The following is a 72,089-nucleotide window of genomic DNA, read 5'->3' on the forward strand; positions in this document are numbered from 1 at the left end:
GAAATTTTGATTGGCTAGAGTTTAACTATAATCAGTAATTAAGGGTCAGCCATCCAGTAAACTCATTAGTTTACACCAATTACATTTGGTATAGTAACTAATGATTTCAGGGATCAAGCCATTTATTTCTAGGCTTTCAAAGTATAATTATTGTGTAAATCAGATAGAGTGTAAATCTTTTCCATACGTTTTGGTTGGTAATTGAGAAATAAAATGGTTTCCAAATGTATTCTTTGTCCAGGTTTTGTTCTGCAGTAGATCTCTCTGGGGACTCTTTAAAGTATATGGAAAAGGTGATGTCAACAGAAGTGTACGCTGGGCAAACTGAAACAGGATTAATTAATAGAGATGAAAGAGAAAAGCCAGCCCTTTGCAAATTATGGTCCAGGTCTCAACTTGGACATCACACCTTAAAATGACAGTTTACAATCTTAAGCATGAGTCACACAGATTGACAAGTATTCAAAATAGAAGAGAATTAAAAGTCCTTTATGTTTAATGTATAAAGGCCTTTCCAATATGCAGTCTTTAAGATGGTGTAATCTCTGGAGCATTTTGCTTTGAAGTTTAATATGTAGCTCCTCACATCCACATAACATTTTCAACACGTTAAACAAATTAGTCTCTGGTTACAGGAGTTTTTAGATATTTACAAGTTGCCGTTTAACTAAATTTAATATGTGCCAGTGAAGTTGCTCATGCACTTGTTCATTTAGAAAAATGCACTTTTGGAATGATTAATAAATAAACCAGCCTTTCCTATGCCTTCAACTTTGGTGTTTATTTGAAAGCAATCTACTTTAAAAAGACATTAATATCCCTAGAATTATTATTAGAATAATTGCTTTTACTCTTCTTGGAACACACATTTTTTCTCATTTCCCTTCAGCACAGACAGCTTTTGACTCAGATATAAACTTCCTATTATTATTCCCCACTCCCCACCCCAAAAATGAAGAATAGGAATTATACACTTTTCACTAAGGAATAATTAATTTGTCTCAAGTATTAGAACAGAGAATTGTAGAATGACTTTGAATGGTAGTCTCTAAGGAACAGCATTGTTTGTTCTCTTCAGTCTTTAATGAGCTTTAGTAAATGGCCAGGAAAAATTACCTTCTTTCTGTAATATGAGAGAAGCGAAGAATGAAGGAAGCTATAGAATCCCGAGGAGGAAAGGAGCAGACACACACACACACACACCCCCCCTGTACACATCACTTCCAGTGGTTAGTGTTCTTCTTTGGAACTGAGCACTAGAGCTCTAGTTTTCCATTACAGTTAAAACATATAATGTCCCTAATATTTTTGTAGGAGAGAAAATTCCTGGATGTCTCCCACACACTGACAGTATCTGGCTTATGTTGAGGGACAACTGCCTATAGCTAAGATCTGGAAGTCATTCTGGCTTTCTCTGTTTTGGCATTGATTTTGTATTTTAAGACTCTTTAGTGTATTTTTATTGTATTTCCACCTTTAAAAGCAATTTGCCTTGTCGTGCTCCAGCGTGCTGCCCTGTCTTTTAATAGAATTCTTTTCCCTCCACTGCATATTTGCTGCCGCTCCTGTCCAGAATGGTAACTGAGGCAGCCCTGGCAGGTGTTTGTTTCAGCTACAGCTACAAACCTGTCACCATGGATAACAGAGTACATTCAGGAGCACGCTTGCCTTCCCTCCCCTCCAGTCTCTACACGTCCTCACCACCCAGTCCCACATCAAGTCCCTGGTGCTATGGCTGCTCCATGGCTGCTCTGTGGTATGAGGGAGCTGACCAAGTGAGATCAGCACAGTTCTAAAAAGATCTTGTTGAACAAGGTCTTTCTCCAGTCTATCCCGTTGGTGCTGTTCCAGTTTGTATGGAATAATTAAATGGATTAAATTGATTGTTCTGTGTGCTTGCTCTCAAAGCACTACTGAGAGCAAGAAACCTGGGGTTTGCTACCATCTTCCAGGGAATGCCTCCATACTTGGTATTAAGTATTGACTGGGGCAGGCCCTGTCAGACGTGGTTTCCCCACCCAGGTGAGTGTCTCCACTACATGACTGACAAGTCAAGCACAAGCTTTCCCACTCAAAGAAAGGACTTGGGTCACCCTCCTCACAGAACAGTTGGGTAGGGTGCAAATTCGGGGGGCAAGAGATTCAAGTTCAAATTGCCTCAGGCAGAGCCTAAATACAAGTCTCCCATATCTTGGCTAAATTACACCAGCCAGGAGACTGAACCACAAAAGCTCAGGAGAGGAAGATGAGCACAGGAGCAAGGAGGAGAGACATGCAAAAGGTGACAGTGCTGTCATTATTATTCTGTGAGAAAAACCTGGCACAGGTGTGCAGTTCCTAGAAAGTGGCAGAGCAAGTGTGGTGAGTAGGTAAAGCAACACACGGTGTTACACCACCTTGGTCTGATCGTGGCTTTGGATCATGGGAGGTGCTCTCATGACAGACATCAGATTGCTGACTAGAGCTCAGGGTCACGAGGGATGTGAAGAGAGATGATGAAAGTGGGGAGAGCTGCCTGGATCCATCCCACACATTTAGGGAAAAGATAAAAGTAAAAAGCTGCTGCCAAAGTAAAAATAATTTCTATCATGGGCTCTCTTCAGTGCAATTGTTAGAGAAGAATAAATGGAGAAAGATGGTTGAAAGATAGATAGGAGACAGTGAGAACGGGACTAGTAAGTGAGGCAGAAATGTTGGAAAGAAGACAAAGAGGAAGAAACATCAGAGAGCAACAGGAGGACTGGACAAAGGAAAAACCATTACTTACCGAGACACTTCACCTCTCATTGCTTCAATCTTCTGGCAATAAAATAATAACAATGAGAGAATCACAGAGCATTTCAGTGACTTTGAAGTCCATAAATATTTAGGAGACATTTAAGTGTCCTGTTGATGAGGATTGTGTTAAAAAGAGAGCAGGAAAAATTAAGAGAGTGTTTTGACAAGCCTAAATCAGGTCTATCAGGAGGAAGAAAGGAACAGAACTTACATGCTTGATTTTGTATGTGTAACTGAGTATTAAAATCCACACCCAAGAACACTTATGCTTCTTAATAGAAAAAATTGGGCCTTTTTCAGAGCAGTAAGAACACATGGTTTAAAGCATGCAGCCGCTCTTCTTCAGTAACAACCCACTGTGACTCCTATAATTTATTTCTCCCAAGATTCATTTGAACATCTGCAGTATCATTATTTGAGTTTGTTATACTATTAGCTTTAAAGTTTTATAAGCCATACAGTAGGATAGGTGACAAGCTGAAAAGTTAAGGAGGGTTAATTTAAAAGTTTTAAAGCAAAGCTATTTTTGAGTTATATAAGTAAAAAAAAGGCATCTGAATCCAAACCTCCATGGTTACATTTAAGTAACTCAGAAACTGCTGAAAGGATTTTCTTCAAACTTCACTCAAGACAAATCCCTCTGGGCTAAGACCAAGCATGAGAATTTAACTCAAAAGGTGATTGTTGTCTGAAGGGAGTTTTCTTTTTCTTTTTTCTCCCCTCCCCTCTTTTTGCTTGTTTTGTTTTCAATGTTCTGAAAAAAAAAATAGCACTAAAAAAAAAGTAAGGTTCTGGAGTGTAACTGTTTCATATCCATTTTATCATTGTAATAAGAAAAATGCTGTGTGTAAACTACCTTTTCATTAAAAGCAGACCTCCTGCTTCGCTTTCAGCCATTCTAGCAGTCTTTGTACCCACCTCTAGCAAGCATTTGATAGCACTGTAACTGATGGCTGAACAGAGAAGTATCAAGCTGTACTCTCTGCCCCATCTGCAGCTTCTGTGCATGCCTCAGCAGCTCTGAGCAGCTCTAGTACTACCCTAAATGGACAACTGAGGATTCTCCTAACAGGAAGTCTTTGGAGAGCAGACAATCAGCAGCTCTGCAGAACTCTGCCCTTCGCTTCCCCATCCCCAGTTCATGGGAGGTGAAGCATGCTCTGTAGCTGCATGCTGACCTAAACCATTTCTTGCTGGTCCAGGATTTGGAAGGCAAGAAAGGCAGCTGGTAGTCAGGCTTTTCTCACTCACATTTAACTTGGGGCATCTGGCACTGTCATTCAGTCTTCCCCTTTACAGTTGCAACCAAGGGAGTCACCTCCTAGTTGTGTGGCGAAATGAACCTGTGTAAAGGAAAAACCTGAACAACAAAGTTGGAAATCTCTATTTTATTTTTCAAAGCCCTTGAAGCCAGTCCTCTTTCATAGCAGCATCATGGGTCCTGGTAGCCTGATTATCTGGATTAAAAAAAAAACCAAAAAAAAAACCAGAGGAATTTTTTTTCTCCTGTTCATTTCAACTCTCTCCCACATTTTGGTTTCTACAAATTGTCCCAGGGCAGACAAGAGCCCTTCCCTCCCCCTTCTACCAGGCTTGTTTCTGATTCTCTAGCAGCACGTCCCAGTTACTCACTTGTTTGGTTTTTTTTCCATTTGCAACTTTTGCCCCCTCCAAAGAGCTGCCTTGCCCAGGGAAATTACAGTAACTTATTTTATTTCAAATGCATTCAGAAAGACATTTTAATTGTTTCTTTTCATTTAGAGCAGCATCCAAATTTGGAATTTGTGAAAAACTGAAGGGGAAGGTTTAGAATCTATTTGCTGCACTAATTCACTGCATTTAACCCAGGCAACTCAGATATATGGAGAATCACCTTCCCTTGCCTATCTTCCATATACATGACCTGGATTAAGAGCTGCTTTGGGCAAGGAAGCCCAACTCATTGTTTGTGGCCCTAACACAATGTGGCTTGCAAATTGTGGCAATACTGTAACACTTAGGGATTTGTTTCAGGAGATCCTGATTTTGGAACCGAAATACATGTTTCCTGATGACTGCTAATAGTGAACAGTGGGAAATATGGCTGAAATCGGCACACAGAGATGCATCAGGAATCCAAAGTCTTAGATTCAGTTTTTAATTTTGGGTAAGTCTACTGTGGCAAAACAGAGAGGCCTTAGAGTTGGTATCAGGATGTGGTAGCCTGCAGAGGGATAAGCAGCTCCTGGAAGCTTACAGCTGTACCACCCTACAGGCACAGGCAAGTTTCGGCAAACACTGGAAAAAACAGAGAAACTTAAAGAAAAAAACCCACAATATTTAAGCAATCAGATAGCTTTTCCATTCATAAATGTCCCATCTACTCTCCACCACCAAATTCTGGGGTATCATTTTTCAGTCAGCACTTGGCACTCAGCACTTTTAGCTGTCTGCTGCTATCTCATTCATACAGCTTTTTCATTGCAGGTCAATATTATCTGACTAGGTTCAGATTAAATCTTAATACACCGTTCATCTGAAAAACACCAACTCCAAGCACATTGAAAAATTGCAAACATGAACAGTATAGTTTCCATGGATGAGGTTGTATTAAAATGTATTCCAAAGGGAAGAGTTGCAGGAAAAAGAGGAATGTGAAGTTATGATCACAGAGGAGAATGCCCTTTTTCAGCTGGGATTTTATGTAAGAGCGAGAACGAATGTGACAAAGAGAAGAAAGGTCCGTCTCCTCGCCACTGCTTCTCTAGCAAAGAAGATTTTCACATCAGCCATGGTAAAATTAGACAGAGGAATAGCAGATCTGAATATTGTATGGGAAGATGCGAAATGAGGAAGAGTTCAGTGCAGTTCAAGGATGGCAAAGTATAATGAAGGCAAATGGAAAGAAAGAGCTGAAACTGGAAGAGATGAACTGAAGGAGCCTAATATGAAGACAGAAGTTTAATTAATAAAGACAGGCAGAGCAAGCTGAACAGAGAAGACTCATTTAAAATGTCAAAATATATCTTTAGTTGTGGCAGCTAAAGTAAAAATAAAGGCAACATACATGGGAAAAATGTGAAAGTTGAGGGGTGCAAGATTGGGTTCAAGGATCGGAGTGCTGTGAAAACTGGAGACTAACAGGAAAGCTCCTCTGGGAGATGACAGCACTGTCTCTAGTGCTTATTGCTGTCTTCCAAAAACCCAACACACTGCTCCATTAGCAAAAGGGATCAAAAATCACCTTCTAATCTGTTTAAGGCAGCGAGATTAATTTCACCTGGTGATGAACATGGATATGAGCTAACCAGGCTGGCTTTACTTGTAGTGCATTAAGGAATGCTTGCTTGGCCTCTTCTGATGGCAGAGATACGGGAAGGGACCAGGGCAAGCAGCAAAATGTGGTGTGGTTTTCAGCTAGTAAAGGATGTCTAAAGGCACTGGTGAAGATATTTGTTTGGTATAGGAGAACACATGAACATGAAGACTGGAACCACTACAATCTTAAGGTTGAATAAAACTCAAGGAAAAAGTTACCATCAGCAATACGGAGAGCGAGAAAATGTGCTCTTTCTACATCTCACTGATATGTGACTTGCATAAAGTGAATTGGTAGAGTTAGGAAGCACACCAAAAACTGAGCTTCCATACCAATAATTTACTTCTATTATCCAGAGTGGTTCTGTTCTCCAAGGTGGGTAGGTCATGGGAAGTTTGTTTCACTTCAGCTATTGCTACAAGAATTCAGAGAGAGAAGAAACAAGAATTTTGGTTCTAAAAGTGGAGAGATTTTAGAAACATTAAAATAATGTATTAAACTGAAACATGGAAATATTCTTAGTAGTCACCCCTGTGTTTCTCCCTAAAATTATAGCTGAGAATCACAAATCAAAATTTTGTTGAGAGGTCACCTCTTCTGTATTTTTAGAGGGACTGAAGCTCTAAAACATTTGCCATTACTTTTATATCTATCTTCTATGTTACCATTTATATTGAGGCTCTTAGTATCTGACTCAGTAGGCCTTACGTTGTTTAGTTCTCCACAATTTAGCTCCTTATTTTTTGTGCCTGTCATTCACGCTTCTGTAAAGTTCAGCTGAAACCAGTAGTTCGTGTTACTGGTACTCTGCATTGCAAAAATTAAGAAATAGAATTTGCAATCCAGGTTGTTCGCAGAACATTTTTATACAGCACATAATTTGCCAACAGCTAAATTAATCTTGCTTCACAATGTGAGGCTGTGTACATGCGGTTTCTGATACAGAAGGCTCCAGTGAAATCAATGGTATAGGCATCATATTAACTCAGAACCAGCTTCTTCAGGTCCATGAAGCTTAGTCATGTGCCTGCTAATTTAGAACTCAAAGGTAAGCAAGAATCTCAGCTCTCCTTTTTAAACAGTGTGAAGTTTCAATCCAATTTACCTTGCGTAGATGAAAACATAAATCAGTAGCTGGTCTCCACTGCACATACTAATTTAATGAGCTGGGGCTTTGACCACATGTGTATATACACTCTGGGAACCTGAAGACCTTTCCCTCTATGCTGCATTAGGTTTGGATGCATGCCAAAGGACTATCTATAAGCTGAAGGGAATGGGGAAAGGCGGTCTGGCTCACCAGTGAGCACCAGGGTCTAAAACTAGGGTATGAGACACGAGTCAGGGGTCAAGTACCATCCATAACCTCCAACTGATGATCAATTGAAGAAATTCAAGAGCTGCTGCAAGTAGCACCACAGCCCAGACAGCAGCCCCAAAACATGTCTCAGGACAATGTCTACGGTCATCATAGCTCGGCTGGAAAGGGCTGGATCCAGTACAATACAGAAGATCTGGAAGAAAGCTCCAAGAAGAGGGTGACACAAAGGTTTCCTCAAACCTACATTTTGGCTCATTGCCTAGGGTACTACAAAACAAAGCACATTTGGGGTTTTTTTCTAGTAGGCCTTCAAAAAAAGTGTGTAATGACAACTCTGTCAGAATGCAAAATGAAGTTTAGAATAAAAAGACAGAGGATAAATATTCATGCACAGCCATCAAGTCTGCTTTGGCACCGTTCACATTGTGTGACTTTTGTTGACCTGACAAGACTGTGACCTGAAACACAGAATCCAAAACAGCAGTGTCTCCTTAACTCTTGTCTCCTCTCTGCCTTGTCCCAAAGACCATTGACCCAGAGGGATGAAGCCTTGGATTTATCATTCTCAGACCTCCGTGCATCTGTCCATTCACAAACAGGTCCCTTCTGCAGTACTGGTCTAAACCAATTCTCTTCACACACTTGTCCAGGCAACAACTCATCCAGTCCCATGCTGCCTATTTTGCAGATGTGCAAAATAGTGAAAATAGACTTCTCTGAGGAGATGTTCCTGAGCAGATAATCTTAAAAACGTGACTACCAATGTCAGGTGTCTTTGGCTTCCCAGAGAAAGTCAAGGTAAAGCTAGGAAAAAGCAGAATAAAGGCAATGGATATGGGTACAGCATAGAAAACCAAAATGCTGCTGCAACATCAATTCATCATACGAAAGCAGAGACTGCTAAGGCACATTCAGATAGGGCTAGTACTGGTCACCTCTGACTATGGTTACACTCCTCTCTCTAACATCAGAAGAATGAAATCTATGTCAGATTTTTGCTTAGGTGCCAAAGGAAAAAGGAAATTGTATTAACCATCTCTGAGAATCTGAACAACAGAATTAGTGATTTATGCCTGAAATTAATTTTAAAATAAGTGTGTTTATCTTAGCTTATCAAATCAGTTATTAAAAAAATTAGAAGTTCTGTGATGTGAGAACAAATTACTCTGAGAATGAAATGTCAGGACATCCCCAGCCTGTGGGATGGGAGGACCATCTGCTATCAACATCTAGGAAACTTGCTTTGGGTGGAAAGTTTCCTTGTAGCCTCATTCTTTGTTAGAGTAACTGACTTTAGCTCTTATTGCTCTGGTTCTATCCATAACTTTAGTTCAGGGTGCCTCAAATTTAGGCCTTGCTGAGGACCCAAGCTCACTGCCCTCTAAAAGGGAATAGTCCTCTATGCTGGGGTCTCTCAGTGGAGTCATGCTGAAATCAAAATAACTTTGCACAGGCACAGGAATCCCTGCTGCCAGGTCCCAGACCACAGTACAAATAATGCTTGTCTAGAAAACACACACACAGGTTTTCTGCCTTGAAGAAAAGCCAGCAGTAACAATTTGATTATATTTTTTTCTCTCTTAGCTACATGAGACTGCAATTTATTTTTGCATATTTTCATTATGCAAAGTCACACTGGACCCAACAGTGCAAGTACCCCCTCTTCATTCTGTTGATGTTTGGTTTCTTATTAGAAATGTTATCAGAAGGTAAACACAGTGCACAGGAAAGTTTACTGCAAAGTAACAAGGTTTCAATACCATACCACACCATGCCGACAACTCAGAAATGTTTTAACAGGTTAAAACTATTTTTGGTAATTACAAAGAAGCTGAAAGAAAAAGCATTCCCCTTAAGCTGACAAGATCCATTTTATACAGAAAGAGACAAGATATGAGACCATGAAAATTGTACAGACACAAATATTTGAGATGTAACTGAGAGGCAGAAAAATATATTCAAATGATCATTGATTGAGCAACATGGAAAAATTCTCTCAGCAGGAAAACCCAGATTTTTACAGGTCGCTGAGAAAGCACAACAGGCACTGCTTTTGTGACAATACATAACACTTCCACCTGAAATTTTACAACCACTTCTAGATATCGATGACTGTCTCTTTTGATATAGCTATTATTGCTTTTTTTTTTTTTTTTTCTTTTTTTCTTTTTTTTCTTTTTTTCTTTTTAAGATAGAGAAACCAGGTTTCCAGAATGACTAAGAGACTTTACAAAGGTCAAACAGTAAGTCAGGGACAAAGACAGAAACAGACTAGTTCTTCCCGATCTTATTCTCAATCTACCCCATTAACAGATTGTTCAACCATGAAAAACGATCTCTTCCCTGTGAAAAGGTAGGTTTTGCAAGGAAGATAACAAGTTCCACCCGTCTCTCCAGCTGATACTAGCAATAGTGAAAATTTCATTCTGCAGAAAAACTGCCGATGCAGCACTTGTAAAAAAACTCCAAATTCATGTGCAGATCAGAAACTGCCGGAGCACTTTCAACAGCTGCAGCTACCACACACTTGCAGAGAGTCATTTGAACTCATCAGATCTGACTCTGGGACAGACAGCAGAGCCCAGATGGCTCGGCAGTACACAAAGCCCTCCAGCCTCACGTGGGACGAGGCACGGCGTGGTTGGGGCCCCGCAGATTTTCTGGGCCCCAGGTTAAGATGGGAGAGCCCAGTGCAGCAGCCCCACCGGGCGCCCGCCGTGCTGCTAAACGGGGGATGCCGACAGGACACGTACACGTGCAAGCATTTAAATAGTTGTTATTGGGGACTACACGAAAGCCTACAATAGACATTTTGCCTTGGGATGTTTTCACTGCTCTGTTGCAAAAAAAGCAATAAAAATATGTGCTAGTCTGAGGGCTCTTTCTCTGTTTAACCAGCCCCTTTATTATTATCCAGCTTCTCTCAGTACATATGCTTTCTCCTGACAAGGCTGTACTGCTCCAAAGGGCAAAGCTCAGGTCTCAGGCAGGGGTTCTCGTCTTTTTTACGTGTCTGACTTCACTACAGGTCAGACTGGGATGGATTTGAGGGTGTCTGTCCACAGGCCTGTACAAAGCTGGCCCTTTCAGCTGAGCCAGGTAACTGACCCCAAGCCCAGCCTGGCTGCGCAGGGTGAGAGCTGTGCCAGCCCTGCATCCAGCCCCACCACCCCGCCCATGGCGCTGGGAGCACCCACGGCAAAAGGGTGTTCAGCAGTGCCGGCCGTCCACATCCCCGGCAGTAACCAGCTGGAGGAAGCTTGGAAAGCCCGGCCTTTTTATTCTCCAGAATTAAGACTTTGATTAGCTGCTGGCACAAGACCAAAACTCCATCTGAAATGCTTTAGACAACCCATCTGCACTGGGTTTGGGAGCCTGAGGAGCGCATGCTGTGGCCCGCTCCTCACCCTTGCCAGGCGAAAACAAGGGGGAAAGCAGAGGGTGCGGAGCCTGGCTGGGGAGGAGCGCCCAGGGGCAGCGGGAGCGCTCTCACCTCCGCACCCAACCCGAACGCACCGCCTCATGCCGCCCCTCCGGGCTGCCCCAGCCTGCACAGCTGCAGCCCGCGGGGCCTGGCCCGGGGCTCCATGGCCACCCTGGGGGTCGCAGGCTGGGTCCTGCCAGTCCCTGTGCTTGGGGGAAGCCTGGGCTGCGCTCCTCCTGCACCCACCCGTGGCTGGGGGCCCTTCCCTCCCCTTACCCTCCCAGACCCCCGTGGTCCTTCAGGAGCACCTCATGATAAATTCCATAATTATTCAGCTCTTACTACCAACACCAAAATACATCGCTCAGAGTAAGTTAGCTGAAATTCATTAGAATAAGACATCTAGTAGGCACATGTACTTTATTAGCCTCTTACACCAATAGTTTTAATTAGGTACATATTTCACAACTCTGAAGCTGCTCGAGTGAAGGGCTCCTTTTATCTCTCTTATTTACAGTAACAAGCTATCAAACAAATACCACCGTAACTAAACTCAGATTAAAAAAAAAAAAAAATTAAATTTTCACTAATAGTGACCTACTCAAGCCTTAAGTTTGGTAAACTTTGGATTTTTAACTGATGAAGGAAATACCCTGCAGCCAGACAGGGCTCTGGGGCGGATGCCCCTGGCCCCAGCCCTGCCTCCATGTCACCTTCAGGTGGGGAGAAGAGCGGTGCCTGGGATAGAGACCGCGGGGATGAGAAAAGTGATTAAATCCAGAATGTTGCTGAATTATTAATGAGGAATTTAAATGATGTTATAAAAGAGGGAAATACAGGCGAAAATGTTACACATTCATGGAATTTTTACTCATGCATAATAATAAGCTGAAAACACTTTCGTTATAATGCTTCCGAAATCGCAGGGCGGGCAGAGGGGTGGGCGCCATGCCTTTCTCGGCCCCGCCCGCCCTCACGCCACTCGGCGATCAAGGGCGCCACCTGGCGGACGCTGCGGCGAACGGCGCGCGCCGCCGCCTGGCGCGGGGGAGGTGATGGCGAGGCCGCCGCCCGCCCGGGCGCCGCGATGGCCGCCATGAGCTCTGCCCGGCCCCGGGGCTCTACGCCGGCCTAGGCGCTTCGGGCCGCCGTCGCTGGGGGCAGCGGACGTGGCTGCGGCAGTCCCGCTGGCGGGCGCTACTCCTGTGGCCGCACCCTGCGTTATTTGCTTTCTCACCTGCGGTGCAGACAGGTTTTCACTTCACAGGCGTTGGCAGAGCCCTCCTGCCCGGGGAGAGCAGCTTGTCTGCGTACATTCAACCGCCTTGTCAGCCTCTGGGGCTAATGCTGCCTAATGCTGCCTAATGCTGTAAATAAATAAATAAATAAAAACAATGTTGCAGGGAATAGGCATATGAGAAGAGCCCCTTTCTTCCCCCTGCATACCTGGAGCCCACCTGCTCCTGGGCAGCAGAGTGGGCTGCTTGAGCCCGCCAGTCCGGGGGCTGTGGACACCTGTCTGAATTACCAATCCACTTCCTTGGGAGCAACAGCAGTAGCTGGGACACGGAGAACGGGTTTCCCCATGGCAAAGCTGCAAGTGGCACATACCCCACAGAGCTGTGTTTTTGTCAAATGTCTATGTAGTCTTTTCTGTAAAAACTTCCCACACTGTCTCTCCAGACTCCCTGTACCAAAGTGCAGTTTGTCTCATCTAAAGACTCACATGACACTTGAGGGCCTCATCTTTAAAAAGCTATTTAAGGTTTTACACAATCAGGCAGGCATTTGTATCATCTACCACAAGTCCCAGTCATCATTTCCCTTTTCCATGGCAGGGGAAGAAACCTGCAAGCTCACAAAACTGGAATACAACCTAAGCCACAAAGTCTCTCAGACCTGCATGTCCCTCTGGAGGAATTCCTTGGGGACATCCTGTACTTCCAGGTGCCTTTCAGTCCGATCAAGCTGGTTTTGGTAGCTCTGCAAAGCAGAGAGCCACCAGCTGACTATAGTGGCAGCAAATAAGGCAAGAACAATGCCAGGCCATTCTGGGCTGTAAGGTCTATACAAATCCTGGAAGTCCTGCTGAATGCTAACTGGCAGCGAGCACCAATTACTGAGTAATGGGCTCTCCACATGCCCCTTTACTTAATAAGTAGACACAGTCTGCACCCACTTTTGGAGCTCAGTTGTCTCTGGTTGTAACACCAAGTGAATGCTTTGCAGAGGGCCAGTCTCACAGTGACTAAAGCTCAGATCGTTACAGCAAAGTCTCAACCAAAAGAAACTGCCACGCTCTTCCCAATTGGAGCAGATGAAATAAAGGCTCTTGGACACAGTTCCTACATAGGAGCCTGCCAGAGCCTAATAATTGCAACATGCTGTGACTCTAAAACAAATGTGTCATGGAGAGATACCCAGGCTAATTCTGAGGGAGTTAAATTTGCCTGGACGAAACTCTTCATTAGCACAGTGTTATTTCTACCACTGCTCCAGCCACTTGTGGTCCCTTCGCCTGTCACTGCACAGAGTACATTTGCTACTGTGAGCCATGGATGGCAGCCGGGGTCCCTCTGGGCAAAGCAATGACATTCAGACCTGAAAAAAATTTGTGCTTTCTTTTCTCCTTTGCTTCTTATGAAATTTCAATTGACCATATTCTCATTATTCCTTTGCTTGGACAACACTGTAAAATTTTTGCTGAATTTTGGGCACTGCGGTCCCTTCACATTTTCTGTCACAGGACAGCCCTGACTTTAGCTAGATGGAAATGCAAACCAGGTTTCACTGAATGCTCAAGTGCCACATTTTCTCCCTAGATCTTCAAAGGGAGATGCTGAAGAGAAGATAACAGAGAAGATCTCTGTGAAATTATGGTGCAAAAAGAAGTTACTGCCAAATAATCCCAAAGCATCTGAGATAGTTTCCACAAAGAAAGCAGCAGGGACTCCTAAAACACAGTTTCTATACATCCTTATTAGGAATGTGACACCATTACTTTCACAGCTAACACTATGAAAGGCTGCTGGAATGTTCAAAGGAACTTTGGTAGGTTTATTTTTCTCTTCGGGAAACAAAAGTTATCACTAAAGGCCTTATAAAAGGTAAGAAACTTTGACAACCTTGAGTCTCTGCAGGCAGCAATTACATGCAAAAGGTTGCCCCCAGTTTATATCCCTTAGCTGTTTTACATTTTTGACACTGAAAGGAGGGCGTTTGTAGTCAAGTAGTTAGCATCATGCTATTGTTTAATGAAACTAGCTGTGTAAGTGTAATGCCACTGCTGAGACTTTTTTACATGTGAGCAAGTCAGTGAATTCAGAACTGTGGTTTTGCAGCAGCCACAATTTTCACCCCATGTATTATGGACTATCTGACAGTATTATGGACAAGGAGCCATCTCTGTGTGTGCCAGAAGAGAGAAACCAGCCACTGCAATGAAGCCCAGCTGAAGTTTTAGTTGTCCCAAAAGACACATTAAATTCCAACTTCATGGATTTATTACTATACATTTAACTGATGCGGGCATTTTTATCTGAAATTAGTTTCTTCCTAATTTTGTGTATACATGTGCCGCACAGTGAGGTAATGATGACTGTCCCATACACATACTTTCGTTCTATGTCATGACATCCTGTTAAATGTAGTTACCAGGATGGACTTTTCTTTGGTTTTAATTCTGAAGTGCATACAGGAGGTAGAAATAGAACCCACTGACTGCACTAGTTTATTGTGTGAACAAGGCAGCCAATACAGATGTGGAACTCCATACTCATGCCTCAGCATGGGTATCTCTTCAGTATTGCACCTTCACACCTGCAGGTATTTATATGATCACACACTGAAATAAATGCAGCATGTGTGGGTGTGTAGAGCTGCACCTGAACATATAATGAGACATGCAAAGAAATACACCAAGTTTTGTTGCAACCCCACTTGACAACATTCTTGTCCATTTTGTCCTGCACGTTCTGTGTTCTGTAGCCTTATCCCTGCTGCTGCTGAATCTTTCTCTGGTCTGGATTGGACTGCCCTGTGTACCCACCTGCCTCTCTCATCCCAGGGAAAAAAAACTACTTTGTCGCTTCCTCACTGCTTTCATTCTAAAGACTAATTCCTGTGAACCATCTGCCTATCCAACTTCTGTTGAGCTTGAAGTAGCTGGAAATGAAACTGGGCACAGAAGGCAATTCCACACCCTTTGGGTCTGCTTATTTGCCTGCTTCATAAAGATCACCCGGGCTTTTCCTATAGGCAGCTACTGACTGGCAAGTCCTGCTCCGGCACAGAAATACTGCACATCCTGGGATTGGTTTTGAGAGCCCTCTTTCAGCCAGTGAAAGGACACAAACCTAAAACCTCATGGCGTTTGTGCAGTGTAGAGCCTAGTATTTAGTATAGTAAAACTATTATTACATCAAAGAGCACAAGGAACACAGACATTGTTCTCCCCCTTTTTCAGAGGAGGAAACTGAGCCAAGGTATCCAAGTAAATTGCCCAAGAAAGCATCAGTTAGGCTAAATATTGGAACATCCCTACTTGCATGGAATTTCAAGCTGTGAAGTAATTTAAAGCTCCTTAAGACTGAACAAGTGCCTGCCAGAAAGGTTTAGACATCACATCATTGGTGGTAGCTTAGACTACAAGAGAAAACACAAAGAAAATGAAACCATTATTGCTATGCAGAAGTTCTGAAGCCACTGGACTGTGACTTAGAAATATTTGGACGTTGTGTTATAGTTCCGCTCCACCATAAAGACTTGAAGTCTGCGTATCTGTATATATTTTAAGGAAACAGGAATATTAAGAAGTATAAGTCGCTCCTTAATACTTCACAGGCAGACTTGGCATTTCCTAATGGCAAGTGTAGGAGAAAGTGCTGCTTAGTCTTTAGGCCAAGGGACTGTGAGTAGAGGAACAAATTCCCCTCTGATTTTTTTTTGCCTCATAACTGGCTAAATCAATCAATCATTCCATGCATTAGTTAACACATCTATGTCACAGATAACATCTCTAAGTATTTCCTTTTTCCAAAGGAGAGGGCCCCTCTTTGCCCAGTCACAGATTCTGTTTTCCCTTCCCTTCTGACAGATGCTTTGGCGAAAGAGAGATTTGTTTTATGACATTTACTGCATTTGTTGTGCTGACATCACAGAGTCAACAAGAACAAGTATTTATACTTCTATTGTGCCTTCATTGAACTGAACAAGGTGTTCAACAGGACATTTTAATTATAATCCCACTTCTAACAGCATGAGTAAAGGTGTTTAAAAAACACAATCAAGCATGAAATAGAACAGTAAACATGCCATTTCAATTACAAAATTATGTATAAGCACATCCTTGCACAGCATAACATTTGAAGACTGCAAGAGATGCTAAAATCTTCATTGAAACCCTGGGAGGTTTTGTGCACAGGATTGAAGGAGGCAAAATACTCCTTGCTCACACTCCTTTGTAAATTCACACTGAATGTTTGACTCCAGGGAGAAATTCATGAAGCCCCAAACTGACAATTTTTTGTACAGATTTCCATGGAGAAAAAGTACCTTGAGCTTTTTTTCCCGTTGCACTGTCATGTCAGACACCTGTTCTGTTTGCAGAGCTCTTTTTCACTTCCCAGCCTAACAGTGCTGGAATTGAAAAGCAAATGTCCTAGCAGATCCTTGCACTGTTATCTAGCCCACCTACCTGTACCAGTAAAGTGCTCTCCAGCAGGAATGTAACAGAGGAAATACTATTTCATGTTTATAGTTACATATGACCCACCAGAAACTCCTGGACATCTGTGGCCCCTCTGGGCACAGGAGGATACTGGGCTACCCTGCAAAGTGCTGTAAATCCCCCAGGCTGCCACCGATATACTGTGACTTCACCTAGTCCCTGATTCAGGAAACTGATTCAATACATTGTTTTACAGTGGACCTTAGGGGAACTTTGTTTCCAAAGCTGCACCCTGGAAACAGCTGGGAAGCTGCCTGATGGTTGCAGAGACACTCACTCCAGGAGCTTCTGAGTGAGTATATGATGCTTCAGTTTGGCAAAGTCCACCCTCTCTCTCTGTCTCCAGTGAATCAACGCACACTGCTTAGAATAATACAACCAGGTTGTCACAGAAGCCTGACAGCTGTGACAGGCTGCTGTAATTCAGATCTTTTCAGCATTCTAAACAAAAGAGAATGTTGATGCTTCCAGTGGTTAGGACCAGGGACAGATAGGGAGGCCAGTTCTGTCCGTGTGGAGAAAAGCGTGCAGAAAAAAGGGCTGCTGAGGTGGGAAGATGAAGGTCACAAGCAGATTTGCCAGCTTTCTGCAGCCAGATGAGGATGTGGACACTGCTAGGTGCGACTTTCCCCTGTCCTTCAGGTAAACTCCTCTCTCCAAAGCAGCAGCACAATGTCCTCCTGCTTTTCCACACAGCCCCAGTGAGGAGAAAATTGGAACAACTTGCATTTCTGCCATGCAGATTAGACTTGAACCAATGCTCTATGCATTGAGCTCACAAAGACATCTGGAAATCATAATGTGAAATCTGGCGCTATCTCATGATCTGGACTATTATCTTTTCCACAAACTGTACTGTTCTGTTTAATAGACTATGTGATCGTCTATGGTATAGAGTCTTCTAGAAAATTTGACCTGAAAATTACTCCATTATTGTGATTTGATATGATTAACTTTCTCAAAAATTTTATGGTCATTTAGGTGACCCTGTAAATACAGTCAGTAATTAGGTGAGGTATATAAGTATCAATATTTAACAAGCTGCCAAACATATATGTAAAAGCATTTAATTGACAAGAAACTGTATGGGGATATGTAGGTATTTAATGGGACAGACAGCATTAAGTTTGACTGTCATTCCTTTTTTGAAGTACAATTTGTTATTCTTTCACTAGCCTTTCAGAGCTGAAGGAAAAACTCAGCATATATTTTTCCATTTCTGGAAGAACCTGTCTTTCTTAAAATGCCAGAGCACCTCATTAGTGGAAGCCTTGGTTAGCTTGTAGATAGCTGGCAGAGGTGTTTTGTTGTGCTTGTTTCCACTTCATTTTTCTCCGCTATTACGAGTAAGTAGAACTAAAACCACAGTTTTCATTGCCTTTAATGGGAGCAGAATCTGCTTTTACTTCATGGCTATTTTCCATTCTTCTCCTGGCACTACACAGAAATGCATGTGAGGTGAGATTCAGTGGAGAGGTGACTTGGCGGTGAGGGTTCCAAAAGCCAACACTAAATGCAGATAACATATTTTTTACTAGTTATGCACATCTACAGGTCCTGGCAGAAACTGAAGAGAAACCCTATATGGAGAAGTCATTAACCAAGATTTGAATTTGGGAAATACAGGAAATATGGAGGAACCTAAAACTTAAGGCTCACATTTAACATCTCTCTACTTAAAGCAAATCAGAAAATGTGGCAAAGCTGTGAAGTTCATTAATCCTAGAAAAAATGAACATGAGACCTACCTGATTCCTGAAGCTTCTCCTTGAATGTACCATTTTTGTTAGAGGGCAGTTGTGCTGCTTCTTCTCTCTTTCAGAACTGCTGGAGCCAGTTCAGGTCCTCCCCAGCTTCTGGATAAATTGAGTTCCAACATGTACAACTGAACAAATACACAGAAGGTTTTAAATCATTTTCTCACCACCGGATATAACTCAGGGCATAATTATAAATTTGGATCATAACTAGTTTGTCCTGAATCGTTATGAGAGGTAACAAAGCATGGGAAGAAAAACATCTCATTGATGAAGAGAACATAATTTTCAGGGTCAGTTTCAGAAAGCCGTATGTTTTATCCATACATTCAACGCAGAAACAAGCATGAAGCTTGGCATTTGAAAGGTCAGATTTTAAATTGAAGCCATTGTTCAAACATCTTCCCTTGCGATGAGAAGCAGAAACAGCTTAGGCAAAGCAATCTAAGCCTTCCCTTTCTGGTTCTCTTGTGCACAAGGGAGCTGGAGTCAAGAGCAGTCTCAGGGCTGGTCTATCTGTGCCTGCCTCCAGTAGGCATTTGTTTCTCTTCCCCAGGGACGAACATGTCCAAAGGATGAAACCTGTGCAGGATGAATTCCTGACCATTGCTTCTGGGCATTGCTGAGACCCAGAGCCTGGACCATGGAACACTGTGTACTGCTACTGGGCTGGCACCTGGAGCACCAGCCAAGCCCACCTATGGGGACAGGGTGGAGAGCGGTGATATGGGCTCATCAGCAAGCCCAAGAGGTGTCAAGACCTTGTGGGCACAAAAGCAGAGGGGAGTGAAAAGGAATTAGCTGAGAGATGATACAACTGCTCTGCAGAGCACAGCCACAACAGGAGCTGTAATCACAGAGGAAACAGTGTCTGTCTGAAACACTATTTCTGCTTTTTTTGTGTAAATATAGGAACTATGACTTCATGTCTCACACTTTGAGAGATGTACTCTTGGGCTGGTTTCCTACCATATCAGAGCTCTAAGAAATCCAAAACGTGCCTCTCTGTTTCAGTTCTGGCTGGAGGTTAATCTCTAGAAACAAGTAATGTAACATTTCCATCTATCTTTTCTACTCTTTTGGCAGTTTTAATTATACTAATATGCTATGACAATTTAAACAAGACACATCTCAGCTTCTGGCCTGCTCTGTAATGGTTCAGCTGCTACATGTGCTCCAGCATATTTTGCTCAGACAGGCTGCTGCTGGAGGCAAGGGGGAGACAGAATAGTGCCCTTCTGTCATGAGAGGTTTCATTGCACTGATCATTGTATGTTTGACAGATTCTTTGTCAATGTCAAGTGTCTTTTGTGGTTAAGCCCAGTAAAACTAAAACAAAAGGTCTCCTAGATATTAGATATATAGTGACATTACTGAATTCACTTGGAGGCAGTAATTTTTTGTCAGCCTATGAAAAGAAAAATGGAGCTAATGGGAAAACAAAAGGAAGATGCTGGCGTGCCTTTTTAGCTATTTTTGTTTATGTCAGACATTGTGATTGACATCTGGCCCAGAACACCCCTTCAACCATTGAGCCTGGTGTCATGAAACAGAACAAAGAGAAATTGCCAGCCAAAAAACCACCACTGGCTCAGAAAGCACTCCTTTTTGTTTATTTTCTTTTAAGTGTTTCATTTTCAGTAATCAGTATTGTTACACAAAAGTAGTTCGCTCACATGCACTCCCCAATTACTACTTGGACTTTTAAGTTTCCTTCATGTTTGCTTTCTTCCTGCTTGCTTGAATGGCACCAGAGTGCTGGTTTGGTTGGATGACAGTCTGTCATAACAGTGATGTTTGAGGTTAGTGAAAACTGACATGAAAAATACAATCCACTGGCCTTTAACCGAAATCGCAGCTCTGGTTTTTGTGGAGTTGGCAGGCAGCATTTTTAAGCCCCTTTCACGGTGAAGGCAGTTACAACATGTTTTTCTCTGTATCAAACAGTTCCATCATGAAGTACATTATCTACGCCTGTTGTCATATCAAGATATTGTCTTCGAAGAGCAGTTTGCTGTTTCTTATATGGGCACTGCTCTTTTGAAGTGTCCTAAAAGGCTTAAGGTAATTTTATGGCCATTCTCCAGGGCCAGGCCAAATACAAAGCTTTAAAATTTGTTTAAGAGTGATTTTAGGGAAGTACCAGAGAGCAGAATAGGTTCTGCAGGCACACAGCTCCAAGGAGTCTTTGTCACCACCATTCTACAAGTGCTATAGAATTTCAGAGACCTGGTCAAAATTATATATCAGCAAGAGGAAATTATTCCTTAAATTTCTAACTTCCTCTTGAAAGTATGATGCTGAACATAATAGCAAAATAAGACTTTTCACAAGATGAGAGCAAGACAATCCATCAGCCACTTCCCTCCATATACTTATATGCTGAAATCATATCAGAATGTTTACCCTAATAAAAAACTGCCTTAATCACTTAAAAAATTCTATGGAAGTTTGCCCTTGAATGCATCACATGTGCCAGAGTTAAACATTCTTGCACCATTTTAACAGGGTGCCCTTCAGGACACTGGGGTATATTCTCCTGTTGAAGCAGACACTTAACTCCCCTCAGCATTAATAGCAGATATGCTTATACTTTGAGGGGACAATTTCTCTCTGTCTCTTTGCACAGTGCTCTAAGAAGACCTTTGAAGAAATTGAGAAAAACAGAGAGCACAGTATATTAATTTTAAGGAGATGAAAGCAGTACATGTCATTCCTAAATTTCATGGAAAATGCACCGTTAGTAACAAAGATGAGTAGAAAATTTCAAAATCATTCTGAGCAGCATTAAAATCATCCTTCCCTGATTTTCTGTTTTCCCCTTCTTTTCAAAGCACATACATTAAACTCATTTTATGCTTATAATGTATATAATGATTCTAGACAACATAAGAAGGACACTGGGATTCTTCCTATTTCAACGTATAAAGTGGCAAGCCAATTTATGCAGCTTAAACCATTGCTAAAGAAGATGTATCAAAAATTGCCTGTGATCATTACAAATAACAGCCTGAAATGTCCACAAGAAGCTGTTTGCTTATCATATTTTCATTAAAACATCTTTTCACCTGATTTTCTTTTCCCATGCCTGTAACCTGCATTGTAATCAGTCTTATTAACTGAGAACATAAATATGATTTATTATGGTCTGATAATGGAAGCTACATGGACCAAGAGAAGGGATATATTGTCCTTTGATAAAATGGCTCTTTTCTCTCAAATAGAGCTCTATCATGAGAGCATGCAGAATGTAGTGAGTGATTATTTCCTGAGGGTGAATGATGGCAGAACCCTACAGAAAATCTTCTTGTTGGCCATGACAGCCTCCGAGTGTCCCCAAATCTCACTGAGTTTGACAACCTGCAGACACTTTTGATGAACTGTATTCTTCTGTCAGAGACAGCCTGTCTGGGAGGAGAAAAGGGAACCTTTATCGTCTGATCTGCTATTATTGTCTTGATCTTTTATAAGCAATCTCTAATGCACATGAATATAATATCCTTTCACAGAAGTGCCAAACATAATAGAAATGTAGTTAAAGGACCCTTTTCCCGGTTATGTAAATGTCCTAATACCATAATTAGAAAAGATGGGTTGCGAATGATAGCAGTAAGGAAAGGGTAATCAAAATGTTTTAACATTATCTTTCTGTTTTAAAGACCAAAATCTGTGACAAATAGCATTTATGGTAGATATGAGGAACCAGCTTCTGCTGAAGCTTTTACCTAAAAAGAAAATAGTTTTGAGTGTAAAACTGTTATATTTTCATAAAACACATAAATGGCAGCTGGTCTTAAGCCAGGAATGATTACTGGCAGATATGACTTAAAGAAAATGAGTATTCCACTCAAAATTCCTCCATGGCTGTTACAGAAAGAACAAAGCATTATTATTAAGTAGTGTATTTGAACAAAGGGGTGTTCAAGACCAGCTAATTTCGCCAACAAACCTCTCTTTTATCTACATCCAGAAGAACATGCATACCCAAATATTTTTCAATTAACAGCTGTACACATTAGCAAAACACCCGTCTTTCTCAGCTCAAGCAGTCTGGCTTATTTATCAGAAAAAATGAACTGTTTTTGGGGGAAGGTTTCCAAGTTCCCCAGTAAAAGCAAGATACTTGATTTTTCATTAACCTTTTGACATCTGGAGCTGGGATGTCCCAATATTAACTACTAATGGTCTTTTGCATTACCAGTTGGTGTTGAGAGAAGTCCCAATTGTCAGAGTCAAAAGGTTAATCAGCAATTTCACACCAGTGATGTGGTCAGAGTTCGCATGTTACTGCCTAAACAGGAGGAAGAAGAAAATAAAGTCATTAACAGAAAACTACATCCCAACATTATTAAATCCCTCTTGTATTTTTTTTTTTTTTGCTAGAAAATATTCCATGATCTGTTTACTAAATATTTTGACTTTTTAGAGGACTTTGCAAACCTTTTCTGGGAAGTCCAGGTCCAAATATGTGACCAACTTATTTGGTTTATTCTACTTTCAAAAGAAAAAAAAGTGAAATTTTACTTACCCACCAAGAGCTCATTCCAGACCAGCGTGAGAGAAAAGTCTTGCGTCTGTAACCCATGGAGATTTTAGTAAACCTCTCCAAATGGCCTAACTCAGCCTGAGAGTTGTGTCCTCCCTGCTGGAAGTGAAGACATCTGCGTGTCCATTGATTCAGGGTGAATTTCATAGTGCAGATGCCATACCAGAGATAAAGAACACTGCAGAGCAAAAACCTGAGTATAGACTTTTCCCTCCTACCCCTCTTTCTGTTTTGATTGTAGAAAATAAGTCAACAGCAGCATTCCCTTAACAAATACAGACAGCAATATTATTTCATGTGAAACTACTCACATAAACAGCTAGGCCAGTACCTCAGCTGGTGTCATTTTACCATACACATATCATACTTCAACTTGGGGCCCAAGAGCTCTCCTATCCATAGAAAAAAAAGATTTATTTTCTAAAACAAAATATAAAATATTGCTGACCACATTACAGCTTGGCATTTGCTAACAATTACAATGTTCACACAAAATGACTTCTCATTTGCCCTGCTATTACCTGAAATTGTTAACCATTGCTTGTCTTGTGCTTAGCCCTGATCAAAAACCTTCTGATATCACCATATTTATCAGGCTAGTTCTATGGTCTTGAAACATTATTTTTCCTGTGTCCAAGACAAATAAGTAATGAATCTTGCCCAAAACAACCACCTTCATCCTGGATATTTTCTGCATCAGATGGTTCCTCTCATCTCTTTCTCCAGTTCCAACAGAATCTACAGCTAAAATCTTTCCTCTCTTGATTGCTTCAGTTTAAATGGGGACAAGATTTTACCCTGGAATGGTCTGAAAAAAATACCAGTCTTTCCAAGTGCCCTATTACTTTGTCCACCAATCAGCTGCCTATGGAGCCTGAATGTCCTTGTACATCATCCCAGTCCCCACCTGCATAATTGGCTGCATATGTTTATGCAATTAGAAATGGTGAAAATCTAATAAAAATTAGGACAAATCTGAGCAAGCTATAATTCTGTTTAATCTCTCAAACTGGATTGCTGAAAACTTGCTGAATTCCCCAAACCTCTCTCAGATGCCAATGAGTGAGTCAATATCATACCAAAGATCTCACAGCATAGCAGACATAAATTCTACTTCCAGAATCTCATACACACCCTCAAATAATGAATCTAATGTCTCTAAAGTACTGTAAGGAAAAAAAAAGCAGTTTCCTCCAGTTACCAGCATTGTACTCAGTGGCCTATAGTGTAAAAAAACAGAACAGAGGGCAGATTTGCATGGGGAAAGAGTGGTCACTTTAAAGGCTGTGCCTTCTTATACAGTATATGTATATATGTACTGAAGCAATCCAAGTCTCCCGCCTCCAAGGGAGGACCACTGATATTGGCATACTTGGCTTTGCTAGGTCATATTGGCAAGCTCTGAGAAACTCCACATGGTGGGAGAATGAGTTTGTTTCATCTCAATGTGATGCCTCTCCAGACTTTACTTTTAAAAGCCTGTTTTGCACTTTGTTTTATAGTGTGATGGTAACTGGTGGCTTGCATAGAAATAATCAATAATCCCAGATCACTTCATTGTGATTTTGGTTGAAATTATGAGAAATTTTCCTTGAATGGGAAAACAGGATTATTTAGAGTTGAAGCACAGTAGATCAATTAATAACTCTGTTCTTGGAAGAAAGACCCCGGGATCCTTTAACTCAAGTTGCGAGGGTTTTGGGTTTGTATCTAAGCCAAACTAGGTATTTGTTGCAGAATGGGGCTGTTCAGTATGAAGAAGAAATTGCAAGGGTTGTGTCATTGTGTCCATAGGTCAGAAGAAAATGTTGTCTGCAGATCAACTGGTTCCTTTTCCTTTTTTCTCCCTCTATATTAATTTTCCTCATAGACTTCATTTCCAAATATGTGCCTTGTTTACTGTTTGAGATCATAGAGAATTTCAGTGAGGAGGTGACCAGGTCAGAAACATGTTTTCCATGATCACACAACTGAGATACTTCTCCCACTCATACATTATGCGATGCTGAGGTCATAGAAAATAGAACTGGAAGGGTTCATCCAATACCTGTCAGCATTCCCCAGATTTTTGACTTCTCTATCATGGAAATGCTCCAGTGATAGGTACTTCATCATCACTCCAGTCAATTATCCCAACAGATAACTCTCCTTTCCTAAGTGACAAATACAGTCTAACCACGAGAGAGACCGATTGCTTTTTTAGGCGTTACCTGTTTTGCTCAAATACAACTTAAACGTATTTACGCCTTTCACCTTGTTTCTTCATTTATTTCTGTCTCTGCTACCAGTCCTTCACCGTTTTTTACTTCACCTTTCTCCCTTCTACCTGACCATTCCTACATTAAGTCACTTCCTTTCTTTTTTGTCCTCTGAGCTATGTGCTCATTGGTACCCTTGCATTTCTTTTCTTCTTTGTGTCTTTCCAAACACATGAAAAACAAACTCTCACATGCCAGCAGCCTCGCTACAGAGACCTATCTCGACATCTCCGAGAAGGCAGCTAAAACACCACACTTTTATTCATTGCATCAGAACCACTTTTCTTAAACAATGAGAAATTAAACAGATGTATTCAAATTCAGGTCTAAAGGTGATGTTCTTGAGGTATGACTGAAGAGCGTAGCTAGCTATGGGAAGCACACTACATGCTCTGAACACACATATGAAGGAGCAGGCACTACACAGCCTCTAAAGAGGGACATCAGAACCCCTGGCAGTCATGGAAAACAGATGCTTGCTTCCTGCTGGCTGTTAAGGTGTTTCATGTACAAAATGAGTTACAACACAGGTATGGACCTACAGGTTCCAGAACACCAAATTAAGTGACTTTGTCTCAAACTTATGCCAGATGATGTACCATCAAAAAGAGCATCACCATAGGCAGAAAATTGTTTTACTTTTGTTGCCTCAAGTCAGGCCCATAGCAATATTGTAATGTACAGGTAGTACAGAAATCCAGTACTGTCCCTGGGGCACTGAAGGCTGCTTGGTCTAATAGGTATTTGGGGATCTTAAGATAATGTCCAAAATTCAGAGCAGCTCAAGTACTGGTGTTTCTTAAAAAAACAACTGTTTCAACTTCTTCTTTCAATTTTTGTCAGAAAAGTATTAAAGAAGTGACTACCCCTGCTATGGCAGGAAGCAGTATTATAAACAAATTGGAGGACTAAGGAAACTTACTCCACACTTACAAGAGGAAAACAAGTTTGTTTTCCTGCATGTTTCATAGCGCATTGTTGCTGCAATGTAAAGTTTTTGAACTGCATTATTTTCCTGTCTTCTTTGACCAGGATCTGTGCCTGAAAGGGCTGAGTGCAGTGGTCTGAAGCAAGACTATTGAGGTCACCTGATAGAGGAGCAGTTTGCATTAGCACTCAGGATGCACAGCAACGAGAAGCTCAGCCTGTGCCTCTCCATGGAAGGGCCACATATAAAGTGGGGAAACGAAACTTGGACTTCGGAGGCAAAAGTTCTTTGTTCCCTGCATGATCTCAGACAACATATTTCCTCTCTCCAAGACTCATTTTTTCCCCAAAATAGGGACTGACAGCTCGCTGTCTTCTCTCTCTGGGCTTGTGGCTCTTCCAGCTAGTGGCTGTTCCTGATTATGCGTAGGTCTGATGACTGTGAATCTGACCTCCAGGAGGCCTCTGGACACTTCTATATTATATTTGATAATGAAGCCCTCCTGTCTTATCCAATCAAGACAAAAAAAGTAAGTCAGACCAGAGAAAACTGTCTCAGCACAAAATGGCAGCCTCAGTGGAGCAAAGTCAGAGCCATTAGCTATCGACTACTATAGAAATACTGAAACTGCATCAGGGATTTCTTTCTTTAATTGCTATTTAGGGATTTAAATGAGATTTTTAAAAAGAAAGAAAGACAGAATGTTTAGTCTACAATCACTCTTTGCTGCCAATACAGGCTATCATATAAATTACTTAGACACTTTTAAAAATACATTATTTACTCAATAACCCATAATGGGTCCAGAGCTCCTTTTACACGCTATTATAGAAGTACATAATTGCTGAATTTTCAAATGGATATTTCTTCTAGGCAATAGTCTGTAATGGCTCCTTCAAAGCTCTTAGGCTTTTATCATATGAAGGCCTAAGTAGAAAATGTTTAGTTCACTGATCATTGACCTAATAGAGAGCAACAGCTTCTCTGGAACAACTATTGTCTGTTGGGGCAGATGATGTATGAATGACATTTAAAAAAATTCTTGGAAGTATGTGCTAGGGAAAAATTACTGTTCTGTACAAAGCAAATACTGCTGATAAGCTCCTCAGAATTCTTTTGTTTGGTCCTGCTTGGTTTAGTTTTTTATTTTCTGTGTGAGCCCAAGAGCGAAAGAAAACAGTTGGTTTTGTGTATGAAATGCAAACTCAGTCTAGGACCCATTCGGATCAATGAGAGACATTTTGATGTTCTCAGAGATCATTCAGCTCAATTAAAAGTTGTCTCAAATGAAACTGCAATGTAGGAAGCTGAATTCTGAATTAGAGAAGGGATGCTGCAATGGGGCAAATCACATTTCTTAAAGTCATGCTGAACACAGTAAAACACACAGGCCTATCCTGTGCTTGATCTAGAAAGGAAATAGGCAACTTGACACATTTTCAGCACTATTGCTGCGAATCTCACAATCACTGAGCTGCTGTTCTCTTCTTCCATTTAGCTTTCAAGTCTGCTGCTTCTGTTTCAGACACAAAGAAAGGTTCAGGTTCCTAAAAGCTTGGTGTAAGAAAACACGTTTTCTCCTCCTACATACTTTGGGCAGTAAAACCCTTCGTATTACTGCCAAATAAACATCATCTGGGTCTAAGTGCAGGACCAGCAAGGATGAATGTGAGTTGGGGACAGTCAGGCAGAGACCCTCAGAGAGGCTGAAGGACACCTGCAGCTGTGAGACTGATGGGCCAGGGGAGAGCTCCTTGCTGGGTGGCACAGCTCTCTCAAGGGCTTGGGGCAGTGGGATGTGCAGCTCACCAAAGGAGGCTACTGAATAACCTGCTCACGTGCTGGGTGTGATCTTAACACTGTGTGCTATCAAACCAGACCAACTATCCCCAGCATAGCCCTGTTTTGTATGTGATCTGACATCAGAAGCACTTCCATGCCTTTTATCATTGGATTTCTCCAGCGTGGTAAGGCTGCCTGGGACTGCTAGCATTCTGGCATGATTAACACAAAAAAATACATTTGCTGGCAATTCTAATAGTTCCTTCTGTTTGATGCATCTGATCGAAGAGAAACTGAAATCACAGACCAATATGCACCCAGGCTGCACCAGTTAGCCTCATCATGCAAATGAGGCACACTTGCAGGTGAACTTATTAGAGATCAAATAGTTTTAGGCACTGCAGATAATGAAGGCAGAACGCTTATGTTGCAACAGTCAGAGCTGGAATTTAATCATGTTGTTGATACCTACTGCAGCAGTGAACAAACACAGAAACAGCCACAAAAATAAAACTCTTAGAATGAAAGGAAGGTATAAACTAGACAAATAAGAATAAAAAAGACCCAAACCAAGGAGCATAGCGGTTTTAGAGAAGGAAAAATCTTGCACATTAGATCTGGAAAGACTTTGAGCCCTGCTTTTTTCAGCTAAGTAGCTGGATAAGTCGGGGTTGCAAGGAGAAGCTGATGGGGTGTCACTGTCTGTTCCAAGAGAGAAATGGCTCCTACCTTTGGAGATGGCCCTGCAAGGAGAAAGGGCCATCTTTCTCCATGTGCCAAGCAGCACAATGCTTGAAATCAATGAGAGGGTGAAACATAGCCCACACTAGGAAGCAGCATCTACTAGGAAAAAATCAAGAATGAAACAGAGAAACAGCTTCCTGGAGTGGAATTTCTAACAGAGGTTACACAACTGACAGGCTGGATTAGCAATTTGGTAGACATTAAGAATAAATACATTCTGCAGAGGCATTATCCCCTTCTGTCTCAAGAACCCCTCACACGCACTTACCATCCTTTATGGAAACATCTGCAGAGACCCTGAGCAGGCCCACTAAGGTTTGCTCATTTTAAGGAGCAAAGATGAGACCCAGCAGGTGAAACCTGCAAAAGGGAAACATTTGAATTCCTTTTGGCAGACAGAAATGGATAAAAATACAGCTTGGCATTTCTTCTAATACCATTTGGTAGTAGAAGAGCTCCAAAGATGTCAACAGGAAGCTCTAGAGGTTAGAGGGAATGATGTAACCATATATGACATAATGCTTGTTGTAGAGATTTCCTGGAACTGATTGGTGCCATTCATGATAACAGCAGCCAGCGAGAGTGTGAGGACTGGGTGAAGGCCCAAGCAGCATTCAAGCATTGGATATTTTTCATTCTCTTTTAAAGCAATGTCTGGTCTCTCTTGTTTCAGATGCATAATAGAATAACTATGTGGTATTCCCATGCAGCTTGGTCTGGGAAGACTTGGAAGCAGCAAACTTACCAGCAATGTGCAGCTACTCCCACGCAAAGGGCCACAGAGAGAGAACTGCAGAGGTGGAAGGACAATGAATACTCTGAGCTCCTCCTTCCTCTAGAATGCCCTCCCCTCCATTCCTCTCTTATTCCCAGAAATATAAGATGCAGTCAGGTCATCAGGATATTGTTTATGCCTAGTCTATATAGAAACGCTATGAAGTGCCATCTATGTTTAACAGGAGGCCTCTGATCTGTGTGAGTGGGTGGAAACCGATAGTGAGTGACACGGATGCTGACAATGGCACACAAACTCCACAACACTCTTAAAACTTTTAATTGCATTTAAAGTAATGTAACAAGGCAATGTTTAATGAGTACTTTGTTAAAGAAATTCTGACTTTATAAGCTAATTAAAGAGAAGGGAGGGTTACTGCACTAGGGCAAGAAATCCAGGCTGCTGAATGTCTATACTGTAGCAACATGTAATTCAGATTCAATTGGCAGCTTTGCAAATCTCCAGCCAGCCAGAATGAATGATTACTTTTTTTTTTTTTTTTGATGGCCAAATAAATTATTATTATCATCATGATTATGTTAATAGAGAAAAAGTAAAGGATAGGCAAGTACTTTTTTTGCCAGGGCTGGTAAATTTTCATGACACTTTTTGCAAAGCTGTCATATGGCTGGCTTAGATGAAACTGGAAGGCTTTATGTGGGTAACATTTAACTTTAAACATTCTTCATGGAAACTTACATGGCACATAATTTACATATTCAATACCAGTGACAATTTACTTCTCCCATCTGAGCAGGGCTTTCAACTATGCCACTTGAACTAAATTAATAAACAGTAATTAGAGAATGTTGTGCGAGTGAGCTGTTGATGTTGAGAAGATTCTAATCAACACCTTCTTTTAAGGGCCAATTAAAGCTGAATGTATGCAATATAAACATCTTCTTCTATTTAGACATGAACTGGTGAACAAGGTAAAAAATAAAAATCAGAACAATTACAGCAGGTTAAGAGATGATCCAATGGAAAGATGAAGCTTCATTAATAGTGCAAACAGCAGTAATTTCTGAAAACCAATGGCCACCTTCCATGGAGAAACACTGAGAACTTGTGCAATTTAATTCTGATCAGGATAAACCTCAATGCTTTCATTGTCAGGCTTTCTGTGAAAGCAGCTCTGTAGCTGCCTCCAGTTTCCACTGCAGTATTCACCTGTCTGTAAGACAGCCCTGCATCTAAAGTGAGTCCAGAGCTGCAGTAGAAAGAAGGCTTCCCTGGGGGGAGGCAGTAAAGGTGAACATAGCCATCCCATTACTGATGCCTCGTAGCAGAGAGAGGCTCCCTGGCAGGTGATCTGGGGAAGAATTTGCACAGTGTAGCCCCCAGCAGCACTGCTGGTGGGAATACAAACACAAGGATGAGCCTGAGTGAAAGGTAACGCTGCCCCACATTGTCTCAATTCTATTACTGGGGAGCAGGAGCAGTTAGGCCAGAAGAGCTAATGCACTTGTACCTGTTACCTGTGAGTAGTCCCTCACCCCACTGCAAAGGTAAGGTGGTTTACTCCTGAAAGGTGAACTTAAGACAAACCTCAAATCCAAAATTCCGGAAAGACAGAGGGAAGGCCATCTTTGACTTAAATAGAGAGGATCCTTAGTGTACCAAAGGGAGCCTGCAGTAGCAACCGAGACTTGTGCATCACCATTATGAACTGTCAGTAAATTGAAAATAAGCATAACTTCATCCAAACCATAGTTCGCTGCTTCCTAAAGCACATCTTTAAAAAAAAAAATCATCTAAGCTGGTGCAATGAAGCACATGCGAAATTTGTCCTCCAAGTTAGAAGATACAACAGACTAATAAAGGTACGGGAAACATCTGTTCCAGTGCTGCACCAGTATCATTTGGAGAAAATGACTGCATCACTTACGGCAGTTTGGTATCCAGAAATACTACTACAGTAATGGGATGTTGTCACCTCAGGCTCTACAGGAATTTTACTTGTTTAAGAATATAGGATTAGGCACATGATCAGTGTTTCTTCCCTTTGAAAATAAGCATTTCTACTTACCATTTCTATAGTGGTGTGAGAGCATTATCTTGTGACAGTATTTCATTCCACTGGCATTACCTCCTAATTAGCTACTTAAAAATATATGTAAGGGGGTGGAGGTGGCGAGTGGACATGTAAACCTGACAGGTCTGATGTGTTCTTACAAGCTCTGCTAACCCCAAACATTGAAAATATATTAGTAAAACCAAATTAGCACTTTAAAAACAACATGGCAAGAGCCTCATGTCTTGAACCCTGGAAGTTCAGCATGCATCAGAGGAGCTCTTACACCCAGAGCAAAGCCCTTGGGCAGGGGAGGGGAGCAGGGAGAAGTGAGGAGCAGCATGCCAAATGGGAAATCAGCCCTGGGAAGAGAGCACCACTGAAAGGCTGATAACCTCTACAGTATGGTCAGCCCTACATTACAGTAGTATCATTACCTAAAGAGTTTGGTGTAGGACTTGGGGACTTCTGAAAAGCCAAGCACAGAGAAGTTTACCATGGATGAAAAAATACAAGTAATACAAAGAGAAAATAATCTAACAAATTGTGTTCAATATCCTCTGCACTGTCTCCATATCCTGAGAGATTACTGCATTTATAGGCACAAAATCATAAAAGCTTCCTCCAAGATGCTTCATAATACATGAGCAGGTCTGAGGTCTCAGTTGTGGAATGGTAAGAATTAGGAAGATGGGTATTCTGGTATGCTGGACTCATTTCTTCTTTCAAGAGGTAGGCTGAATTCCTAACAAACCCTCTTTGCAACAAGAGAAACCAGGACACATACATGCATGACAGGTCATTTTGGAGGTACTCAGACACATACAAGAAGCACCCCCTCGGCAACAGTACTTTTCTAGCCAGCAGAGCCAAAAACTATCATCTGTTTCTGAGTTGTTTTTAAAACTCAATCCAGTAGATGTGTTGGTGATTTTCAGGGTGTTCTGAAGGAGCAAAGTAGATGTCTGAAGAATACTGATAGTATTCTATAGACAGGCTCTAAATGGTCAGTTACTCCAATATCTGCAGTTCAATTCAATATGCAGCATGCAATATTACTTTTGTTCTGATCAGATGGAACTTCTAGGCCTGAATCTGCTTGCAATAACCATGGTCCATCAGTAATTTCACAGCAAACAGGGAGGTGCAGAGGGAAAAACTCATGTGAGCAGGAAGGGAATGAGTCTACATTAATTTCCTCCATAGATTTTTGTTTTCCACTGAGAGTTTTCTCTTGCCTAGCATCAATGCTAGAATGCATTCATAGACAGCACAGAATGATTTGGATTGGAAGGGACCTTAAACATCATCTAGTTCCAACCTCTCTGCAAGGAGCAGGGACGGCTTCCATGAGAGCAGGTTGCTCAAAGAGCCATCCAACCTGGCCAACTTCAGTCCTTTTTTCACACCTCTTCAAGTCCACTTGGTGAATAAATTAAATTAATTTCCTCACTAGCTCTCAATACTTTTTAAATGCAAGCCAAGCCTCTTAGCTTTTCATACCTGGACATCTACATTTTTAAAAATGCTGTTGGATGATTTCTCTCTCTTTCATAGGCTGGTGCTTTGGCCTATATGCACCCTGTGCACTCCCTAAGGCTCATGCATAACTGCAATGGACGATTAGTCCAGCTAAGTCTCCAGCAATTTCAATGGCTTATGCAAGAGTAGATAGGGCACAATATGTAATTTCAGCTTTTTTTGTAAGGGTTTTCAATCGTTCCATGAACTAAATCATTTTATCAGTTTCATTCTCTCTTTCTTTTTTTTTTTTTTTTTTAATTTGTCCCATTAAACTACAGAACTGGAACATATTCATGAATAGTTTCTTTCTGCTTTAACTCAAGGAGTTCCTGACATAACAAAAACTGGTAATTAACTGGCTCGAAGACTTTTACAATAGCCTCTTTAAGTAAGTCCTAGTATGCAGCACTTGGAGCACTGACTCCACATTGCTGATCCCACTGCAATGCACCCTCTGTTAAACAAGGTTTGCTTCTCTACCTCAGCAACAACTCTTGGCTCTTTTCATCACTGCTCTCCTGCTTGGAAATACCAAAGTCCTGCGGCATTTCTTTGCATGGAAAAGGCTACCAAACTCCTCCACGATGATTCCCTGCTCTCAATCCACTTGGCTCTGTGACACTTCCTTAAATACTCCATTATCAGAGGGCCACTTGCCACCAGCACAAGGACCAAGTGGCAGGTCTCCAGAGGCTGAGCACAGCCTGGCCTCCCCTCCTAGCTAGTGTCACAGCTGCTCTGTGCTGTTGGTACAGATGCATTTTGGCATACTTTGGCAGTCCCCATGATCTGCTCCTGCCTCACACCCTACTTAGAGCAGGAAGAGCTCTTTCTGATAGAAGAATCAGCTTCAATTTTTCAGGTGTCACTCAGCAGTGTGTGATTTGTAGCTGCTGTTGCATGTTGGCTCTAAGCATAGTCAGTTTTGCCTACTCATGCTTATCTCCCCTGGTTACAGTACATTCTATTTCTGACAACAGTATTACTCTGAGTGTTTGCTCCACCATATATCTATGCTCCCTGCTAACTAGCCCAAGCCTTATTGTTGCAGTTCCTAATATTTTGCATCATTTGTAGAGCCAGCAATATAGTCTGTAAATAGCATGAAAGCAAACTTTAATATATATTTTCCCCCAGTGCTCCAGACAGATTGGTTCACTATGGAAAAATCACATACATGTGTGTTAACCTATATTTCTTGTAAAATCAAATCATGTAAGAACACTTCAGCCAGAACAAGCCATAGAGCTAGATGAGGAAAGGAAAAACAAAATCTCCAAATATGTACAGCTTAAGTTACAAAACTATATGAAAACAAAGCAAAATTGAAAAGGGCAAAGGAGACAAAATGTAAACACAAATTTTTATACACTCTGTGTAATATAGAGTGAATGTCATTTTGACATTCTGGTATCATGGACTGCCAATATAGTTCAAAAAAGAAAGAGGTATCTCCAGAATTATGGCAATGCTGCTCTCTCACATCAAAGCTGGTTACAAGATCTAGGTTTGTGGTTGCTCAGTCTAACTGCCTGCTTGGAAACTAAGCAAGGAAAAATAATATCCTGAATAATTGTATTTAAAGTGTTCAGAAAGATAATGAATCTTCAGAACCACTTTAGGAAATGCTGCCCTTTTAGTGGGAGCCCACAACCACACCCCTCGGTGCAATGAGTGCCTCGTGGCAGCTGAAAGTCCCCCAAACCTGGTGCATTCAGGCCTTCTGTAGGACGTCAAGGAAGCAATTGTAACACATCACTAAGTTGATTTTATGCCTTTGAAAAATCTCCTCCTTAACACAAATACTCTATCACTGTCAGCTGAACACATTTAACTTTTGAATTAATATTATTTTTCAGAGGTCAGACATGTGACAGTAACAAAAGTCTTTTGCCAAGCCGTGTATTTCAGGCCTGCATCTGAATTTCCCCAGAGCCCAGTACTGTGTAAATATGAGTAACTGCCTCTGGCTCATGGATAATGCAAAACTTCTGTTCTCTGGACTCCTTCAAGGCTCTGCTCATGGCTTCCTTCCCCATGCCTGCATGGCTCCGGAGACACATCCACTCAGTGCCCTCTCCCATGGTATGCACTGCTTAGCAGGTCAGGCAGACTGAACAGCCAGAATTTAGGAACGATGGCAGTCATTTTCCCTCCCATTTTGTCGCCATCCCAAAGACTGCCAGATGTTTCGGAGAGCTTTAGATGGTAGCCACGTGGTTTGTGAGGAGTCGTGCCTCCACCAAGGGCCACAGCTCTCAGGCTGCCCTGGCACCACCAGTGTGGCTGCTGGTCTGCCTAGCACTCATGGGATGGTGGAGTGGAGCAAAAGCCTCTGGGAAGAAGGATAGTGACTGCCCACTCACACAGGTGGACTCTCACAGAGGAGGACAAAGATGGTCTCCACTCTAGGGATGGTGTATTTTATATTACACTGCAACTATATGAAACACCAAACCAGCATTCTGTACGGTGACTTTTGCTGGTTATACAGGTCTAGGATGTTCAGAAGTATTTCAGGAAGCACAATTTCTGGAGGCACACACAGCTAAAGATGCCTGGGCTCTGCTTTTTGGTAGAAACAAGTAACTTGTCTGTCCCACCACCCCAATCCCTGCAACTCCAGCAGCCATTGGTTAGTTTCAGTGAGCTTCGTGAGAGGTCTGGTCTGTGAGTGGTTCCACAGCCCAGTTCCCATGATAAGGGAAGTCACAGATTTCTGCAGTACAGTTTCACAGCAAGCCTGCTGTCACCAAATTAACTATTAACAATACCAACTAATATTGCATAAACATTGACATTAACTTTCCCCAAGCAATAATGCGATAACTCCTGCTCCTCTGCTGTGAACTACTGAGAGGATTTGAGGGACACAGTCCCCCTCTCCAGACCTACCCCCAGCTGTACATGGCAATTCCTGTGACTCTTTTTGTCTCTGTCTCTCAGCACAAGTGGGGTCCAGATCTTCTGTCAGTTAAATTTTATTTTCCAGCCTGCTTATTAATTCAGATAGTGTTTTGGTTCACTTGGCTGGCACAGAGTATTTTCACCACACCCTTGTCTCTTCAGACAAACAACCTCTTTTCTAACCTCTGGCAGAGCTAAACCTAGTGAATAAGAAGGAACAGTAGTTAAGGCATAATAAATAAAGCCACCCTGAAGAAATACCTACACAAAGCAAGATGAATGGGCATCACCTACCTGGACAGTGTTGCTGCTAAACAAGGGAGGAATAAATCAGACATGTCAGGAGCACTAGGATACCTGACAAACAGGGAACGACGTTTCTTGAAACTGTAGTTTTATCTCTGCTTGTTTGGATCAAACACTTGTAATAGTTGTGGATTAATTTCCTTCCCATAGTCAAAACAATAAAAGCCAGGCACCATTTTATTAATTTCCAAACCAGCGTCAGATAAGCAGAATTGCATTTAAAAAAGTAAACACCCTGCCATAGAATTGGAGGATATGTAAGCGTTTGGGGTTTTTTTCCTGTGTCTATAAAAGCAGGGGGGCTTTTAGTATTCTGAATAGATTTCATTTTGTAAGTTGTGCTACAAAGCACTGATAAGGCCACGGGAAAGCAGCAGAGATTGAGGCAGAGCAGGAAGAAATACCACCCATATTAGGAGACAGCCACTTACTTAGTGGCTCCCATTTGAATAAAGATGCCATTGTTCAGCCAGAAGAATGCACATATTCACAGGCCCCGCACAGAATAGCTCAGTGTATCTAGAACTCCAGAAGTGTCCAAATTACAGCCGCAGGGCCAAAACTGCCCTTGAGTCTTTCTGAAGAATGACCCTCTGCTTAATTAATCAGCGCTTTAACTGTGAGTGATCCCAGGACACACTTTTCTCAGGCCTTTTTCTTAGCCCTGCTTGTTCAGAACAAACCTTTAAATGTTCTCTGAGTGATTTTTGACCATTTTTTCCCCTTTCAAGATTATTATTTCCTGTTTTACTGTGAAAGCTCATTAGAAACGAAGACCAGAATCTAGATGATCTCAGTTCAGTTTACTTGGATAGGAAATGACTGACTCGGGATGGAGAGACACTGGCTCCCTTTCAAGGCCTCCCAAAAAAGATTAAGTCCACAAACTCCCAGAATATTGCAACTGCAATTTTCTTTCCATATAATAAGTCCACAGACTCCCAGAATATTGCTACTGCAATTTTCTTTCCTTGTAATACATAAGAATTGTAGCAGGGCTGATGAGTTTGTAAGTGCCATTCTGTTAGTCATATTTGATCCCATTGCCATAACTCCAGCTGTTGTGCATGGGATTTCTTTCCATTTACTCCACATTGAGACAAGTTTGAATTTTCAGCCCTGAGAACTCCTTCTTGCTGTCACAGGCTAGGTTGTCTGGATTCTCATAAAGCTTTTTTTCTTTTCTATCTGAAACAGAGCTGAAATTTGATAGCAATGAGAAACGCGTGAAGGCAATGAAAAACATTGTGCAACATTTCTCTCCAAATGGGACTACACCTTGTCTACCTAGCTTTGATGATAAAATTCCTGCTATTCTAACTGAAGTTAAACAAGAAAAGTCAAGGGTTTTGCTTAAAATGAAAACAGCAGCATCTTTTTTTTTAACAGTGATCTTTACTGTGAAAACCAAATTAATTTTGACCATATTTATATACTTGTAACAAAATACACAAACTAAAAAATGTCAAGGCTTTAAAAAAGTTAGCATGAATGTTTTGAAAAGCTATAGTGATAATATAATCTGCAGCTGGGGAGGCTGGAGCCATACTGTTTGATAGGCCCTATCTTATGATATCCAATATTAAGCTAAGTAAAATGATATGACTGGATGGCCTAACTAAATTTAGTAGTCTGGTGAATTGCCACTCTACTAAATTTAGTCAGCCTATAATGGGCATTAGATATCTACAGCCCAAAAGATAAAATCTGTCTTGCTTTTTTAGACTCCCAGCAAATGCACAATATACAACGTTGCACTACTAAGAAATAAGGAAATCTGCAAGGGAAAGCATGAGAAGGGGGAACCAGGACCTTAAGGAACACAGAAGGAACTGGGTTGTGTCAACCCACATCCTTATGCTCAGCATTACCCAGTAGCAGACAAAGGGCCATGGGTGCTCCCCAGATATGTGACCCGAAGGAGAGGAGGATGAGGAGGACACGGAAGAGGAGGAGGAGGAAGAGGAGGAGTCTCTAGACACCCTAATCCTCCTCACTATAAGACTGCCACTCCAAGTGTAATTTTGTGTTGGAGCCATGGGAAGAACACAGGTTACAAGTGGGAGTTTGGCTCTCTGAGCCTTGCTGCTCTTAAAAAATATATGCTGGCTCTGGTTTCATACCATTCCTTTTATATTTTCCATTTTGGGCTTTGTAATCCTGATGGTAGACAGGGAAGTACATTTCTACATAGATTTCCATGCATCTGTGAGCCAGCTTTACAGCTAGGAAAACTGCTAAGTCACTTTTCTCAAAACCGTATTTGAGGTGTTACACAGCTCCTGCTGTTGAAGGGGATTTCTTCTCAGTCCATGTGTGCTGTGACCTCTCTACTGGTGTGAAACCATGTAGGACACATTTTCTTATTAAATGTGAAATCTAATAAGGCTAGAAGCTTTTAAAATTTCTGTTATTAACAAGTAGAAAATAGTAATTGGACATGAAAAGGAATCACCATAACATTATTCTCAAAAAGAGTTGCATCCTTCTGTCCTCATATAAAAAGCTATTGGATGCCCCATGAACTCAGTGATACTTTTTAGTTACAGACAAGAAATGGTGGCCTTGTCCTCACTTCAGTTCCCAGAGCAGCAACAGAGACATAGACATGATATTCAGGAGGTTCTGCAGATCTAGCTTTATACTGAAGGTTGAATATCATAAACTGTAAGTGAGCTTTGATCCCCTCCCTAGAACAGGCAAATTTAACCTGTCTGAAGTTCTGTATGCATCATTCTCTGCAAGAAGCAGTTTTATTGATCATACTGGGTGTACATGTTCAGCAGTCAGAGACTGGCTTTAAAGAATAATATATCTCAGAATAATCAATATAGAAACTTCTTATTTCCTTAACCGTTTACACTAAAAGGGAACAAATAGCTCCTTGGAAAAATGTGTTGTCCTTTTGGCAGGGGAGGATGGGAAGCTTCTAAAATAACAGCTGAGAAGTAGGTATGAAAATAAGATCATTACAGCTATTATCTCTATGTTCTACATCCATGTAGGCACAGTGTTTCGGAAACAAGAGAAAGGAGAGGGGCAGGGTCTCAAATTCTCATCCAATTTTCAGTCAGAATCTGCCCTCTTTCAAGATTTTAAACTCTGAGTTCCCAATAAATGGTTGTGGCAAATGAGATCACTGTCTCTGAGTTCCCTCCTCAGAGCTTTTGGAAAGATTGGCCATTTGACCCCAGTTGCATTTGGAGGTTGTGTAAGGCTCATACACACAGGACTATCACAGATATCATGAAGTGCACCCCTACCAATGCCCCCATTGAGGTGCCAGCTCACCCCTGCCTCAGAGGGGCTGTCACAGAGGAATCCTATCAGCCACCTGAGAATCCAGCCACAGTATCTAAATACACCAGGAACCAGGGTGTCCTAGTTCTGCTGCTCACACAGTAACTTGTTTTTCTTTTTATAATTATGTCTTAATCATTCTTTATGCTGAAATAATCATAACATATTTACAACCAGACTCTATTTTAATTTTTGTCTTCAGATCACTTTCTATGTGGCCTCATACTGCCATTCTCAGCCCAAATGACACCCTTCCTATCAAAGCCAATTTGGATTTATTTTCTCAAACACAAGTTTGCAAGGTATTTCTATCAAATGATTTACTCAAGTTCAGATGCTGCAAATAGATCTGCTGGTGTAAAGAAGCAGAGCAGCAATTCTGGATCTGACCCAGAATGTATTGGGTTTCTCATTGGTGTATTTTGAAACTCTATAATGAAACCTCATTTGTGTAGCATGGCTTCATAACCCAAAAAATGTGATGCTTGGCTTCATAACCCAACAGACACGTTGCTTGCCTGCTCACTCCAGTTGTGCTTCTTGCTTTTAGTACAGACGAGTACTTATTGGCAGGTAATCACTGGCATCTTTTTTCCAAACATCATTAGTTTTTTTTGTGGCTGTTGTTGCCTTTTTTTTTTTCTCTGATATAACTTTTTCCTCATCTGCCATGGGTAAATATTTAGAAAAATCCATTAGCTTCTCGTTGTTCTTTGGATGAGTTTCATCTAGATTTGCTCATTTACACATATTTGTGTTTTACAAGTTCTTTCCCCCTCACTTTTTAATCAACCCCCTGTTTTCACAAGGCCTCCACTTCTTCCTAATTGTCAGTCCTTATTATTTTTGTTCAGGACTGATTTTTTTTTCTTTAAAAAAAAGCAGCTCTGATGCTCATCCATTTTAAAATCATAATTAACTTCATCTCCTTCCTCATTTGCTAATGGGTCTATTTTCTCTCCAGTATTTCCTTTTCCCCTGGTACACTCATAAAGTCTCTCTTGTTTCTCTTTTCCCCTTTGGCTAACTTTAACTCATTCTGCCTTAAGTTGGGGAAAGGGAGACCTTCACAACACAGTGCTCAGAACTTCCACACCATTTTATACTTTGAAAGTCTTTTGCGGATGTCAACTCATTAACTGTCATAACATGACAGTGAGATAGAGAAGTATTTACAGCTTTGTTTAGATAAGGAAAAGGAAGGGGAGGTCCTGCATAATCGATGCTGACTGCAGAGGGGCTGCTCCAAGGGCCAAAACTCCTGTCCATGTGTCCAGGCAAGTAGACAATTAAGCCTGGTGGTGGGCACAGCACCATCAACAGCAAAGCTAGAAAGCTGAGCTCAGGGAAGGGAGTGAAAACCTCGCTTTCAGCTGCCTTTATTTTAGTTTATTTTTTAGGTGAAGATTCCACAGAGGTTACCCACCTATGTTTCTGTTCAGTTCTGCTGGTCAGATGCTCCTTCACAATATTAGTACATCTGGCCAAAAAACACCAAGGGTGAAAGCAGTGCAAGTATATGCCTAGAGGGTATTTTTAAAAAAGTTGTCGCTTTATACAAGCACCCAACAAACATCTTTACTCTTTGATAGCCACTACTCTTAGAAAAACAATTTCAAAACCATATGCTCAAGGTGCTTGAATTAAGACTTAATTCAGTGCCCATTTCACAGAGGGGCATATCATGGGTTAGGCTTATTTTCGCATGCAAATATGCCAGCCTGGGTTTCCTGTAATTTCCTTTAGTTTTGTTATACCCACACAGCAATGCACAGGATTCTCACAGTGTTTCTTAGCATGTGGTCCATGGATCACTGGTGGACTATAAGAAATCAAGTATATGAAAAAACTGCACAATTTCCAAGGAAGACCAAAAGCCTAAGCCATGCAAGCACGTTCCACAGTGAGCAAACGAAGTGAAGGGTGTGGAATCAAATTAACAAATGAGCAATCAAACCTATCTGAAATTTTTGTTGGTTTCCAAATGAAAAGCACTGCGGTTAGGCACACAAGACAGCCTGGGGATATTTCTGTCATGATCTAAAAAGTTAAATGGTTTTCATGAGATTCTTCTTCTAAGCTGATGTCAGCAACGTCCTCATCACCCTTGCTTGAACTGTGGTGCATCACAACACTGCTCCCTAGAGCTTATTGCAATCCTGCCCCATACAATAGCTGACCACAGGGATCCTTACTGAGCTCTCTGAGGAGTCCTCTCCCTTCCCGTTCTGTCCACACTGCCCTCCATGCCCACCATGCCTCTTTCACAGGCACAGCCCCCTCCCAGGGGCTTCCAGAGGGCAAAGCTGGGGCTGTGCTGCAATTTATGGGACTGTCAACCAGATGAGGTCCAGAGCTGTGATCTTCCTCTCTCCTGGGACTCTTCCCAGGGTGGGAAGTGAGATGTGATGGTCTAGTTCCTTCACCTCCAGTGTATTTTCAAGAAAAGGTCCTGGATCCCCATTTGTATGCGGGTGTGTGTATGTAGGGGAAAGCATGGGAAGCATCCAACCCCTAAAAGTGACTTGCAGGAGAGGCTCAGCACCTAGCCTGCTTAGCACTCCCAAATTGTGCTGGCTAACTACCCAGTTAGATGTTTATGGAGGTTTCTTTCTGAGGGCTGAAAGTTTGGATCTGTGCTTCTAGTTCAAGTCCTCTCACAAATTTGAAGAATAAGCTTGTAAAGTTCAGCATCTTCCAAATTGCCCCATATAAGTCACTACTGAAACCACATCCGAATGGCTCCCCCCCACCATACCTTCCACAGAAATGACCCAAACTTTGTCAGGTTCACATGTCCCTAGAGATGATCTCATTTCACTGCTTCAAAAGAGCTTTGGTCTGCACAGCCTGTAGCAGCAAATTTACACTTCAAAAAGCAGACAGCTTTTTCCACATCTTATTCACTTAATGGGTGAGAATGTAAAATTAGTTCCGTTGCTGATGAGGACCTTGAGCCAAATGAAAAGTGTTCATTTGTCAGCACAGACTTACAGCCTAAAACATGATTATATAGCTAATCCAATAATGGATTTTGATGCTGAGCATTTATTTATATACAAAATGTCTTGTTATCTGTTGATAATCAGGCTCTACAATTTACTCTCTTTTGTGTTATTAGCCATAGCAACATCTTCCAGACATACTACATTTGTGTGTCAACATATAAACACACACACAACCTTCCTGACCAAAATGCTCTCTTTGCCTATTTTCCTTGAGACAGCACTGGAATTTGAGCTTTTTTCAGTTTAAAATATTAGTAGGAAATTAATCATTTTGGACTGAGAACCTCTCTGTATCTTAGAAGTCTTAATAGATTAACATTTGAAACATAAATTTTGTTTCCTTATCTATAACGTCATATGAACTGATTTACTCTTTTTCTGCCTGATGTGAGTACCAGTACCTAATTACCTCAGATATAAATTTGTAAACCTCAAATGGTCCCTGTCCTAAAGTATTCTATGTCCTAACATCAGATGCTATATTAGACTTTGCTAACTGTACGAACTCGGTTATTTGATGGCTGAACAGATCCACCTTTCACAGAAAAGTAAGTAAAACATGTTAAGGTCAATATCAGGCATCGATCCCACATCAGGTACATTAAAATCAATCAGAAAACCAGAAAGCTGTTTGCATATCCTTTTTCAACTTTCTCACTAATTGCTGTTGCTACCTGATACTCCTGCAGTTGTGTGAATGACTGTGACTATCTAACATTGAAGTACTGGGACAGTTTACTACTCATTTAAATACAGATACATAAAATTCAAATATTTAAAATGGGGAGACATTTTAATAGCTATGCTGCAGTAACATTCACCAGATATTAAAAAAAAAAAAAAAAAAAAAAGTCTGTGGGAAAGTAAAATCACTCCAGTATTAAACTGGGAGTTAATTGCAAATGTGGGGCACACCTGCAAACTCTGCGAACAATCCTGCAACACCACACAAGTGCTAAAGGATAGCTCTGCCTGCGGAAACACCCAGGAACACCTCTGGAGGTTGGATGAAGTCTTTTCTAAATTTGGCAGTCAGGAACAGTTTAAAAGTAAAGTAATTAAGTAAAATTTACCCCAAAGGATACTGCAAACCAAGGGTGCAGGTGAGATGATGTATGAGCCAAACTCGAGCTGTACCACTGCCTCTCCTACAAGCAGGATCAGGCCTCCCTGTGTGTTTTTGTTTAGCTGAAATTTAGTCTACAATAAATACTTATATATTGCTGCAACATGATGTTTTATTGGGCTGCGCTAGTTTACTAAAAACAGCAGGCTGGTAATAGCAGTGCTTGTGGTTCTGCCTGTAATTCATTTGTGGATGGTAATGCACAGGGAGAGATATGATACAAGATAATAAGGCAAATTAAAAAAACTACTAAACTCAGTACTGGCAATATACAGTATATTAGGACCATGTTCAGACAGGCTGATTCTTTGGATATTTTTTTGTTTTACCTTGGCAAGGTAGTTCATTAGATATTCGCTTGAGTAAAGAATAAATGAATATAGCATACATTATGTCCTCACTTTAGTTGCAGAAACAAATATTTCCTGTACCTGCCAATGTAATCTTCAGAGTTTTCGTTATATAAAACACCTCAAGAAAAATGCACCTTGGTAAGATTTACACTTTATTACTCTAATGATTCTACAAACCCTGCCACAATGTGATGAAAGGCAAAGCAGTCCTGATCTGATTGAGAGCTAATAAAAATCAGTACTGAAAACTGAAAATAGCACCCTTATCATCTTTCTTTCATTTAGACCTGATTACTAGGGGATTATAATGCAATCACAGCTATGTGTGAGAGGTAGCTATGGGAACCAGTTTTAACTGTTTATCTAGCCAAAGATCTTAATTTAAGTTTGAACACTCTGATTCATTTATATGTAAGACACCAAGGAGACAAAATGCAGAAGAAACAGATGCTCACTTGTTCTTTCCATTTAACTTCATATGCTACCAGCCAATTTGTCTTTCAGGGACAAAATTAATTTCTGATGACAATGTGAGCAAGTAATAAACTAGGAGTTCCTGTCCTGGGAAACTTGTTAAGGCCATGTAATGTTCTGGAGTTATTTAGAAAAAAACAATTTGCTCATAGACTTGCAGGGACATCTGTAACAGAGTTTTCTTTGTCCCTGCACTGTTGCTCATTTCTGGGGGCTTTATGACACCTTTTCCAGAGGCTGATTTGAAAAAGTTCAAAAGGAAATATATTGACCATTATTTCTTTCCTGTGGGGTATTTTCTTTTTCTTAGTCTGTTCCCTTTTTGTCCCCTTCATATTCACAAATCATGCAAACCTCAACCCACTTGCTTTGCTACTTTCACACAGCCAGAGAAACCAACCACCAGCCAGGAGACCTAAAAAATTAATCAAAAATTATCTGAGGAAAAGAGTTTGTTGAAAATTTTGAGGTAAGTACACACCTGAAAACATCTGACAGAGCACTATGAAAAAGTCTGTGGCACATTTAGGTGGAAGGAGTTTTGTCCATTAATGTTGTAAACTCTGTTATGTTACTGTCATGAGACGGGGAAAAAATGTCAAAATGAGGCAGGGAGAGAGCAAAAGAGAGAGAGATATCTCTCCCTAAGAGCTTGCATTTTCAATATGGGCTGTGTGTACATGCTCCTGCATCACTTAACCAAAGTATTCTCCATCTCTCAGTATCTTTGCTGGCGCTATTTCCCCATTTCAGTATTTATTTCGCATGTACAAGTCTTTACTCTGGTAATACTTTTCTATCATTTGGATCATTTATTGGGGTTTTATCCTCACCTGGCAGCCCCTCCACATCTCAGGTTTTTCTTAGGTAAAGTCCTACAGTCTAATGTCTGTCCATTAGCACATTTAAAATCACTTCTTCTGCTGTGCTTAACACTCATTTATAGCTTATGTGCTTCGCATGAAATGTTCCTTTTCCAGCAGTCCTTTTGAAGAAAGTTTAAAGTAAGTTGCAAAATGTTTCTTTTTCATCTAAACAGGGAAATGAATTTAAGAAAGGAAGAGAAGAGCCTGAAGGTTTAGTTCTTTCAAAATTTAAACAGAATTCAAAACACTGTTGGAACACATCTGTCAGAGAAAGCATGAGAGCACCTGCATTTTAAGAATGAATCTCATCCCTAACTCCCTCTTTGATAATAGCTTGCACGAACGGCACCTTTAAACCACATCAATCCCAGATGCTTTCCATCCATCCAGTTATTATTTCCCTTGGCACTGAAGGGCAGCTGCCTCTAGACTGAAGCTTCTCAGTGATGTGCAGCCTACTGTACAGCACCATGGCTCACAAGAAGAAGCGATTAAAACAATTCAGCTGAAATTATAAAACAAGGGGAATTTTAAACATGAACTTCAAACCCCAGCTTGGCCTGGATAATGCACAGAGCAGTATTAACTCTTGATTTAAAGGCCAGATGGTTTCAAACACAAATAATAAGAATGAACTTTGGATAGGAAAAAAACCTAAGAATTCAACGAAAATTATAAACTACCATGGTTCTGTTTGTATTTACATAGCAGGATCTCATCAGCCCCCTGCTTGAGCACACAGGTCATGGCCTGGCTCTGTACCTGGAGTGAACAGTGCACCACAGCTCAGCTGTTTCCCACTGCTCTGTTTAGCTTCAGTTAGTTTTCAGTGATCAAGACAGAGCTTCTAGACACAGCCACGCATGTGTGGTGGCTTGGCCATTAGCACCAATAAGGGTGTCACTGGTAACCCACTGCAAACTTCTGATCAGTGGGGCCCAGAGAAAATTTAATTTCATTGCTTGAACAGCTATTTCTTTTCATACCATCTTTGCCACAAAGCTTTGAAGGCTTTTGTGCAAAAGCAGGATACATACTGAGGCCACACAGATGAAAACAGAGCATTGACTCATGTTTCAAGAACACAGAGTAAGGAAAGTTCACACACTTTAGAAAAAAAACCACAACACTTTGCAAATTAAATTACTGCTTGGGAGAGATGAGATCAGTCAGTGCTCTGGCATCCTCTTTCACAGGGATCTGCAGCAGGGACATGAGAGCAGAGCAGTGTTCCTTTAGGGGGATGCTGATGAAATTTCCCACCAAGACACTCCACAGGTTTGGGACATCTTGATTACCAAGACAATTTTAATAAAAAAGAATGTAAGGATATAAAAGAGAGACACTGTTGGGAAGGTTTGTGTGGGGGAAGTTTGACTGGTTATTTGCGGAGCTCTGTGACAATTCTGAAAATTCATGCTGTGCTACTGGGAATCACAAGAGTCACATTGGGGAAAAAAACCAAATGGTTTTCTGGGCTGCAGGTACAGGAGAGAGGTGGCTGAGGTAGGCCTATAGTTTACATAATATTAATCCTCCAAAAACCAAAATGTTACTTAGCATACAATTAAGGTAGAAAGTATCCTTAGATTGAAAAAATCCTAAGCCAATGATGTAGATTAATCATAAAGTACAATTACTGGAAAAATTGAGCATTTCAGTCCACTTCACCAGTGACACAGAGTCCCTGGCAAACTGACTCAGTAAGATCAGTTTAAGGTGGGGAAGTGCATAAAGGAGAGGGGTGAAGAGTTGGGCTGGGGCAATTTTGGGAAACCTGTTCTACAGAATCACATCTGCCACTTTATTTCCTGTGAAAGTCTGAGACCTGACCACACCACAGTGCAAAATTTCTTAGATATATCTTTTAAAACCTTGCAGACCAGGAAGACATTAGTAGAACAATGAAAAACTTGGCATCTAAACAACTCTATGAAGTATTTCCAAAACCAAACAGATATTTTCCACTCTACCACAAAACTCAATATAATGTAACATATTACACATTTTAATGCAGAAAGTCTCACATAACCTGTCTCCATTTCAATGAAGCTGTAAATTTGGGGGCTATATATATGACATGCAATTTTGATTATGTAAAGAAGTGGAGTAGCACAGCTGGGCTGGAGTCACATGGACTAGGGAAAAGAGAGATTCCATAGGCCTCTCTAAAAAGCTCTCATCACAAAGTGAACCTATAACATTGCCTTTATGGTACTGAGCCCACAAGCACAGAAGATGACAAGCTTGTTTAGGGTGGGAGAGGTTGAAGCAGGATGCCTGTGCCTTGGCCTAGTTTAGTGTTTTACAGATTGTAACCACTATATTCCTGCAAAAACAGAAGCAACATGAGCTCCCTCAGCAGTACACTAGTGTCTAAATTGACAACAGAAAAAGGAAATGTTTCTTTTAGCTCTAAAAACTAGTGCAAAAAGCATATGTGATCTACATGCGAGCTGTGTTACTAATACCTCAGTCTTCAGTGAAATGATCCCAGACTGGTTCACCTCTGATCTTAGAGGGCATCAGTTTTCAGAAGACCAACAAGTCAGCAGATGCTCATCCTTTCTGCAATGCCATGGTAGAAACTAGGTCTTTGTTTCATGCTGCATAAAGGCTGTGAAATCCAAGAAGCTCAGAAATCTCAAGGACTACAAAATAAACCCACTCCTGTGCAGTTCTAATACAGGAAATTCCAGTGTGAGGGAATGCAGCCTCTCTCCAACATACCACAACCAGCAGAAGAATGTGGCTTCCCAGGAACAAAACTTTTAACTGGTTCCTAGTGGGCTTATGCATAAGTTGACTTCATGTTAAAGTAACAAGTCCATTGGTCCATTCAGCCATGGATGTATTTCAGCTGGCCTTGCTGTGAGAGCAGCAGAGCCATGGTGGACAGCCTGCTACATGTCCCATGTGGGCCTGCCAGACCAGGCACATGGGATCCATGGAAAGGGTGACATGTTTTTCCTGATGAGCTCAGGGGAGGCAGGCAGTACTGTGAAAGTCTCTCTCTTTGTGTGAAATTAGAACTACCCTGAGGCTACCAACATCTCTCCCTCCTTGTGAAGTCAGTAAAAACCATCAACATCAAACATATTAATTTAACTAAGTAAAAAATATAAATTGAAGCATATCCTGTATCATGAGAAACGGTCTTCAGTGTCTCCTGCATCTGGCAAGACTAGCAGTTAGCACACATGATACTGTCTGTACCTGTGTAATAGTAACCTGACTACTGAGATCTATGACCCAAACCATGGAGACCATATATGGCCTTCAGAGATAATTATTCTGGAAATGTTGGGGGAAAAAAAGAGAAAAGATGAGAATTGGACTCTGAACCTGGCATAGTTCCAATAATGGCAGCTTAGAGCCTGCCACTCTCATCTTTCCTCTGATAAATAGGTGGCAAGGGAATGCAAAAGATGCAAACTTGTGTCTGAGAGTCCCTCTGAAGTGGTCCAAGCACAGTGGCACCATGCCCAGGGGACTGCAGGTTTGGGGGCAGAGCATGCATTGGGGTGCAGGTCACAGTGTCTGCTTTCTCTTTCCCTTCAAGTTCTACCTGCCTCTGTGGCACAGGGCAGGGACAGCATGGATGCACCTGGTGCTTTGAATTTGTTACTTAAAACGGTTCCTTACAGTGATGTGCCAACTCAGCTGTAGTAAATCTAGTCTTTTAGGTTTAATCATATTATAAATGTTAGCCAGCTATCACAAACACAAAATCCTCTCCTTTTTTACACAAGGGCTCTGTCCATCACCCAACTGAAAGCTAACAACCTGAGAGCAACTGTTACCAACACAGGAAAGCTTAGTTGTTCCAGCTAGATGAAAGGCACCAAACCTGAGACAAATATTTTGTCAACCCTCATGGGGAATCTTGTAAAGCCATCTCCCATCCTGTAACTGCTATGTGGTTAAATAGCAGCTTCAGTTCTCTGATGTTGCAATCCAGCACCTTTCACAGGCATTAAATTCCCTCTAAATTAATTCTAAGGAAAAAAAAAATGCTTTCTGCTCAGAGTTACTTCTATTGCCCAGTTATTTTATATGAATCTGATAACTAGCTTCCTGCTACAGAGATTACATCTTGAATACTTAATGCCAATTTGGAAATTTTTTAGACAAAACAAAAATACATCTAAAACATAACACACACAGTTTAGCTAAGTGTAGAACATTAATGCAAGGCATGATTGGAAAAACAGCAAATAAATTGGAGGAGGGGAGCAGATTCAGTGGATATCTCTCAGGGTTAGTACATGCTGTAACTGGTCATTCAGACATTTCTGGTTCTAAAAGTACATTTTTTTTAGCATAAAAATCTCAGAGTTCAACAATTTAAAAAAAAAAGTTAGAAAGAAGGATAGAGTGCAGCCAAAGGATAGCCTTTAACAACCATTTCAAAATGAAATCTAAATATGCTTACATAATAGATAAATGTTGGCTTCCAGGGAAGCTTTACAACACTTTCATTCCATCCTGGACTGGGATATATAGAATTGTTTTGAATTTCCCTAAGTGTCCAGAGCTCCCTGCTAAGCACACAAGCTGATATTTTGATTTATATAACAGAAGCTACTTTTTCCCCTGGAGTAACTCACTGGGCTCTCTTCAGCAACTTTCTGGTTTACCTTTTGAGCCGCAGTACAATTTTATTAATAGGACTATACAATAATTACTCTTCTTATATTCTCATTAGCTATTGATAACTCACTGCCCTATATTTTGCTCCATGGATTCCAGGATCTACATTTAAAAAAATAATTCAGAAGTTTCTTCCCCCCATTACTTAAAACTCAGCAAATATAGGGGTTTGCATATAGGTCACAAGGTTCACTTTCATGCCCCTCCTCCATAGCAAGTTCTTCAGAAGTTTTTCTTATCCCTCATAGCCAAACCAGCAGTGGCCAGTCCATGGCCTATGCATGCACACATGCAGAATACCTGCACGGAATAGACAAATTAAGGCTCAACTATCCCTAACCTAAGGTGAGACCTAGTGAGTTGTCTGAATGGTGCAATGACCTAAGGAAGGAGCGGGCAATTATATTGCCAGGAACAGATGGGGAAAATGCAACCCTGAATTTGAAATTATCAGACCTAGATGAGGTTTGCAGACTCATGAGAAGGGTAGGCAAGTACCTGATCCCAAGACACACTAGGCATCCTTCCATCTGCAGTTTGTCCTTGTTCATATACAAGTGAGTAAAAAAATCCTGTAAATGGCTAAATAACTTAATGGTTGTTAACAAGAAAAAATATATCAAGAAATGTGTCTTGACATTGTACCTTCAGTCTGGTACAGGCAGCCCATTTCTCACTGCTGGCCCCACTGATGGCTCCAGCCCTCATGCAGCAGCTGGCAGTGCTGTCCCTGGAGATCTGGAAACGAAGTGGCACCGGTTCTTCCCCAGGCAGGCCTGCTCAGCCGCTGCTTCCATGGGCAGCACCTGCAGCTTAACACACAAATACCTCTTGAGGAAAGTACAGATGCAGAGTCCTCAGGCTGGTGGGTGCAGCCTGCAGTGACCACGGGCACTGGTAATGACAACCTTTTTATGCATACAGACTTACAGTATTAATTTGCAAGCAACAGACAGAAGCAGACCTGTTGGCCAACAAGTAATATTTTGTAGAGCTGATGCCATGTCATACATTAAAAATCTTACATCAGCAAAACATATGGTTTAATGCTAAGCCCAAGGGTGTCCCAATGAAGCCAGTTGCACCTCTCATGGCCTTCAAGAGAGCTATCCAAAGAGTTGCACACATGGGGGTTTAATTATTTTACTATAACTTTTCCTTCATGTTAGCCTTCTTTTGCAGGCTGCGTGTTTAAAGTTGAAGGAAATTACATGAAAAAGCAAAAGAAAGTTAAAGTAGGATTCATAGCAAAGAAAGTAGGTACTTTGACTTTAAAGGTGCTTAAAATTAGGGAGGAACTTGAAGGCCAAAGAAAATGTCCCATGGTGCTAAACAATTTTTATAACTTGTCATTGAGTATGATGCTTTTAAGCAAGTCCATCACTGAAGGTTGTCCTCTGTCACTGAACCCAAAACCCTGTACGATGTTTTTATCTAGTCTAGGTTTCCATGGCTAGTGTATTTCAACACAGGAGGGAGATCTTATCAAAACAGGAGAGATTAGAAGCAGCAAGCAAACATGCTCAGCAAATGGATATGAATCTGGAGAGACACCCTCTCCTGACAAAAGCACATCCTACAGATATGGGTTAAAATGGGTTAAAATGTCTATTTTAAAGAGTTGAAAAACCATTTTGCTTCTGCAGACTGAGAGGTGATTCCACACTGCAACTGCTCGTTGGGCAGAGGCATATGCCAACCCTTTAGTATGGCTGCCCAAGCAGTAGCCGAGGAAGAGTAGCTTTCACAACTTGGCAGCTTGATGTGGAGATAATCATGTGGATATGGGCCCTGACCTCTGCTAGAACAGATAATAGAACAAAAAAAAGAGGAAGATGGCAAGGAGATACTTGATTTCTTTGGGTAATTGTGACTTGCAGTTTGTTATCACACTTAAGTTGAACTTCAACGGATTTTGGGTTTTTTGTGAATTTTTAGGGAAAATTGATAACATCAGCAGCCACCTATCTCCTATTGCCACTCTCTTGGTTCCTAACACAACTAATAATTCAGACCTGATGGGCTCCTTTTGATCACTTTGGGCCAAGGTGTGGGGTAACAGAAAATGATTGCAAAAGAAGGCAACTGAGAAGAGGCTATTCTGGCCATAGCACTGACCTTTTGTACAGCTGAGAACCCACACCACGGATATTGTGTTGGCTTCTGTATTCCCTCCGCTGCCAAAGACAGTGACTACTTTCACAGATGGCTTGTTCCCTGGGTGCAGAAACCTGCTCACATCAGCCCTTGCATTCACTCCAGCACCAGGGAGAGGTTCCTCCACCTTTGAAAGACCGAAGTGGATACCTCATTAGGCCTTGACTATCCTCAAGCAATCGCTTAAGATTTCTGCCCTATTACTGATCTGCCTTTTTTAGCAGGGGTCGTGGAATGGGCAGTGGCTGTCTTGTCTTCGTTATAATGCATGATTTGAAACTTTTCAATTAAGCTTCAGATCAGGCCACAGTACTGAGACCACTTTAACGAGGGTGAGTAATGACCTTGTGCTGCGCGTGATTTCTGGCACACCATCAGTTTTAATTCTTCTTGATCTTACTGTAACCCTTTGATACTTTGGATCAAGGGTTCTCTTGAAATGCTTTAAGCACATCGTAGGACTTTCAGGGACTGTTCTGACATGGTTTCTATCCTACTTGTCTCAACGTAGCCAGACTGTCACCTGTAAGTTTTCCATATAAATTCAAATTGTCGAAGATTAAAAGGGAGCTGAAAATCTGGCCTGTGTGCGGAACGGGGGAAATCTGGTGTGGGTCCCTAGAGTGAGTGAATCTAAGGAGGATTCTGCTATGAGAGCAAGGTAACCCCTTTGATGTGCCATGCCCAAATACAGAAATGCTATGATTAGAACAGAAAGCTACATTATGCTGGAGTAGTGAATTTAATAAGAACTACTGAGAGAGAGACTTTCAGAAATTTAGACTTCCCAGTTAATACCTGTCTTTACACTACCTATAGGTCAAACTAAAAATCTGTGGTTTTAAACACAGAAAAGACCCTCATCCAGTTAAGCCAGTGATAGAAATCACATTGACATCAGTAAGATAAATGTCTTGCCTTTGAATTAAGGACTATTTGGACCCAGATCCAAATCCAAGCCTTGTAGCTGGAATCAATTTCTAAACAGTCTGTGCATGGACAAAGCAGATCAACTTTGGTATTTTCTAGGTGCTTTCCCAAGTCTGGAAGTCTCATGAACCTGGATTTCCTTCTCTTGTGAGAAGGAACAGCATCTAAATACAAAATTAAACTCAGAAAGATTTTCTAGAAGGCTCCTGATTTCTCCTAGGTTTGTAGGCTCCCCACAGCTGACACAGGACTTCCATGAGCACAAGGCAATGAAACAAATACAGGTTTGGTCATAAAATCCCATAAAATACTTCTCACACAAAGTCATATAAAAGTCATATATAGCTTTCAGATATGAATGTTTCACAACGTCTGGATGCACAAACCCTCAAAAGAGAGTCATTTTCAACAGGAGCAATCGGTTCCTCTTAACAGCTCGAGACCAAACACCAGATGCCCTGAGGTGCCAGACTCAGCATCCATGAGGGACAGAAGCAGCTACAAGCCTCAGCCCCAAACCTTGGGTAGCACCAAGCAACTTACCTATTGAGGAGACAGTGAGAATGCGACTGCAGCCTATGCCTTGCAGGCAGGTATGTGGGAGCCTGTGCTGCCTGGCCCATAGCCCTGCTCTGTCCTGTCAAGGTACCCAGCATGGGGACAATGCTTGCTGGACTTGCCAGAGGGGTGAAGTTTTAGGTAGCTATTGTCATCTGAAGTCTTCTCTTCAGACATCCCAAAAGCTCCTCTCCTGGCTGACAGGGCACACCAGGGCTGTCACCCTGGAGAAGGCTGATTTAAGCCTGGCTGCTGACAGTCTCACAGGCTGCCTACTAACAGAGCAAAGCAATGAGATGTTCCCCTCCTGCCATAGTTTAGACATTTTCACCTTTAAAAGCAATGGACTGAGCTCCTTAAAAACAAAAATTCCCTGTACTTTTTTTTAAAAAATTCTTGAAGCTCTTCTTACATGCGGCATAGTGGGGGGGGGATGGTTATCTGCAAGGGTAGCAGAGAAACCCATGTGTTTTATTGCAGTTGGATGGTACTAACAGGGAAGTGAAAAAGCTTTCAAACTTGCTATCAGTCACTTGATATATGCAGGAGTTGGTTTTTATTGATATGCCTCTAGTCACCAACTGAAATGGTTTGTCTTTCGTTACACCCTTTATAGGAGGCCTTTTTCACTGCACTTGCCTGGTGGCTTCTGCAGAGCTGGTAACATTGAGCAAAACTCATTTCCCAAACCAAGCCTATTGGATAGAATATACATCTTTTTTTCCTGGGATGTAGCAAGCAGAAAACACTCTCATCTGACACTTTCTTGGCTGCAAGGAGAACAGATCAACAGTACCATAAGTATCCTACAAGAGCAGGCATTGAAAAGAGGTGAGGGAATCCAATGGATTTGACTCTAGACAAAATTATCATCGCTGTGTCAGGATTGACTTCTTTATTAGTCTAACAGGGTCACACCTATTAGCATGAAAAAAGGCATTGGTCATTTAACAGAAACCTCTTTACTGTGCACTGGAAACACAAATTCCAGCTCCTGTGACTCTTAACAAAACCGCAGAGAGCAAATCACAGCAGTGTGCTCTATCCCCATCTCAGGTCCTCTAGGCAGCAATTACAGAAAACGTTTCTGTTATCGCCACATTTCAAAGTCAGAGTACGGCGATGCTGATGTGTGGCTCTAAACCCAGTGGAGCTTGATCTATTAAATGCATAAAGGGGTCTGTGTGTCAAAGGAGTCTGGTCTAATCAGGGGACAGAAACCACAAACTTACAAATTCAAAACTGAGATTTCTTCGGCAATTTGACCAACACTTCAGACCACATCCATACATTTTAAATTTCGCACTCTAATAGGAATACATAGCAGTGCTCCTTTCAGAGGTGTTGCATTGATTAATAAGCTTGTCACTAAGGATGGAAATTGCTACATAAGTGTTAAGCACTGTTAACTAATGAAAGACAATTCCATACATTCTGGTGGAATCTAGAGAACTTCAGCAAAAATTATTAGTTTCATTTGCATTTGTACTCTGTCTGACAACGGTGATCAAGCTGGTGAAAGTTATTTCAAATGTTTATGCTCCATGACTGCAGAAAAATTAGAGGGAAAATTCTGGCTCATAAGGCAGAATCGTGCCTGCTGAAAAATCTTTAATTTCTGAAATATATGAAGAGCACAAACAACTTTTTCTCTCATCAAATATGCGCACACCTCAGTGATATTCAGCTTAGTAACTGTGTAAAGAAGGAGCGGTATTGATGAATTTAAAGTACAGAACAACATTCAGCAGGGAAACTGCTAATGCTTTCCATTTCAGTCAAATGTCCTCTTTAAGGGTTCAGGCTTCCTGGCAAACCAGAAAACATCTGTTTTAGGAACTTCTAGCTCTGTTTTTCTGTGATTCACCTTCAATGCCATATCACCAATGTGAAATACTATGGACCACCTGAGACATTACTGGCACATGGCTATGGGCACTGCTTTTGGATTCTCAGGAGTCAAACTATGTTTTTCCTCAAATAAACCAATTGGATGAATCTCTGTACCTCTAGATTGTATCATTCTTCCTGTGAATACTTCCTGTGACAGAGTTTGGGATTAGAAACTACATCTTTAAACTTCCATTTCTATGCCTTTGTCATAAACCCATGGTTTCTCTTGATCGGATTTGTAAACAAACAAACAAAAGCAGTTGAGCAAGACTGGCGGCTTCTGCCTCCAGGACTTCCAGAGAAGAAGTCTGCTGAGTTTGTGAGCTAGTAGATGGTAGGCTGCAAGAGTCTCAAAAACACAGGATACTTCTCTGACACTGGCCTACTCTGTGATGAAGCAAATAATTTTACCTCCAGATCTTTCCCATTTTTGTTTTTCTGGGTCAATGCTGTCTCTTAACTGATGTTGGTACTGCATCTCCCATGAAAATGGGGTTCAAATGGCTCTATGTGCTGTTAGAGTATGGCTTTCTTTCTGTTTTCTTCGTTCTAACCAACCATTTAGATATGGAGAGAGATTCATCTCTCTTTTCATTCCATTTCTATGGAAAGAAAAAAGAAAAAAAAACACTCAACAGGCATAATTTCCTGACTTATTTGTACATGCCCATTTTGTCAAGAGATGTGCTGCACATCTACTGTAAATTGCTGAAAATGTAAGGTAGCTATGAAACACGATGTTCTTGTGCTTACAGCCCTTTGCCTTTAAAAGATCTGTAGCCTAAACAGGCAGCTTTAAGAACTCTCCTGACTCAGTTGTAATCAAGATACCATCTACTCAAATAAGCATTTGTACTCCTAGTGATTTTAGGAGATGAATTACTGATCTTATTACCATAGTGAATACCCTTGAGGCAATGCACAGGCCAACAGAATATTGTTTTCTGCTGGTACAGTACCCATTTTTAGGAGAACTCTAGGAGTATTTCTAGCCATGTGGTAATAATAAAAGATTTGCTTAGACTATATTTGCCAGAAAGTCCTATTTGCAGAAGTGGCTTTTAAATCTTTGACACTGTTCATGGGAAACAGCTTGTCAGCTATGAAAATATTCCTACCAGCTCCTGTATATCAGCCTTACCACTGGGGAAAAGGGATTTTCAGGTGGCATAGCCCACTAGCAAGCCGAGCAACTTTTCAGCTGACATGGTGAGTGGCAGAGTAGCATTACCTGGATAGGCAAAGGTGGTTTTTGCCTGCCAGCAGCACTGCAGCCTGCAGTGCCCTTTGAAGACAGTCCCCTTTCCATGCATAGCTCTGTGTCTGGGCAGGCAGTGGGAGCCAGAGGACAGAGAGTGATGGCGTGTGGGAGGCCTCCAGCTCAAGCACACTCCATTTATTTATCACTGAACCGTCATCTGGTCAACAGGAAAAGTTGATAAAACTGTTACCTTCAGGGCTCTGTTCTCCTTGGGAATAATGAAAAGGTGAAGCTGGTTAAGGTCAGTGCACAGGAGGCCCTATTGAAGGTGGGAGCAGGTTGGCCATGAATTACCGAGCATCATCTGGTATCACAGATAAGCAGAATGGGTAAGAGACTAGGCAGGCTCTACAATAAGGGATGGATTTAATTAACAATTGCACAGAGGGAGCAGACCGTGGCATTCTGGCACAAGGACATCCTACATCTGACAGTTGCTTAAAGAGACAGGGAGCACCCTATTATAAAAAATATATTACTCCTCAATGTATTTTAAAAATTACAAGAGAAACAATAACATATTGTATTACCCCTTCTCTCCAGAGCTGCCTGATTACACCAGCACTGAGCACCACAGGCTCTCTGCAGATATTCTGCACTGGGGCCTATTTAAAAACATCAGTCCAAACTTGGTTGCAAAAGTACAACACTGCTGAAGTTAGGGGGTTGTGCAGATGTAACTAAAGGCAGATGTTGATCCATATTAACTAAACTATTAAACACATCAATCTTACCCAACCATCTGACGCCTTCTCCTACTTCCCAATATTTTGTTTCCCAAAAGTTTATTCAAATTCAGCCAGCTAACAATTTGCAAGCTTCTGGGCAACCCTTTTTTTGTAATTTCTTGCTTTCCACCCCCCCCCCCCCCCGGCCCTCTCCCCCCCCCCCCCCTTTCTCCCTCTCCTCTGAAGTTATTACTTTAATGTTAAATGAATCTTCTAATTATTTTGAAAGTTCAACATGATCATCATTGCACAGTTCTAGCTGTTCCTCTCTTCAGTCAGTAAAAAACAACAACAACAACAAAACACCCATGGAAAGAAGCTGAAACAAACTAGAGTTCAATTCTTATTTCTTTTCACATAAGTGTTAGTAAAACAATTCATTATTGCACAAACTCCTTAACTCATGGGTCCACATTCAAAAAAATGCAGACAACCGACTTTGATGGTCCCAGCTTCAGTCCCAGTGGGTGTTTAACCATGTCAGTGCAGCTTCAGCGGATGGACTCTCCTCCCAGGGAGCCAAGCATGGGACACACCATTGCTAAAATGGACATAAATGGAAAATAGAAAAATACATCCCTGAAACACATCTGCACAAGTAAATCACCTTTTTTCTTCGATCACCTGAATAAAGCACTGCCCAGTCACTGGAAACAATAAATGAGGGGGGGAAATTATTTACTAACCTATCTATAGGAAAAAAGTTTCAGAGATTTCAGAGCTTCCCTGCTAGTAATGCATTTGATTTCCTATGTTACACCAGGTTTGAGACCAATATGACTTACTCTGGACTTTTTCACTGATGACAAGCAAGACCCAACACTGTATCCTTGTCCTTTTCTAAATATATCTGTTTACCAGAGCCCATCCTGTAGAAGTAGATAGCTTTGTCTGAATCATACTTAAAAATCAGTGCTATAAATTATACTCTTAAAAAAAAAAAAAAAAGCCATGGAAAAGGTGTGACTTGAATGCATAAGAATTTTTTGAATGAATAGAGCCCTTAATATTTAGTTTTGCCTAATGAAGTAAGGCATGAATGTAAAAGGATTAGTATTCCCGTAACATTCAATTCACACACACAAAGTGTAATTCATGGAACCTGGCTTTAATTTTTTTACATATAAATAATTAATGCTGCATTTAAAGCATGTTAAAATGTTTCATTTCTTAATCAGCTAATTTGACTGAGAAACAAAGATGCCTTTATTTTCATTTTCCTTGACTAGAGTTACTGTAGTAAAAGGTCCCCTCTAGCTTTTGGCTTTCGACTCTCAAGTTTGCTGCTGCCAATTAGTTTTCTAAAGTCACTGTTTTTCAAAATGTTTCTCACTTTTAAAAAATGTAACTGAATGTCTGCACATCACAGAGTTTCTTGTGTGCAGACACAGGGTGTTAAACATTCTTTGGGTTGACTTGGGTCAGCCTTAAAAAATCTCAGACACTGAAACTTGAGAAGCAGTCGTGTGCTAGTGTTTTCTCCACATCCTGTTAAGTATTAAGTGGTTATTTAAAATAGAGTTGTTATACTCAGCAACTGACTTAAAGTGCTTGATATAGTTTACAAGACGATTAATTAAATGAGAGCATAGCATGTGATGAACATGTATTTCCATAATCATTCACATTGGCCTATAGTTGCCCTTTAATTTTCATACTAATTAAAGTAACACATTGAACTGCAAATTGTAAATGGCTGCATTTCTCAGTAGATGTTAACACTGATGTAAGCTGAATGGCAAATAAAAAACCTCAAGAATTAAGCAGAGTGGTTTTTGACTCTGATCCATTCAAGTTTCCCTACTCATTCCATTACTGGACCATGTCCACATTTTAACAAGACTGCATTTTTCCTGTGTTTTCAGCCCCATATTTTTCTGAGGTACAATGTCTGTATTTTTCTGTATTGTGGTGTCTGGTTAGTTGGTTTCCATCTGATACAATAGCAGTTATTCAGGGTTTGCAGTTACAGATTAGTTTTTTTAAGCGATGGTGGGGCTAAAGTTTGTAATCTGATGGCAGAAAGGAAGATAACCTATTTCACCAGTAGTTTTACTTCTTACTTACATCTCACCCATTATCCTCCTTGGTTCTTGTTCAAATCTTGACACGGCTGACTTGGAACCTGAAATGCAAACTGGAGGGCTGCACTTTCAGGTTGCATCAAGGAAGGGGGAAGTTACTCCCTAGAACATTTACTGGGACTTGGAAAAGAGAAGAAACAGATAGGAACAATTATCCTGTGGCTCACACAGCTGCTGGCACTTCGACTTGACATATGCTCTGATGGGGACCACTGCATCTACCTCAAGCAGTCTCCAGCATGTAATGGAGATATGGTAATTGCTATTGAATGAGAAGTAACCTTGAACTATAGGCATATGAAAGACACCTTTAAAAAAAATCCTTGACAAAAAAACCCTTCTGTCAGGGCCAACAGCTCAAAAATTAACAACTAATCACTCCTTTCAATGTGTCCTCCATCTAATTGCTTCCATGATGAGGTAGGGGTTTTTTTTCCTTTCAGAAATGAGCATTATAAAAGATTTCTTTTTAATTTAAAATGAAAAATTCCTCCACTCCCAGGTGACCTATCCAAGAGAAATAATAATAAGCACTCGATTGCTCAGAGAGCATCAGCTCTCACACGTATTACAAGGCTGAGCGTTCATGCTCTCTTCTACCCCACCCTGCTCCCTTCCCGCAGCGTGTCCTATCTCCAGATCCTAACTTGGCTTGGCCCAAGATGTTACTTGTTAAAATTAACTTTCAGATCAGACTGGAGTCAGTGTACTTGGCAAGGAGGAGAGGAAGCAAGACTGCAAGGGAGGGAGGCAAAGAGGGAAGCTGTAGCCCAAGCAGGGTTTTTGGGATCGGAACAGGCCACAGCAACACTGCAGCAGGACACGGAAGTAAAGCCAAGTTTGCTCCGAGTTTCGTCACAGCCGCCTTGAGCATTATGCTGTCCCCAAGTCCCTTGTTGTGGGCCACAAAGGCTCCCCCTACACCTGCCCTAAGCCCCCTGGGCTGCAGCCAGGCAGGGCTGAGCTGCTGCTCCTGCCTTGGTGGGGGCACCAACGTGACTGTTCCCATGATATGCTTCGTTTCAGCAAAAGTCTTCTGAAGCTCAGCTGTGGCAATGCTGAACAGCCACGCATTGCAAAATGAATGGAGTCACGCTGAGGGAAGACTGATAGACTATGGTAATAATGCAAGACCTTTTTTTCCCCTCATAAACCAAATTTCCCATAGATTTCTGGAAGATTAATTTAGATTTAGGGAGGTTTCAACTGAGATACTGGAAAAAAGACTCTAAATGCAAGGTTGGTTTCTACCTGACCTTAACTACTACATCAGCTACCACTGCTCCAGTACATTTATATATAAAATGTTCAGGCACTTCAGCTTAATTACCTAAGGACTCTACAAAAGAAACGTAAATGCCTTTAAAATGTTTTAATTGCAAATTTAGTCTTTCTGAGAGCTACACAACAGCGGTATCATCCATTGAATAATTAAGCATGTATTTAAAGAAAAAAATTAAATAACTCTCAGCTACATGGACACAGTACTGCTTAAGTAGATGATGCATGTAAACATGTGCACATACAGAATTAAGAAGTAATTTGAGTTTGCTGAATTTTGTTTTTCCTTTGAGACTAATTGGTGTAAATGTAACATTAGATTTATTTTTAAGCTCATTCTCAAACTCTATTGTAAGAAGGAAGGGATTACAGAGGGGAAAAAAAATACTAGAAGAGAAAGCTTGTGAAGCTTTCTGACTCCTGTGGGACAAAAGGACTGCTGTTTCCAAGTGGGGGGTTCAGTGGACTCTTCCACTTGGACACAAATCTCCTCTCCCCCATCTCTCATTCCTCTAACTTTCCTTTGCACTCACCTACTAAATACAGCATGGACTTTCTCCTCCTCTGTTGCACATTGCCTCCGATGGGACCCTGCTGGTGACGTGCAGGTGGGTGGCGCCCATTGCTGGCAGGGCAGTTTGCTGGGCTGGCACTGCAGCCCCAGGGAACCACAGAGCAACACACAATAAAAGCAGGGCTGAGCAGGGCTGCTTCAGCTCAGCACCATGCTGGCCATCCAGCAAGGGTGCTAACATGAAAGCCAAGGGCCTGGGAAGTCTTTTATCTTTCCAGAATCAAACCTTTTTTTTTTTTTTTTTTTTTTTTTTTTTTTTTTTACACAGACTCATGACAGCTGGTTATGATGAGCAAATTAAAACTAATTTAAAAGTTACTCTCGGGCACAATTGTCAGGCTTTCATTCAGGAACTCTCTAAACAAGCACTTAAGTTTAAGCAGGTGCCTAAATCCCACTGAACACAGTAGGATGTATACACCTGTTTTAGTGCTTTCCTGGGCAGGGACAGCCCTCAGCAAGTGGTACGTTCATCCCAGGAGTCCCAAAGTCCAGGTGTCTTATTCTCATCCAGGTTTAATTGCCAGTGCCCAGGCAGCACTGGGATCACACCACCCCTAACCGGATTTTTATTTTAGCACACATCCTGCTGTATTACAAACCTGCCACAGCCCCACAGGCAGCTCTCCTGCTAATGAGCTGCAGCACAGAAATGTGAGCATGAGAGCCATCTAAGAAGGTTCATAGACACAAACTGCGCCTGTGGATAGCAATGCTGCTCTTTCAAGCCATGAATAGCGTATTGAGGCATTCCTTGCAGTTGCAGCTGGGGCTTTTCTTCCTTTTTTATTCTTCTGAAGATCATCATTGCAATCCTGGTACACTAGGGATAGCACCGGGAGCCCCAGCACCAGAAGCCCTCTCCTATCACAGAAGCAGAGTGTGGTGAGGGTACACATTCATGGTAATCTCCTTTTTACAAGATAAAGATGAGCCTGCTCAGTGGCAAAATTAGCATGCTGGGAGCAGCTCTTCTCACTCTAGAGTAGCAAACTGCAGAGCTGGTGGGAGGAGAAGGGAAAGGAAAACAGGAGTCTGGCAATATGACAAGTACTGTGAAGTATTTTTTTGAGCATTAACACTGACCTAGGCAAGACACAAAGTTGAAAAGTAGTAATCATTTTCAATGAAAACCCCACCACATTTCATAAACTTTGAGTCTTGTTACTTAATTGAAAAACAAACCCAGGGTTTTCATTTCTCTTTCTCTTGCTATGCTGGCAAGAGGAGGATGGGAAAGGAAACAGAGAAAGAACGGGTCACCACTAAGCTTTCTAAGGTCTTTCCTTTTGATACTGTGACTTGTTTTAGTTATTTTTTCATTACTTGTTTTCACTAAAGTAGAAGGTCTCCAAGAAAGCATTTGCTTTGGTTAAAATCAAAATTAAATCTGACCTATCACTGAGGGAAAAAAACCAACTGACTCTAAAGAAGACAAACTCTGTATCAGCGTGCTCACATATTAAAGGGGGCACGTGCGAGTCAAATCGCACTGACAGACCAGCACAGGTCAGATCTTTGAAAAAAAAAAAATTTTAACAATCTTTCAGCCCTCTCTTTATTAGACCTTAATTAAATCAATGGGTCAAAGCAACAGAGGGAAAAAATGGTTCAGCTAGGGGACACTAATCAACCCCTTTCAGTGGACTGAAAAATATCTTAAGCAAGAACTAAGCTTTAAATCAACATCTGCTTCATGTAACACATAAATATAGACATTATTGCTTAAGAAAAAAGCAATTTTTATTTGCAAGACCTTTTCTTGAAAATAAAAAACATTTATAAAAGAAAATATTGCTAATAATCACTAGGTAGATCAGTGAGCATGCTTGAATGAGGACAACCAGGCAAATTGTTTGGGGTTTGGTTGAACAGCATCCTCACACACGCTGTGAATTTTAGAAAGTCCAGTGCTAACTGAGCATCAGCTCCCGAGTTGTTGGTTGGTGCTCTTTCAATCAGACGATGACATGGCTGTGTTGACCATCAGACCTGTGAGTGAACCACTTAACTCGATTAACACCAAGTCTGGACTTGCCCTTTTTTTGTCTCCACAAATTTTGGCTAGAAACCTGAACATTCCCTAAGACCCCACGCATATGCAGGACAGAAGGGACGAATCAATGCAATTACATCAATGCAACCTCAGTAGCATTAGGAAAACAAAAAGGCTTCATCCCTGTGACTGAGAGTGGCATTTGAGCCACCATGACCAACATGACTGACAGAGTGAATGTTGGCAATACTCAGCAACAGACTCTTGTCCCCAAACTAGCATGTAAACCCCCTGCAAGAGCTCTACTGCAAACAGACAATGCAGAGAACATACGGAAAGAAAATCGCTAAGATGAGCATCCTGCCTTGAAGACATAAATAGGATATTCAGCACAAAACCACCTTTCCTGATCTTCACAGCATATGTACAGTGTTCTTGAACTGCAGGAGCCAAGCCAAGCGGCGAGAGTGAGCCAGCATGCAGCATGGCTGTAACCCTCTGTCCCAGCACAAGCCAGGGGAAGGAAACATGACTCAAGATCCAGAGGTTTTTCCCCTGCTCCTAGCTGGGGAAGCTGACTTTCCGTGTGCCTGGGTATCACTATCCCTCTGGCTTCTCTGCCGGAGTGCGAGGGGTAGCGATCTCTAAAAGGCGTCTCCAAAGCACAGCCGCTCAGCAGGATCAGCTATATCCATTCACACACGCGTGCACGCACAAACGCACGGACAGCTTCAGTAATATGGTCGGCGGCAAAGAGGTGGGAAGGTTCTTTGCACAGATTTCCATGGGACCTCCTTATCGCTTCCACACCGCGAAGCGTTCTAGAGGCAAAGACCCAGAACAATGGAGAACTCAGGCTTCAGTAGGGGGGTGGGGCTAGCAGCAGAAACCAATGGTGTGAGGGCACGGGGGCGGTACAAAGGCGGCACGAGGGAATGGGGACCCATGGGGGAGCTCTGGGGGAGTGGCGAGGGGCAGAGGCCAATGGGGGCAACCTGGAGTGCAGAACTTTCTATGGCATGGAACATATAAGGTAGCAAGGAGGCGGAGCAGCCAACAGCCAACCGGGGAAGCAGAACTGGGGTAGATTACCATAACAGAATGAAGCATGGTCCGAGAGGCTTCTTTTCCCACCGTGTCTGCTAAGTCTCTGGCACCAGGGACTGTCTTGTCGAGAACTCTCTCTGTCCCTTGTACCACAGGCTAACTGGCCACCATACCTGGGCTGTGGGTGGGAGTGAGGAACACCTCCCTCGTTCTCCTCCCTCTGCTAGGTTTTGTGCGCATCAGGTCATCTTGAATACATTTCTTGTGGGGGTCTAGGAAGCTTCTGTTACGGTTCTACAAAACACAAGATAGATTTTGCCATCTTGATCTATGCTGCATTAAGAGATAATCTTATATCCTAAAGATGAAGTAGTAATTTTTAACTAAAGTACAGCAATCAGCAGTGAACAAAGTCTGATTTGCAAAACTTCCCTATTAAATAACATGTAATACTTCAAATTAGCTTAAAATTACAAATCTGCTGGTTCTGATTTTATTGGTCATAGCTGAGTAGGTAACATTACTAAGGGAATCACTTTTTACCTGAAGAGCATTTGGAGCCACATTCCATGTGCCATTTAGCCAAGGAGAGTGGTGATCTCTCCAAACACAGCTGGCTCTGTGCAGTTTTCATGACAGGCTGCATCCAAGAAATACCACCACATTGCTGTATAATATCTTGCTTATTATAAAAATAATTATTCGTCTCTACTGCTTAAAGCACTGCTGCATGAGAAAGTTAATATTTCCAAGGCACTGGGTGGAATACCTTTCCCAGAAAACATGCTCTCAACAGGAAACCCAAACACAGTGCTAGAGAGTTATCTTACCCAGATTTAAATAATTAAATCCAAAATTCTCAAACCGCTTGCTGTTTCAAATTTATTTTTTTAATAACATGCTTGTTTCAGCAACACACTGGATTAGGTTTTCATTTATTCAAAATTTAAGGTCTGTCCCACTCTGAGTGTTATTTTAAGTATTTAGGGGAATTTTTGTGCTTGTGAAAACGAAGAGATTGTTGCATTATAAATTCATTTCCTCTCTTATTGCACAGGCCATGCACAGTGCAGCTGTGAAAGCGCTGTAAGAGCCCCAGCAATGTCCTCAAGCTCAACGTAGATGGCCAAGGCTTTGTTTTTGCACAAAGAGGAGCTGGTCCTTTCTTATGTCATCAGCTACAGGTACTTCCTAAACAACATTACTGACTCTGGGCAGCCGTGCTGAGCAAAGAGAAGGCATCCAGTGACAGTGATGACTATCCACATGCCCTGTGGGCCAGCTGCCAAGAGCCATTTTCGTGCGAGACTTGCAAGAGGGGTTGAGGCCAGTGTCCACAGGCCTGCACCAAGCAGCAAGCAGTGCAAGCAGCTCCTGTAGCAGGTGTTACCTCCTAAGGAAGGGCTTGGCAGCAGTTGCCACCCGCACCAGCAATTTTACAAACAAGCAAGTTTCTTATGTGTTCTTCATCACCTCCAGGCATTCATATTCTTTTTAAGTACAGAAACATTAATTAGGTTTTGACCACAGACCCCAGATTTGACTTACCCTGACAGGGTTTCTATTAGTGTAATCTGTAGGGGAATTCACTGTTTTAACATCTGTGTGCCTAAGGCCTATCTCACATTTACTGCCGCTGCCTGAAAAGCCTCTCTTGTACGGCTGTGTGTTTCTTCATGCTCCCAATTTCACAGAAGTCATTTCAGCACCAAACGGTAATTAGCAAAGGGATGGGCCTCGGCTGACATGAATGCAATTTATTGTTTTCCACAAGGCCCTGAACAGAGCAAACAAAGAACACAGTCTTGCTGTCTGGCATTTTATTAACTTGTATTGTGTGATGTACCTTACTGAAGGGAGATCTTCCACTAAATGCAGCAGCGAGGAACCAGTAACATGCGTGCTTTTGAAGAATATTAATTTCTGTTCAATTAGGCAAGTTTTGCAGGACCTCAGCTTCTAAAATAGGACAGCCACTTTTATAATTATCTTCTGTATTAACTTTATCACCCCCCGACTTTTTACATAAATGCAACCTTTCATCTTTAAAATGCCAACACTTCTTCAATTTTGGCAACCGTACAGCATTGCTAATTATTTGCTCATTATGTGTGGTTAACTGATGAATCATTAATAAATGAATGAATGGCTAATATATTTTTATGGTAATTGGAGATATAACTGATTGCAGACTTCCTTTGCTTCTCAGAACTGCCCTGAATGAGCAGTAGCTGCTTAATTGTTTACAGATGATATTTATGCCACTGACTAGCTCTTCCTATAGTGGTGCTGTCTGAGAGGTGAGCCCTCCCTGGGCCCCACGGTGGCCGTGGTGGGGCTATGCTCTCCCTTCCCCACAGGCGCAGCAGATGGGCAGGTGCAAACATTTCAGACAGGTTTCCCACCAGCTCCCCACAATGGCTGGGGGCAGGACTACTGACACCATCACAGTTGTTGTCGGCATTTCCCAGTAACACCAGAGCCTGAAATGGAAATGATACCTTTCTGCAAGCATTCTCCCGCAGTCTGGGTGTCTGCAGTGAACACCACAGATACGAAAGGGAAATCAGGCTCCAGTGACATTTTGTTTTAACTCCATACTGTGCATTACAGTAAATGGCTTACACAACCTCATGCTGCCAGTGCACAGTTAATGAATTCAGGGATAATTGCAGGGTTGATTTCTTCCTTTCTGGTTTTTTTTTCCTTTTTTTAATAACCTATCTTTCCATAAATCATTCTATAGGGTACACAGTTCCAAAACACATAATTTAAATCTGCTTGACAATTCAAAGCAAAAAGAAAACATAGTAAGATGGCCAAACAAGGCTCCTTTAGCTATGCACACACATCCTGAAGATCGAGTTAAAAATGCAAAGGAGATTACCAATTCTTAATTATAATTATTTAACCAGGTGGGTAGTTTCTCTAATGAACATTTCTATGAAAACAGAATAACTAATGATGGTCTTAAAGAAGTCTTTGTCTTCCCATGTACTAATGATCACATTTATAAATATGCAGGAAGGCCTCCATGTACATTACTAATGATAAGTAATTAAGCACCAGGCGTCAAAAGCTATAGAAAAGGGTCAGGGTAATGCAAGAGAAAATTAAAAATGCAATAAAATAAGTTGTGGAGCAAAATTAAATTCTGGCTTGTGCAGACCTGGCTATAAAGAAATCTTTTCCCTTTCAGTATAAACCACGGCTGCTGTGGGGTATCCAAACAAAATCTTCTAAGCACTTTCATTAGATTTTACTTGCCTCTGTGCTTGTACTCATATTAAAACCAAGTGAACCACCAGCCATTTAAAACAGACGCTATATTCAGTAAAGCTGCAGTTTCTCTCAATGTTTATGAGAAATCACTGTGGCTGAGATTATGGCTATCACCAGCCTCCTCAGAAGCATTTCAAAACTTCTGATGAAAGAAAACAGGGACATGTTAAAATTGAAACCTGGTTTTGTGATTATTTTTTTAATCTGGAGGTCAACTCATGAAGGGCCTGCGATTCGATCCCTGTCAGGGTTGCCACCAAGAAGACTCAGACCCAGGAGGCGCAGAGGGCTGGCCCCAGCCCACACCTTCAGTTCAGCTGCTGAACCCACACCACAGACCATCGCAAAGTATTAAAGGCCGTTTCCAAATTAAATGAACTGGCTTGTCTTTGGTAGTAAAGACATGCTTTTCTCTCTAAATGAAAACTGTTGAATTAGGTAACACTGACACTCTTTCCTGGAGGCTCAGCACAGGGCTGTGGGAGCCCGGAGGTCCCTTGCTCCTGCTGGCTGCTGCAGGGCCCCTCGCTGGCCTCCCACCAGCATCTCACACCACAGACCCACACCATGGCTAATGCCCGCATACCAAAATCCCATTTTCTGTTGCTGCAGTTCAGGGTTCAGCCTGGGTCTGAAGGGAATAATGTACTATTATTATTACATGTCACTGAAAGCAGGATTAAACTTGTTTGTAAAATTATGTGAGGAAGCATTAAAAAGTAGAGAGAGGGAGTGACAGAGTAGGGGGACACAAACTCTGAGTTTGTGGGGGTCTCTCGACTGAGCATCTCACAGAATGGTGTTTCAGTAGCTGATGGAGCCCTGCTGCGCTGCAGGGCCATGGCCTGCCTCAGGGCAGCAAATACACAAGACTTCTTGGCCTGATCTCAAGTTTTACCAACAGGTTAGATTAAAGCGTATGCAGTCGTTGTATTTAGAGATTGTGTACATTGTGGCATTAATTGCAAATAATGCTGTGGCATTTTTTTCAGGTGAAAGCAGTGACTGTCCCACATTTCTAGCCTTTCAGGACTTCTTCTTGAGAATGATCTTAACATTTACTTCCAAAATGACCTTCCTTGCCTCAGGTTGGGTATTTCAACCACCACCTTTAGCCTGGCTGCGGCCCTGGCTCTCACACGAAGCACCAGGAGAGCAAGCCCCGCCGGGCCAGGCGACACCCGCTGACAAGGCAGCATGGTTTCCACTTTTATGGGCCGTGCAGCCAGCCTGCCTGCTTGAGCTGTTTCATTTTGTCTGCAGCCGAAACTCAAATAACCTGGAGTAAAGCTGTGACAGTGAGACACTGCGGTGCAAGTGAGCGCACTTGGCCCTGAGAGTGGAGCGCATGCTGCTGAATGGCGGCGGGCGGCCAAGCCCCACCTGGGGCTGAGGCCCAAATTCACCCTCCAAGGGTAACTTTTTCTGCAAAATAGCTAAGGGGACATCTCTGAAGGAGACAGTCTCAGGGAGCTCAGGACTGCCACCTTGTCCCTTTGGTTGGTGAGCCCATGCCTGGGGCCGCACTCACTCTCTGGATGCTGTGTGGTCCCAGCTGGCTCCACATGCCTGGGACAGCCCAGAAGGGACAGCCCGGAAGGGACAGCCCGCGCCACTGCAGTGCTGCTGCCATGGTCAGGGTCTGGGGGACAGGGGACAAGTGTCTGTGTTGCTGCTTGCAACCACTAAAATACAAGAGGGGTAGGAAAAGCAGGTATTGGGTTACAGTTATCTTCAATTAAAAAACTGTTTATCTTTGAAAATACGTATCTGTTACTGACAAGCTCTGAAAACCACCACTCCAAGTCTGTCAGTAAAACCAAATGTTAAATGGAAAATATTTGCCAGGATTTAAAATTAGACCTACACATTACTTACAGATGTTTCAATGAAAAACACTTGAAACTCAACCACATAGAGTAATAAACCCCACAATGGTGTATTTTTTTTATACTCCAAGTTAATTTTTATTGTATAAGTAGCCATACGAAGAAGCCATTGCATACTGCTTAAATTAAATGTGGAGGAATGAAATCAGCAGTATCCCTTTACAGCATATGGTCCAGCAAATCAAATTATAAAGCTTTCCACATCTCATTAACTGCAATGAGTACAGTGAGATTTCTAATAAGTCACTTCTTTTTCATGTGAGAGGTGAGCAGTGACTTATTGTAACTATTCTCACAGGATGACCCTTGTGCTGAAATTAAGAACTAATCTAAAATGGGAAAGGTCATTTGGTCAAGTCTGATCATAACATTTCCTCGTTATTGTTTTAGTTGGCATTGAAGCACATGCTTTCCCAGTGCATCAGCTGAAAAATGCCTTTGATAATTTCACTGACAGTGAGTAACCCACACACTGCCATTTAATGAGTTTGGGCTGGATTAGCTGACAATAAAGAATACAGTATAAATGCTTTTATAGAATGAGTTTTTCAGCAGGAAAATTTCATGCAGGCATACTTAACTAATTTATTTGCATTTACCACTGAGATGTCAGCCCAAGTACCACTCTGGTGAAAACTTCTGGTCCCCAGTTAGACAGCAGCCTCACCAATCTCTGCCTCTCCTTGGAAGGAACCTGCTCCATGCCCCCCCGTTCTTGGGCAACCTGTAGCCACAGCTTCGGTTGCAGCAGGCATGCCAAGGAGAGAACCGCATTCAAAGGTTCACTTCCTCCTCTGCACAGAAAATCAAATCAACATACAATTGCTCATCATGTGGCTTTGCTTTATATGGATTCCTGATTTAGTGGCAGATCTGATTCAGGAACTGAGGCATTCCTGGCTCCCTGTCCCGGGCTCAAATCTCTAACCTGAATCCAATCTCCCTTCCGCCATCAGCCTGAAATTGTTTGCTAGAGGATATGTTGACCATAAAAATACAGTACAGTGCACAATGGGAGAAACATCTCAAGACAGTGGAAAAGAGAAAGCTCAGCCAGGCCAGCTGAAACACTTGGGAGGAAAATCAACAGGCTGTTTTTAGCAATTACAAAGTTGTTGGCTGATCTGATGTAGCTGGGCAGGAAATTCCATAGTTTTTGGAAACCATTGACAAAAATGTTCTGGCAGTTCTATTCTCCATTTTATACTTCAGGAAGAGTTAATACACTGTGCCCAAGAAGTTCAGCATGCAAAGCAAAATGGGAGAAAGCTTTTCAGCTAAATATGGAGATACATTGTCTTCCACAGTAGCAGAAAAATCCTGTGACTTACTTGAAACCTCCTGATGAACCATTGTAATGACTGGGCAGTAGTGAGAATGTGATCATTCCTGCCAGGACGTTTCACTTGGTTATTAACCTCATGGAAAATTCTGGAGGACTGTAAACCAATCCTCAAAGGATGGATTTCTTATTTGCTCTAAAAACACTGCCTTACTTTTTTTGCAGCCACTACTGAGAATTATGAAACCTAGCTACTGTTTAGATTAATTTAATTTCCCCTTAATGTTCATTAAATACTGAGTTGTTAGTTTAGGGCACCTCAAGACGAGTCGTTAGAGCTAATTTTTGGAAAAAGTAGGAAAAAGTAGAGTGCAAAACCAGCGTGCAGGGGATGTTCACATCATTTCCTTTGGGCTATTTTAAGCATCTAGCAATAAATCAGTTCAGAAGACCTGATATCCTCCAGCCCATGAGTGGGGACCAGCAGGCACCTGCACCCATCCCAAGCCCCAAGATGAGGGGGACAAGGTCTCTGAGCACTTCCATCAGATGGCAGCCAGCCATGGGCTTGCCTTCAGTGGGAGCTAAGCCTGGGATCAGTGGCAGTGAGGAGGAGAACAGGAGAGGAGGAAGCGCACCATGTGGCTGTCTGATCCCGCTGCCACACAGGCACACTGTGAGGCACCAGTTCCACTGTCAGCTTGTGCTTCCCATGTCCCCTCTGCAACAGCCAAGCCTGCTCTTACCCTGCTTCCCAAAACATTTGGTGGGTTGGATGGTATTTTTTTTTCAATTGCATATGAAAATTCAGAGGGTGGGGAAACCTTAAAAACACAAGTTGGAACGGTGACACTCAGACTGCAGAATGCTTGAAATAACAATTTTTTTTGGCAAACATGGACAACTTTCACATCTCACTAGAATTAACTTTTGACCTCCAGACCTCAGAGAGTCGGAGTTTCAAAAAATGCAGCTTTGCACAATGTGCACTGAATTACTGCAGTTCTCACATGCATACAATTGGGTAATTATTTATGCAAAAGTTTAAATTAAGGCCGGAACAGTCAATGTACTTCAAAATAGTCTGAGTTTAAAAAGTGTGAGTTGTTTTGTTACTGTGAGTTAAGCTGAATGCAACAAAGCATTTACCAAATAAAAGCTCTGCCTGTTCCTTTGTGTAATGATTACATTGTCCAAAGTACAGTCCTTTGGCACCCCCAGTTATACACCACTGCCTTTAGCATCTGCTGAAGATCC

At 41.7% G+C, this 72,089-nt stretch overlaps 2 long non-coding RNA genes across 5 annotated transcripts; both read right to left on the reverse strand.

Annotated features, from left to right (window-relative positions):
* Positions 1-11,224: 11,224 nt before the first annotated feature.
* LOC121665691 lies at positions 11,225-15,354 on the reverse strand. The gene is made up of 2 exons (XR_006016461.1): positions 12,268-15,354; positions 11,225-12,178 (listed from the first exon to the last, which is right to left on the reverse strand). It is a non-coding gene; the product is annotated as an uncharacterized LOC121665691 (long non-coding RNA).
* A 15-nt stretch (positions 15,355-15,369) lies between these two features.
* Positions 15,370-35,921, reverse strand: LOC121665690. 4 transcript variants are annotated; one of them, XR_006016459.1, is made up of 5 exons: positions 28,833-35,921; positions 22,835-22,880; positions 22,505-22,597; positions 18,298-18,434; positions 15,370-15,465 (listed from the first exon to the last, which is right to left on the reverse strand). It is a non-coding gene; the product is annotated as an uncharacterized LOC121665690 (long non-coding RNA). The 4 variants fall into 4 exon arrangements; XR_006016460.1 differs by lacking the exon at positions 22,835-22,880 and having other exon boundaries at positions 28,833-35,920; XR_006016457.1 differs by lacking the exon at positions 28,833-35,921 and having other exon boundaries at positions 22,835-28,817.
* Between the last annotated feature and the right edge of the window lie 36,168 nt (positions 35,922-72,089).

The sequence above is a fragment of the Corvus kubaryi genome, unplaced genomic scaffold, assembly GCF_017639235.1.
Source record: "Corvus kubaryi isolate FWS band 111438036 unplaced genomic scaffold, C.kubaryi_AGA036_p1.0 37334, whole genome shotgun sequence".
NCBI lineage: Eukaryota > Metazoa > Chordata > Aves > Passeriformes > Corvidae > Corvus > Corvus kubaryi.